The 72,089-nt window shown below is 47.1% G+C and overlaps 1 non-coding gene across 1 annotated transcript; it reads left to right on the top strand.

Moving 5' to 3' along the window:
- The first annotated feature begins 49,950 nt into the window (after nt 1-49,950).
- On the top strand, nt 49,951-50,022 carry trnac-gca (transfer RNA cysteine (anticodon GCA)). Its single transcript has one exon. It is a non-coding gene; the product is annotated as a tRNA-Cys (tRNA).
- Nucleotides 50,023-72,089: the final 22,067 nt, after the last annotated feature.

Below are 72,089 nucleotides of genomic sequence, written 5' to 3'. Positions count from 1 at the left end.
AGATAGTGAGGAACATTGTCAGATGCTACAGAAGGATATAGATAGGCTTGAAATTTGGGCAAAGAAATGGCAGATAGAGTTCAATCCAGATGAATGCGAAGTGATGCATTTTGGTAGAACTAACGTAGGGAGGAGCTATACGATAAATGGCAGAACAATAAAGGGTGTAGATACGCAGAGGGACCTGGGTGTGCAAGTCCACAGATCCTTGAAGGTGACGTCACAGGTGGAGAAGGTAGTGAATAAGGCATATGGCTTGCTTGCCTTCATAGGATGGGGCATAGAGTATAAAAGTTGGGGTCTGATGTTGCAGTTGGATAGAACGTTGGTTCGGCCGCATTTGGAATACTGCACCCAGTTCTGGTCGCCACACTACCAGAAGGACGTGGAGGCTTTAGAGAGAGTGCAGAGGAGGTTGACCAGGATGTTGCCTGGTATGGAAGGGCTTAGTTATGAGGAGAAATTGGGTAAACTGGGGTTGTTCGCATTGGAAAGACGGAGGATGAGAGGTAACCTAATCGAGGTGTATAAAATTATGAAAGGCATAGATAGGGTGAACGGTGGGAAGCTTTTTCCCAGGCCGGTGGTGACGTTCACGAGGGGTCATAGGTTCAAGATGAGGCGGGGGGCGGGGGGGGGGGGGCAAGGTTTAACACGGATATCAGAAGGGCGTATTTTACACAGAGGGTGGTGGGAGCCTGGAATGCGCTGCCGGGCAAGGTGGTGGAGGCGGATACACTGGGAACGATTAAGACTTATCTAGACAGCCACATGAACGGAGTGGGAATGGAGGGATACAAAACAATGGTCTCGTTTGGACCAGGGAGCGGCGCGGGCTTGGAGGGCCGAGGGACCTGTTCCTGTGCTGTTTTGTTCTTTGTAATATTGTGTAATCAATGTTGTGTAATCATTCCTGTAATCAATGTTGTGTCATCAATATTGTGTAATCAATATTGTGTAATCAATGTTGTGTAATCAGTATTGTGTAATCAATACTGTGTAATCAGTATTGTGTAATCAATGTTGTGTAATCAATGTTGTGTAATCAATGTTGTGTAATCAGTATTGTGTAATCAGTATTGTGTAATCAAAATTGTGAATTGAAGGTATTTGACCCAGATTATTTTAACGTGCGTCACTGAACACAGTACTTTAATTTAACAGCAAAGTTCCTTTTCTGACTGTCGATTCTGGGCAGTGGTTCGAGAATCACCATTTTGTTATGAAATAAGGGACCTTCTGTTTCCACTGTCTGTTTACTTTAGGAGGTATAACTTTATCAAAAACAGAAAATACTGGAAAATCTCAGCATGTCTGACAGCATCTGTGAATCATAGAATCCCTATAGTGCAGAAGGAGGCCATTTGCCCCATCGAGCCTACACCGACAACAATCCCACCCAGGCCCTATCCCCTTAACCCCACACATTTACCCTGCTAGTCCCCCTGACACTAAGTGGCGATTTATCATGGTCGATCCACCTAACCTGCAGATCTTTGGACTACGGGAGGAATCCGGAGCACCCGGAGGAAACCCACACAGACACGGAGGGAATGTGCAAACTCCACACAGACAGAAGAGAGAATAGAGACAATGCTTTGAGTCTGACGAAGGGTCATCCAGAGTTGAAACATTTGCTCTATTCTCTCCCCCCAGATGCTGTCGGACCTGCTGAGTTTTTCCAGCATTTCCTGTTTTTATTTCAGATTCCAGCATCCACGGTATTTTGCTTTTATCTTACTCTTCATCAAAGATGGCACCGTTTACAGATTAAATTTTATTTATTGGTCACAAGTAGGCTTATATTAACTCTGCAATTAAATTAATTATGTTGAAAAGTCACTTATTGCAAACGAGCTGCCAGAGGCAGTAGTGGAGGCGGGTACAATTTTGCCTTTCAAAAAGCATTTAGACAGTTACATGGGTAAGATGGGCTGCACAGTGGCACAGTGGTTAGCACTGCTGCCTCACAGCGGCAGGGTCCCGGGTTCAATTCCAGCCTCAGGTCTCTGTCTGTGTGGAGTCTGCACATTCTCCCCGTGTCTGCGTGGGTTTCCCCCGGGTGCTCCAGTTCCCTTCCACAGTCCAAAGGTGAGCAGGTTAGGTTGATTGGCCATTCTAAATTGCCCCTTAGTGTCAGGTGGACTAGCATGATAAATGGGTGGGGTTACAGGGTTAGGGTCTGGGTGGGATTGTGATTGGTGCAGACATGATGGGCCAAATGGCCTCCTTCTGCACATTAGGGATTATATGATTTCTATGGGTATAAAGGGATATGGGCCAAATACGGGCAATTGGGACTAGCTTATTGGTGAAAACTGGGATGTGTGGACATGTTGGGCCAAAGGGCCTGTTTCCATGCTGTAAATCTCTATGAATCGACTGTGAAAATCCCCAAGTCGCCACACTCCGGCACCTGTTCGCATGTCCTCAGGGAGAATTTAGCATGGTCAATGCACCTGACCAGCATGTCTTTGGACACTAAGGGGCAATTTAGCGTGGCCAATGCACCTGACCAGCATGTCTTTGGACAGTTGGGGAGAAATTAGCATGGCCAATGCACCTGACCAGCATGTCTTTGGACACTAAGGGGCAATTTAGCATGGCCAATCCCCCGAACCTGTACACCTCTGCACACTAAGGGCCCGATTTTACCATTTTGATTCCAAGCGCTGAATCTGGACGCAATTCAGATCTGACTTGGCAATCTGTTCTCCGGGGCCCCATACGCACTTACCCTGGAAAAAACATTGTGAGTCTGAATCGCTCTGTGGGCGGGGCTTCTCGCTCTCGAAACGCTGCAACTCCGATTGGAGCTCTGAACTGCACGTGCGCAGTGAGAAATACATCTGAAATGGGCGCCCCTGTCACATCGCTCCCGGGCAGCAACAAGCGGATAAAGTGACCTGGGAGTGAAAAGTGGGAGTGATGGCCCCCACAGACATCGTTCCACCCCACAACATAACTATCCCCCTTTACACCCACCTCCCCCACTACCCAGACCGATCGCGACCCCTTGTCCCCCCCCGGCACCGATCACCCGCAGAATGGCAACGGCAACCCTCCCACCTCTGCCCCCTTCACCAGAGAATTATCTGGCCTCCCTCCTCCTGCCCCCCCCAACAGAAAACGGCCTGCCCCCCCCTCCCATCCCCTCCCCCCCGCAAAAACAGAACGATCGGGTCCGCTTCCCTGTCACCCCCACCCCCCCTCACTCACCAGAGAATGATCTGATACACCTCCCTCCCCCCCCCCCCCACCCCGCCCCCCTCACCAGACAATGATCTGATCCACATCCCCCCCCCCCTCACCAGAGAATGACCTGATCCACCTCCGGCCTCCCGCACCCCCCGCTCCCCCCACCACTGATCTGATTCAGAGAGCCGCCAGAAGCTCTGGTCTTACCTCCTCAGAGCTGGACTGCCCGAAACAGACCTTTGCCGAGCACATCTGTTCCGCGCCGAATCTGGACGGGCGAACGCGATGGTAAGGGGGGAAAGGCAGGTAAGATTGGGCATCCAACTCATTAAGTCAATTTAAATGCATCACCCATTTCGGGCGCGGTTCGGATCGCGGCCATTTTCGGGCCTTGGTAAAGTGGACATCTGCACGGATTGTTCTAATCGCCTCACACCTGACTTTACCAAGTTTTCGCACCCGTTAAGGCAATTTAACATGGCCAATCAACCGATCCTCCAGATCTTTGGACACTAAGGGGCAAGTTAGCATGGTTAATCCACCTATCCTTCTCATCGTTGGACACTAAGGGGCAATTCAGCATGGCCAATTCACCCAACCTGCACATCTTTGGACACTACACAACCTGCGGTTCTGAGGCTTTATCCTGCTGGCAAATCAACCATGAGGCCCTCAGTGTGGTGTAACATAACCGATGTGTCGTGCAAAAATCAGTATTGTTCATTCTCAGTGTGTGGGCATTGCTGACTTTAGTGTCCATCCTTGGAAATTCATCGTTGGAGCTTTCTTACAACCACAGGGCTTACTCAGTCACTTCAGAGGACAGTTGAGTCAACCACATTGGTGTGGGGCTGGAGTCACGTAGAGCTGAGCCTGGGTAAGGACCTCTCCCGAAGTACATCAGTGAACTGGTCAGAGTTTTACAACAACCCATCAACTCCACCGCTATTTTCACGGACTTATTTCCAGGTTTTACAAACTGAATTCAAATGTTTAAACCCCCGTTCTCTGGCCCAGCTCAACACGAAGGCGCCCTAAAATCCTCTTATTCTGCTTACACTCTGTACCCCCAACATCAATAAATCTTGATATTCAGAAATAGGTTGGTACTTCGTGGGATGTCACAGCGCCAGTGACCCGGGTTCGATTCCTGGCCTCGGGTCACTGTCTGTGTGGAGTTTGCACGTTCTCCCCGTGTCTGCGTGGGTTTCCTCCGGGCGCTCCAGTTTCCTCCCACAGTTCAAAGATATGCAGGTTAGGTGGATTGGCCAGGCTAAATTGCCGCTTAGTGTCAGGGAGACTAGCTAGGGTAAATGCATGGGGTTACAGGGACAGGGCCTGGATGGGATTGTGGACGGTGCAGATTCGATGGGCTGAATGGCCTCCTTCTGCACTAGAATTCTATGATTCATCGTGGCAGGAGTGCTAAATGTGGCATGACCAATTCACCTAACCTGCAAATCTTTGGACAGTAAGGGGCAATTAGCATGGCCAATCCACCTAACCCGCACATCTGTGGACACTGACGGGCAATGTAGAATGGCCAGTCCACCTATCCAGTACATCTGTGGACACTAAGGGGTAATGTAAAATGGCCAATCCACCAATCCAGTATATCTGTGGACACTAAGGACACTTTAGCATTGGCAATCCACCTAACAGCACGTTTTTCAGACTGTGGGAGGAAACCAGAGCAGCCGGAGGAAACCCATGCAGACATGGGGAGAACATGCAGACTCCGCACAGACAGTGACCCAAGCCGGGAATCGAACCTGTGTCCCTGGTGCTGTGAGGCAGCATAGCTAATCCAATTAGCCAGGCAGCAGGTTATATTCGTCTTGGCATTCTGCAATGTGATCGGATTCATTGAACTGTCATGATTTTTTCACTATCAGTTTAAATTTCCAAGGATTATCACATTAAAAGCATCTTAGGGAAATGTCTGAGTGAATAACCCATCGCCCCCATGAATGTTTTGGAGGAGTTGAACAACAGGAACTGAACTGAAGGATGTTTTTCTTACCATAAAAGTCAGATCCATAACCTGATGTGAAGAAGACAGATTTATGTTAAATCTTGGATAAAATTATTTCAAAATCAACATGTTTAAAGATATTTATGCCTTAGGAACAAAGAAAAGTGCTGCAGAGGAACAGGCCCTTCGACGTTCACTCTCCTATGTATCTCTTGGAATGGGATTGTTTTTGCTGTGTAAACAAGTGCTGATTGCATCGGGAGGTTTAACACTCAAGCATCAGTGAATAAGTATAATGGTTATTTACTCGTGTCACAAGTAGGCTTACATCAACACTGCAATGAAGTTACTGTGAAAATCCCCCAGTTGCTACACTCCGGCGCCTGTTTCGTTAACACTGAGGGAGTATTTAGCATCGCCAATGTACGTAACCAGCACTTCTATGGGACATTGGAAAGAAATCGGAGCGCCCGGAGAAAACTCATGCAGACACGGGGAGAACGTGCAGACTCCACACAGACAGTGAGGCAAGCCGGGAATCGAACCTAGGTCCCTGTCGCTGTGAGGCAGCAGTGCTAACCACTGTGCCACTGTAGTGGGAGTGGTGTAAAGCAGCCTATCAGGAATCACAGTGTAGAACAATGTAGGGCATCTTACGGGAAAGGGACAGCAGATTTAAAACAGACATGGGGAGAAATTACTTCTCTCAATGGGTGGTGAATCTGTGGAATTCATTAACTCGGAGTGCGCCGGATGCTGGGACATGGTAAATTTGAGGAGACAGACAGAGTTTTAATTAGTAATGGATTGGAGCATGGGCTGGGTGGCGCTGTTTGGTAATGGGAAGGGGCGGCTGGGCACTATCGTACTTGTTGCACCCCTGATAGTTAAGGGTTTACCCGGCGATTGTCCAGAAGGCCTATTCTACTGGAGAATTGTGCTGTTCCTGCGACCATCTGACAAACTGATTTCAATCACTGACATCAGATCATAGTTACAATGAAAACATTAGGAGGGGAAAAAACTCATGGAACTTTGGATTTAATTTTAAAGGCGCAGACGGTGCCCCGTATGGGACAGCCCCACACGCCCTACCCTCACCCCCACCCCAAATAAACACCCCACCCTCCTCGGAATCCCATGTTCATCCAGCAGAAGGGACTCTTCAGTTCTGGGCAATAAAATGAAACAAAACTTACTCCAACTTGTAAATCAGACAAAACGTTTCAATAATGAAACTTCATTACTCCAACACTCGAGGCCTCACCCTGGGCCATTCCAAGCTCCCACAAACCACAGCAGCTTCTTACTTATACAGAGTCAGCTGGTCAGCTGACCACCACACCATTTTCTCATTGGTTACATAGTTTACAGGGTCAGCTGACCCTCACAGCTTGTTCTCATTGGTCACTGCAACAGATCCAATGTGGTTCTGTTGGTTGTTACATTGGTTCCATTCCAACATTCCACTCACACCCGCCTCTCCCACCACCTGATCCCCACCAACCCAACCAGCCTGAACCCATCACTTCCCGGCCACTCCATGACCTCAGCAACACTCAGAGAATCATAGAATCACACGGCGCAGAAGAGGCCCTTCGGCCCATCGAGTCTGCACCGATACATGAAATGCCTTGACCTGTCCACCTAATCCCACTTGCCAGCACCTGGTCCATAGCCCTGAATGTTATGGCTGTGCCAAGTGCTCATCCAGGCACTTTTTAGAGGATGTGAGGCAACCCACCTCCACCACCTTCCCAGGCAGCGCATTCCAGACCGTCACCACCCTCTGGGTAAAAGGGTTTTTCCTCACATTCCCCCCTAAACCTCCTGCCCCTCACCTTGAACCTATGTCCCTCGTAACTGACCCTTCAACTAAGGGAAACAGCTGCTCAAAGAACAAAGAACAATACAGCACAGGAACAGGCCCTTCGGCCCTCCAAGCCCGCGCCACTCCCTGGTCCAAACTAGACCATTATTTTGTATCCCTCCATTCCCACTCCGTTCATGTGGCTATATCGATAAGTCTTAAACATTCCCAGTGTGTCTGCCTCCACCACCTTGCCCGACAGCGCATTCCAGGCCCCCATCACCCTCTGTGTAAAATACGTCCTTCTGATATCCGTGTTAAACCTCCCCCCCCCCCCTCACCTTGAACCTATGACCCCTCGTGAACGTCACCACCGACCTGGAAAAAAGCTTCCCACCGTTCACCCTATCTATGCCTTTCATAATTTTATACACCTCTATTAGGTCACCCCTCATCCTCCGTCTTTCCAGTGAGAACAATCCCAGTTTATCCCTGCTCCTTATCCACTCTGTCCATGTTCCTCATAATCTTGTACAACTCGATCAGGTCGCCCCTCAATCTTCTCTGCTCCAACGAAAACTGCCCAAGCCTATCCAACCTCTCTTCATAAAACCTTGAGATAGAGGAACAGATTTCGGCCATACGGCCCATCGAGTCTGCTCCGCCATTCAATCCTGATATGATTCTCATCCCCATTCTCCTGCCTTCTCCCCATAACCCTTGTTTCTTTTATTGATCAAAAACCTATTTATCTCTGTCTTAAACACACTCAATGACCTGGTCTCCACAGCCCTCTGTTGCAACGAATTCCACAGATTCACCACTCTCTGGCTGAAGAAATTCCTCCATTTTTCTCCGTTTTAAAGGATCGTCCCTTTAACCTGAGGTTATGCCCTCTGGTTCTTGTTTTTCCTACGAGTGGAAACATCCTCTCCACGTCCACTCTATCCAGGCCTCGCAGTATCCTGTAAGTTTCAATAAGATCCCCCTCATCCTTCTAAACTCCAACGAGTACAGACCCAGAGTCTTCAACCGTTCCTCATACGGCAAGCTCTTCATTCCAGGGATCATTCTTGTGAACTTCCTCTGGATCCTTTCCTAGGCCAGCACATCCTTCCTTAGATACTGGGCCCAAAACCACTCACAATACTCCAAATAGAGCCTTATGCAGCCTCAGAAGTCCATTCCTGCTCTTGTATTCCAGCCCTCTCGACATGAATGCTAACATTGCATTTGTCTTCCTGACTGCGAACTGAACATTTAAGAAAAGCTTGGATGGGTTCATGGATGAGAGGCGTGTGGAGGGATATGGTCCAAGTGCAGGTCAGTGGGACGAGGCAATAAATGGTTCGGCACAGACTAGAAGGGCCAAAAGGCCTGGTTCTGAGCTGTAATTTTCTATGGTTCTATGAACTTACACGTTAACCTTAAGAGAATCTTGAACAAGGACTCCCTGGTCCCTTTGTGCTTCTGATTGCCTAAGCATTTCCCCAATTAGAAAATAGGCTATGCCTCCATTTCTCCTTCCAATGTTTATAATCTCACACTTTTCCATGTTATATTCCATCTGCCACTTCTTTGCCCACTCTCCTAGCCTATCCAAGTCCTTGTGCAGTCCCCCTGCTTCCTCAATACTATCTCTCCCTCTGCATATCTTTCAATCATCTGCAAACATGGCAACAGTGGCTTCATTTCGTTCTTCCAAATCATTAATGTGTATTGTGAAAAGTTGTAGTCCCAGCACCGACCCCTGAGGCACACCACTAGTCACCGGCTGCCATCCTGAAAAAGACCCGTTTATCCCCACTCTCTGCCTTCTGCCAGTCAACCAATCCTCTATCCATGTCAGCTTCTTACCCTTAACACCACGGGCACTTGACTTATTTAAAAGTCTCCTATGTGGCACCTTGTCAAAGGCCTTTTGGAAATCCAAATAAATCAGGTCCACTGGTTCTCCTTTATCTAACTTCCTTGTTACCTCCTCAATGAACTCTAACAGATTTGTCAGACATGAGCTCCCCTTGACAAAGCCGTGCTGACTCAGTCCTACTTTATCATGCACTTCCAAGTACTCTGCGATCTCATCTTTAATAATGGACTCTAAAATCTTGCCAATGAAGGAAGTCAGTCTAACCAGCCTATAATTTCCCATCTGCTGCCTCCCTCCCTTCTTAAACCGCGGTGTTACATCAGCTAATTTCCAGTCCTCTGGTACCCTCCCTGCCTCCAGTGATTCTTTTGCTTTTATGCTGTCCTTTACTTTCCTCGTCAGCCATGGAAGCTTCGTCCTCTCTTTAGCAGGTTTCCTCCTCCTTGGGATGAATTTCTGTTGTGCCTCCCGAATAACCCTCCACCCCGGAAAACTCCTGTAATTGCCGTTCCACTGTCTCCCCTGCTCGGCTCCCTTTCCAATCAACTCTGGCCAGCTCCTCCTTCATGTCTTTGCAGTTACCTTTATTTAATTGTCATATTCTTGCATCTGATTCCAGTTTCTCCTTCTCAAACTGCAGGGTAAATTCTATCATATTGTGGTCACTGCTCTCTCAGGGTCACTTCACCTTAAGTTCCCTAATCAAATCTGCCTCATTACACATCACCAACTCCAGAATTCCCGTTTCCCTGGTAGGCTCTGTCACAAGCTGCTCCAAAAAAGTATCTCTTAGACATTCCACAAATTCCTTTTCTTGGGACCCACTACGTACCGGATTTTCCCAGGCCACCTGCATATTGAAGTCCCCCATAATTATTGTAATATTGCCTTTTTATGTGCCTTTTCTATCTCCAGATTTATTTTCTGCCCCTCATCCTGACTACTGCTTGGAGGCCTGTACATAACTCCCATCTGGGTCTTTTTACCATTGTTTCTCCTCAACTCTACCCACAGAGTTTCTCTGCCTTCTGATCCTGTATCGATTCTTGCTATTGATTTAACGCCAGTCCTTACGAACAATGCAACCCCGCCCCCTTTGCCCATCTGCCTGTCCTTCCAATAAGACACCTATCCTTGGATATTTAGATCCCAGCCCTGATCCCCTTGCAGCCACGTCTCTGTGGTGCCCACAACATCGTACCGGTCAATTTCAATGTGCGCAACAAGCTCATTTACCTTGATTGATACACTGCACGCATTGAGGTTCAACACCCTGAGTCCCGCATTGACCACCTCCCTTCTCATTCCTGTCACCTTTATTTTGCTCTGCCTGAGGTTCGATTCCTGCCACCTTCTATACTCTCTGTTCTATTATGTGGAAGGCCAGGGAGGCCTGGTATCAACAGCTCCTCCGCTGATGGAGGGGACAGGGAACTCGACATTGGTTACTGACGACCGGCGGGAAGACGATCAAACGTTCGTGGGTTCATCGAGGCCTCACTCACCAGAGAAGATCTTAAAACTGGCTCCAGTCCCCAGGCATCAAGCCCCAAGGGGTTGTCGCTCCCCCTGATCATGTCTATGTGAGATGGTCATAAGGATCAGGAATGAACTATGGGATGTATTATATTGTAAATATGCTGTGGATTCTGCACCAAGCCTGTATGAAGTGAAGAGAGAAAAATGTTCGCAAATGGTTTCAAATGCTGTTGCTGTACCGGGGGGTGTGGGAGTGGCGGGGGGTGGGGGGAGGTGTTACTTACAGGGGAGAGTGTTATATATGTTGGGGCTTTCTTTCAGGGAACGGGATATGTGATCTCAGGTGTGGGGTGAGCTGTTGGGATCCTCGCAGATTGGGCAGTCAATGTTTGGAGTGTTGTGTGAACAGACGGAATAAAGAGTTGTGTCCCTGACACCTGACTGTGGAGTCGATATTGAAGAGAATCCTCAGCACCACAGGACAGAAACAAACAGTCTCGATCCCAGTGCTGCACAGCTCTCCCAGTAGCTTCAATCCTCTATGTCTCCATCTCACACTCTCCTCAAGGTGCTGACTGTCTGTCCCGGTGTCCCAGTGTCCCTCTCACACTCTCCTCAAGGTGCTGACTGTCTGTCCCAGTGTCCCAGTGTCCCCCTCTCACACTTTCTTCAAGGTGCTGTCTGTCTGTCCCGGTGTCCCTCTCACACTCTCCTCAAGGTGCTGTCTGTCTGTCCCGCTGTCCCAGTGTCCCTCTCACACTCTCCTCAAGGTGTTGTCTGTCTGTCCCAGTGTCCCTCTCACACTCTCCTCAAGGTGCTGTCTGTCTGTCGCAGTGTCCCTCTCACACTCTCCTCAAGGTGCTGTCTGTCTGTCCCAGTGTCCCTCTCACACTCTCCTCAAGGTGCTGACTGTCTGTCCCGGTGTCCCAGTGTCCCTCTCACACTTTCCTCAAGGTGCTGACTGTCTGTCCCGGTGTCCCCGTGTCCCTATCACACTCTCCTCAAGGTGCTGACCGTCTGTCCCGGTGTCCCAGTGTCCCTCTCACACTCTCCTCAAGGTGCTGCTGACTCTGTTCAGGTGTCCCGGTCTCCTTCTCCCACACACTCCTCAACTCACCCTTGCCTCCTTACAACCTCACAAGAGAAAACGCTGAGAAAGTTTGATGTGAATCTTCTTGATCAGGTTCTTCTGTACATAACACTGAGAGATAGTTCTATCTGAAGCCTCAGATTGTACTGTACATAACACTGAGAGATAGTTCTATCTGAAGCCTCAGATTGTACTGTACATAACACTGAGAGATAGTTCTACCTGAATCCTCAGATTGTACTGTACATAACACTGAGAGATAGTTCTATCTGAAGCCTCAGATTGTACTGTACATAACACTGAGAGATAGTTCTATCTGAAGCCTCAGATTGTACTGTACATAACACTGAGAGATAGTTCTACCTGAATCCTCAGATTGTACTGTACATAACACTGAGAGATAGTTCTATCTGAAGCCTCAGATTGTACTGTACATAACACTGAGAGATAGTTCTATCTGAAGCCTCAGATTGCACTGTACATAACACTGAGAGATAGTTCTATCTGAAGCCTCAGATTGCACTGTACGTAACGCTGATAGTTCTATCTGAAGCCTCAGATTCCACTGTACATAACACTGAGAGACAGTTCTATCTGAAGCCTCAGATTGTACTGTACATAACACTGAGAGATAGTTCTATCTGAAGCCTCAGATTGCACTGTACGTAACGCTGATAGTTCTATCTGAAGCCTCAGATTCCACTGTACATAACACTGAGAGATAGTTCTATCTGAAGCCTCAGATTGTACTGTACATAACACTGAGAGATAATTCTATCTGAAGCCTCAGATTGTATTGTACGTAACAAAGAGATAGTTCGATCTGAAGCCTCAGATTGCACTGTACGTAACGCTGATAGTTCTATCTGAAGCCTCAGATTCCACTGTACATAACACTGAGAGATAGTTCTATCTGAACCCTCAGATTGTACTGTACATAACACTGAGAGATAGTTCTATCTGAAGCCTCAGATTGTACTGTACATAACACTGAGAGATAGTTCTATCTGAAGCCTCAGATTGCACTGTACGTAACGCTGATAGTTCTATCTGAAGCCTCAGATTCCACTGTACATAACACTGAGAGACAGTTCTATCTGAAGCCTCAGATTGTACTGTACATAACACTGAGAGATAGTTCTATCTGAAGCCTCAGATTGCACTGTACGTAACGCTGATAGTTCTATCTGAAGCCTCAGATTCCACTGTACATAACACTGAGAGATAGTTCTATCTGAAGCCTCAGATTGTACTGTACATAACACTGAGAGATAATTCTATCTGAAGCCTCAGATTGTATTGTACGTAACAAAGAGATAGTTCGATCTGAAGCCTCAGATTGCACTGTACGTAACGCTGATAGTTCTATCTGAAGCCTCAGATTCCACTGTACATAACACTGAGAGATAGTTCTATCTGAAGCCTCAGATTGTACTGTACATAACACTGAGAGATAGTTCTATCTGAAGCCTCAGATTGTACTGTACATAACACTGAGAGATAGTTCTATCTGATGACTCGAGCTAAGACTGTACTGTACGTAATGCTGAGAGATTGATCCATGTGAAGTCCTATATTAAGATTGTTCTGTCCATGAGCTGTACATAAGATCTGCTACAACCTGGATTAAGCAGACTATATCAACCCTGATTGACGTTAACTTCATCTAAAAACCACGACCAGGATACCCATAAGACAATAAGATATAAGAGCAGAATGAGGCCATTCGGCCCGTCGAGCCGGCTCCACCATTCAATTCTGGCTGATAAGTTTCTCAAACCCATTCTCCTGCTTTCTCCCCGTAACCCTTGATCGCTGTACCAGTCAAGAACCTATTTATCGCTTTATTAAATACAGTCAATGATCTGGCCTCCACAGCCTTGTGTGACAATGAATTCTACAGATTCACCACCCTCTGGCTGAAGAAATTCCTCCTCGTCTCAGTTCTGAAGTAAGAAGTCTCACAACAGCAGGTTAAAGTCCCACAGGTTTACTTCGAATCACGAACTTTCGGAACGCTGCTCCTTCATCAGGTGAGTGGGAAACTGGTGTTGTGAGACTTCTTACTGCGCACACCCCAGTCCAACACCGCCATCTCCACATCACATTTCTAAAGGGCCATCCCTTTCCTCTGAGTCTGTGCCCTCGGGTCCAAGTCTCCTCTACTCATGGAAACATCTGCCCCAAGTGCACTCTATCCAGGCCTTTCATTATTCAGTAAGTTTCAATGTTATCTCCTTCCTCATACTTCCAAACTGCATCGCGTATGGACCCCCAGTCCTCAGACGCTCCTCATGCGTCAAGTCTTTCATTCCCCGGATCATTCTTGTGAACCTGCTCTGGACCCTCTCCAAGGCCAACACATCCTTCCTTAGATACGGGGACCACAATTGCTGACAATATTGTGAATGCGGTCAGGCCAGTGTCTTATAAACCCTCAGCAGTACACCCCTGCTTTTGTATTCTCGTCGTCTCGAAATTAACGCTCGCAGAGTGATCTCTGCTATATCGAATTAATATTGACCCTACATTATTTCCAACTTTCCATACCTCCCTGACCCTCAACACTCCATCGAGGCTGTAACTGCTCTACTTTGGGTTCTAAAAAGTGTTGGATTGAAGGGGGTTAAGTGAAGCTGTTTGTTTAGTGACTGGAATTGATGTGAGTCTCCATGGATCCGATTAGTGTGCCTGGAGGGATTTCCCTCTTCTATTAATAAGGGATTCCGTTCAATGTGTTGTCCCATTGAGTCAGCGGGAGCGGCAACTCCGACACCAACAGAGATCAGCGGCTGTGGAGAGAGAGGGAGGGAGAGGAGAGATCAGAATCTTGGAGCAATGGATTGGAGTCTTCCAACAATGGGTCAGAACAGAGTCATAGAGGTTTACAGCATGGAAACAGGCCATTCGGCCCAACTTGTACATGCCACCCTTTTTTTTAAACTCATAAACTAACCCCAATTGCCCGCATTTGGCCCATATCCTTCGATAGCCACGTAACTATCTAAATGCTTTTTAAAAGACAAAATTGGACCCGCCTCTACTACTACCTCTGGCAGCGTGTTCCAGACACTCACCACCCTCTGTGTGAAAAAAGAATTGCCCCTCTGGACACTTTTGTATCGCTCCCCTCTCACCTTAAACCTGTGCCCTCTAGAATCTGAGAACAATGAACCGGAATGTTCCAACAATGGATCAGAATCTGGGAACAATGGATTGGAATCTTCCAACAATGGATCGGAATCTGGGAACAATGGATTGGAATGTTTCAACAATGGATCAGAATCTGGGAACAATGAACCGGAATGTTCCAACCAAGGACAGGAGTGTATTCTATTGGATTTCTCAGTTTACTGCTGATTATTGGTGGATGACATCAGTTGATCGGATTGTATATCTACTGAACGTGATTCAATGCTTTTACTATCCCCTCCTGGCGATTGTTGGTGTTCCGGGTAAGTCTCTGGCTGGAATTGGACCGGCCCGACCGCCACGGGAATCGGAGCAGGCGAGGGGCGGAGAATGGGGAAGGTCTGTTGAACACGGGTGGGATTTTGCAGCTTGGGGAAGAGTGAGGCTGGAAGGTCCCGTCCCCTGTGTCCAGTTCCTAATTCTAGAAAGGCTGTTTAACTGTATTGATTTTCTTGTCATTTCCTGTACAGGGTTTGCTGCTCTTGTTGAATCTCTGTATCCGGTTATTAATTCTTTCAGCCACTGACAATTGTCTCAGGGTCTATGGGCTGGGATGTCTTCTGAGTGCTGTGACTTTCCATAGACATGTGACCTCAAACACTATTCCACCGTGAGGAAAAGATTGAGACAGAATCCTTTTCACCCTCTGCATATAACACCAGTTCACCCACCCAATCACCAGGCCACAGAATCAATTTTATTGGTCATATCTGCACAGCAGGATCTCACAGAGAGAACATATTTCATTAAATTTGAAATTTATTCATCAGTGTCACAAGTATGCGAACATTAACATTGCAATGAAGTTACTATAAAAATCCCCGAGTCACCACACTCCAGCGCCTGTTCAGGTACACTGAGGGAGAATTTAGCACGGCCAATGCACCCAACCAGCACAACTTTCAGAAAGTGGGAGGAAACTGGAGCACCCGGAGGAAACCCACGCAGACATGGGGAGAACATGCAGAATCTGCACAGTCAGTGGCCAAGCCTGCAATTGAACCAGGACCTCTGGTGCTGTGAGGCAGCAACGCTATCCCCTGTGTCACCACAAGCTCTCCGAGAGCAACAGGAACACAAACACACAGACACACCCAAACGCACATACATTAATACACACATTTGTTGATAGAAGCAATCAGATTTAGAAACTTACTCCCACTCACACACAAATTCAAGAAGCAAAATTGCTGCAACACTCCAGAATAACGCACACTTAGGAACACTCGTCAGGTACTCTGTTGCTCACACACAAACACGCACACATACACATGCATACTGGTACAGACAATATAGACACACCCAACACATACACGGTAGTGGGGGGGGGGGGGGGGGGTCTGGCGGCAGGATAACAGCTACTCCCTGTCCATTGATGGTGGGATGATCAAGTAAAACCGCGTGACAGCCTGGAATTCAGGTCCACGTCCCATTTCTCACCTCTTGCAACTTTCACCGGCAATGGAAACAGCGGATTCAGTCTCCTGCCCATTTCCGGCAAGAGGCTGTATAAATTATTTCAATTTATTTTAAAACAAATTTAAATGAAATTAGCGAGCCAGGGATGGAATTGTGCGCCACACTTGCCTTTGCAGCCTCACCGGGAGCGGTTGTGTCCCGTGAGGAAAACAGCTGGCCACATGTATGAGGACGAGTCATGATGACCTCGCCGGGAGAACTGAAGGCCATTGAGGGCACTGGGCAAGGTCGAGGGCAAAGGTAGGTGCCCCTTGGGCAATGCCCACCGGGCAGTACCAGGGAGTGGGGCATGAGGTGGCGGGGTCTACAGGGGCGGACCCTGAAGGTAGCGGGGCCGACTCTGAATGTAGTTGCTGGGTGGGAGAGGGTCCCGTTACCACTCTGCCCGCTGTCTGTGGGGTGGGGTGGTCCCCGCTGCCACTCTGCACGTGATTGGTGGAGGCAGGGAGGGGGGCATCACTGCCTCTCTGCATGCACAGTGGGGTAGGGAGGGGTCTCGCCGCCTCGCTGCATGCACAGTGGGGTAGGGTGGGGGTCTCGCTGCCTCTCTGCATGCACAGTGGGTTAGGGAGGGGGTCTCGCTGCCTCTCTGCATGCACAGTGGGGTAAGGAGGGGTTCTCGCTGCCTCTCTGCATGCACAGTGGGTTAGGGAGGGGGTCTCGCTGCCTCTCTGCATGCACAGTGGGTTAGGGAGGGGGTCTCGCTGCCTCTCTGCATGCACAGTGGGGTAGGGAGGGGTTCTCGCTGCCTCTCTGCATGCACAGTGGGGTAGGGAGGAGTTCTCGCTGCCTGTCTGCATGCCCACTGGGTTAGGGAGAGGTGCCCTGCTGACACTCTGCATGCAATTGGTGTGGGGGAATGGAGGGTGATTGGTCCAGGTGGTGGGGAGGGGGCTGGGTCTATATCTGGTCGAGAGCTGCTCAGAAAGAGCTGAGGACCCCCGGACTACCTGGCGGCAGCTGCTGTGTTGAAGCGAGCTGCAGCAGCAGAGAGCTGACAGATGTCTCTCTCAAACCAGGCAGGTCACTGCTGGCTACAATTGCGCATTTGCAACCAGATAGGTTTGGGAGGTGGTCGGTATCCCAGCCAGCGCTGTGAGAACTGCAAGTGTTGGGGCCACTGCTGTGGGTGGTCCAACAGCCACCGAGTGTTAACAGCACAAAATGAGGCCATTATGTCTGAACTGGTCCTCAAACACCTATCCAATCGAATCCCATTTTCCAGCACTCGATCCACAGCCTTGTCATAGAGTTTACAGAATGGAAACAGGCCCTTCGGCCCATCTTGTGCATGCCGCCTTTTCTTTTTAAACCCCGAAACTAATCCCAATTGCCCACATTTGCCCCATATCCCTCGATACCCATCGTACTAATTTAACTATCTCAACGCTTTTTAAAAAATAAAATTGTACCCGCCTCTACTACTGCCTCTGGCAGCTCGTTCCAGACACTCACCACCCTCTGTGTGACAAAATTGCCCCTCTGGACCCTTTTGTATCTTTCCCCTCTCTCCTTAAACCTGTGCCATCTAGTTTTAGACTCCCCTACCTTTGGGAAAAGATATTGACTATCTCGCTGATGTGTGCCCCTCATTATTTTATAAACCTCGATAAGATCACCCCTCTGCCTCCGACGCTCCAGGGGGAAAAGTCCCAGTCTATCCAGCCTCTCCTTATAACTCAATCCATCAAGTCCCAGTAGCATCCTAGTAAATCTTTCCTGCACTCTTTCTAGTTTAATAATTATATGCTCTGGCGTTTGAGTTGCTGATCAAAATGCCTTTTGTGGTTGTTCCCGCTTCTACCATCCTTTCAGGCCGTGAGCTGCAGATCCCAGCACCCTGTGGATGGAAACATTTTCCCTCAAATCCACACAAAAATCTGCCCTTTACCTTAAATCCACGCCCCTCTGGTTATTGACACCTCTACTAAAGGGAAAAAGTTTCTTCCTATCCGTGTGCCACATAATTTTGTACATATCACTCAGTTCCCCCCCCCCCCCCGCCCCCCCCCGCCGCCTGCCACCTGAGAGCATTCCCCACCACCACCCACTACACCCGCTCCACCTCCAGCCATCTCTGCTCTAACGTAAAAAACCCAGCCTTACCAGCCTCTCCTCATAGCTGAAACTCTCCAGCCCAGGCAGCATCCTGGTGAATCTCCTCTCCACCGTTTCCAGTGTAATCACTTCCTTCCTGGAGTGTGATGACCAGAGCTGTACACAGTTCTCTTGCTCTGGTCTAACCAGCGTTTTATAAACTTCCATCATCACCTCCCAGCTCTTATATTCTATGTGCGGCTGCTAAGGCAAGTATCCTACATGTCGTCTTAACCACCTCATCTACCTGTCTTGCTGCTTTTAGGGATCCTCATAAATGCACCCCAAATTCATTCTGGTCCTCTGCACTTCCTCAGACTCGACCGGACATGGTGCATTTCCTTGCCCGGATAGTCGTCCCAAATGCATGGCTTCACATTCGTCAGGTGTAAATTACATTTGCCGATTTGACCAGCCTTTCAGTTTCCTGAGCACGATGGCACAGTGGTTAGCACTGCTGCCCCACAGCGCCAGGGACGTGTGTTCAATTTCTGGCTTGGTCCACATCTGTGTGGAGTTTGCATATTCTCCCCGTGTCTGCATGGGTTTCCTCTGGGTGCTCCAGTTTCCGCCCACAGTCGGAAGACTTGTGGGTTAGGTGGATTGGCCAGGGTATACTGGACTTAGTGTCAGGGAGAATTGCTTGGGTAAATGCATGGGGTTCAGGGGATATCGCCTGGGTGGGATTGTGCTCAGTGCAGACTCGATGGGCTGAATGGCCTCCTTCTGCACTGGAGGATTCTATGATTCCTGTAATCTAAGGCTTTCCTCCTCAATATTTACCACACCACCAATTTTTGTATCATCTGCAAACTTACTGATCACACCTCACACATTCATGTCTCGACCATCAATGTACACTACAAACAGCAAGGGACCCAGCATCGATCGCTGTGGAACCCCACTGAACACAGGCTTACAGTCACAAAAACAACCTTCCACCATCACCCTCTGCCTCCTGCCACTCAGCCATTTTGAATATAATTTACCAAATTGACCTGGTTCCAATCGGAATCACTTCCTTGTTCAGTCTCCCATATTTGTCAAAAGCTTTTCTGAAGAACACGTAGACTACATCGACTGCACTTCCCTCATCTTCTCATCCAGTCACCTCCTCAATATATTCCAGCGAATTGTTAGACATGATCTCCCCCTATCAAAGGAATGCTGACTATTGTTCATAAATCCTTACCTCTCGAAGTGGAGATTAATTCTGTCCCTCAGATTGTTTTCCAATGATTTCCCTACTACGGATATGGTGATGATGGTGTCCTGGCCGTGATCTTGGATATCTCCAGGGCACCTTGCAGGATGGCAGTATGGCACAGTGGTTAGCACTGCTGCCTCACAGCATCAGGGATCCCATTTCAATTCCTGGGATTCCATCAGCACCAGTGAAGCTTTTTTTTTTACTTTGTTCCATTCTCACATCTCGCCTGTTGGGATTTCTCCTATTACAAGAACGTGTGGTATTCCTCTGGAAAGAATCCACTGTGAGCAAGTCCAGTTTCTCGCAGCTCCCCAATGTCCACATTCAGCCTTGTAAATTCAGTCTCGATCACAGCCGTCCCGTGTACATCATCAACCTGCATAAGTTGATTGGTAAGGTCAGGGCACATCGTGCTGATGTTTCAGCTTGAGATGTGAAAGACTGATTTGATTTGAATTGATTTGGTTTATTATTTTCACATATAATAAATATGTGATCCAAGCCGGGAATCGAACTCAGGTCCCTGTGAGACAGCAGTGCTAACCATTGTGCCACCATGCTGCCGACTCAAGAACAGCTTCTTCTCTGCTGCCATCTGACGTTTGAATGGACCCACATCACATTCAGATGATCTTATTCTACACCCTAGCTCTGAATCCAACATTACATTCTGCACTCTCTCCTTCTCTATGTTCAGAGTTACAGTGTTACAGAGTTCAGTGTTGGGCCAGGGAGATGGTGTCTGTGGACCTGTTGGGGAGGTAGGTGAACTGTAGTGTATCCAGGCAATCTGGGAGGCCGGAATTGATTCATGCCATGACTAACCTTTTGATGCATTTCATAACATTGGATATACAGTGAAAAGTGTTGTTGCTCGAGTGCCATACAGACAACGCATACTGTACATAGAGAAGGAGAGAGGGCAGAATGTAATGTTGCAGTCATAGCTAGGGTGTAGTAAAAGATCATCTTGATGCAATGTGGGTCCATTCAAACGTCTGGTGGCAGCAGAGAAGCTGTTCCTGAGTCGGCAGCATGGTGGCACAATGGTTAGCGCTGCTGTCTCACAGGAACCTGAGTTCGATTCCTGGCTTGGATCACTGTCTGTGTGGAATTTGCACATTCTACCCGTGTCGGCATGAGTTTGTTCCGGATGCTGCGGTTTTCACCCACAGTCCAAAATGTGCAGATTAGGTTGATTGGCCATGTTAACTGCCCATTAGCGTCCTGGGATATGTATGTTTGGGGGATTAGCAGGCTACATATGTGGGACTTTGGGGATAGGGCCTGGGTGGGATTGTTGTAGGTACAGACTCGATGGGTCAAATGGCCCCCTTCTGTACTGTAGTGTTTCTATGATTCTATGATTCGGTTGGTCCATGTCCTCACACAATCTTTATATTTTTCTCTGATGGAACAAGTGGGAAGAGTTGATGTCTGTGGTGCGTTATTCCTGAATTAGGCTGGTTGCTTTTGTGAGGCAACGGGAAGTTTAGACAGAGTTAATGAGTGGGAGGTTGGTTTGAGTGATGGACTGGTCTGCATTCACCAAGCTTTGAAGTTTCTCGCAGTCGTGGACAGAGCAGGAGCCATACCAAGCTAGAATGTTATTTATGGTGCATCTGTAAAAGTTGGTGAGAGTCGCAGCTGACATGCCAAATGTCCCTAAACCTCTGAGAAAATAGAGGTGTTCGTAGGCTTTTTTAATTATAGGGACGTCATGGAGGAACCAGGAAAGGTTTTTCGTGATGTGGACCCTAAAACGTGAAGCTCTCGACTCTTTCAACTTCATCCCATTGATGTAGATCGGGGCATGTACTCCACTGGGCTTCCAGAAGTCGATTTGCTTTGTTGACATTGAGGAAGAAATTATTGTTGTCGCCCCAGTTCACCAGATTCTCTGTCTCTTCCTCCGGCCCACTGCAGGTGTCATCAGCAAACTTGGAAATCGAGTTTCAGGGGAATTTGGCCACACAGTCACCAGTGTATAAGGAGTATAGTAAGGGGCTGAGGTCGCAGCCTTACGGCGCACCGCTGTTCAGGATGATTGTGAAGGAGATGTTGTTGATTGTCCTTAATTTTGCTTTCTATGGATTAGGAAGTTGAGGATCAAATTGCAGAGGCAAGAGCCAAGCCCAGGGCCACGGACTTTGGACACGAGTTTCGTAGGACTAATGGTGTTGCAAGCTGAGCTGTAGTTGATAAACACGAGTCTGTGTTCCATGGTTCACTATCGGGCCAGGGAGAGGCATTGTGGACCTGTTGTGGGATGTCGGTGAACTGTCGTGGATCCAGGCAATCTGGGAAGCCGGAACTGATTCATGCCATGACTAACCTTTTGATGCATTTCATAATATTGGATATCAGAGTCACCGGACGATAGGCATTAAGGCAGCCTGCTTGGCTTTTCCTTTGGTACTGGCCTTTGTTTGAGTTTTACCTGGTGCATAGATTGGCAACCTTCCTGTCGAGAGAGGACTGATGCAGCTGCACTGGTCCAGTAGACCAACGTGGGACAGCAGTAATCGCACTGAGCATTATGGACGATAGCTATTCGCTGAACCTTGAAGCTTTCTCCCACTCTTGAAAGCAAACACTGGAAGTTGTGTTCTGTGCCAATCGAGTGTGAGATTACTATTTTTTCCTGTGCTGTGCTAACAGTGGCCACAATGCTGTGATCTCCTCTCCAGGGTACAGTTCTGTGTAAATATAAGAGATTCCATGCTGTCAAGGCATCAGGATCTCCCTCTGCCAATTGTTAGTATTGTCCAGAGGCAAGGGTCAAACCAGCCCTCTTTGGTACCAGCTCTGATGCAGGGGTTGTCAGTAAACTGTCTGAGAGACGACAGATTACCATCTACAGGACTCCAGTCTGGATTTTCTGTCAGGGTTCAAACCCTCATCCTTCTCACCCTCCAAATACCCCACAAGGTAGAGGGGCTATTTACTTTTAGGTGAGTGAGGGTCAATGTTGTGGACTCTCCATAAAGCTCTCTCCCAAATGTATACCACTGTGTTGCTACCATGGAGCAGCACGGTGACACAGTGGTTAGCACTGCTGACTCACAGCGTCAGGGACCTGGGTTCATTTCCAGGCTTGGGTCACTGTCTGTGTGGAGTTTGGACCTTCTCCTTCACTTTCCTCTCACACTGCAAAAGACGTGCTGGATATTTAAAAACAGATTTCAGTGATTTTATGTGTGTACATGATTTTTTATTTCAATCCATCCTCAGTCTAAATGGTAACTTCTTTCCCTGAATCCTGTCTAATTCTATTCTTTATTTCCCTTCCTGACAGTGAACATAATCACAATTGTGACCCTGACGAGCAGAAACTGTGGTCTGTCCAAATGTGTCACTCAGTACCTGGTGGCCATGTCAGCGGGGGATCTGCTGGTCGTTATCCTCGACCTGATATTAAGACACATTCCCATTCTTTATCGGGAACAGTTTGATTTCCTGCTGTCGCTCCCCGTGTGTAACATCCACGCCGTCCTGCTTTATGCAGCCACTGACTGTTCTGTCTGGTTCACCGTCACTTTCACCTTTGATCGATTTGTGGCCATTTGCTGCCCCAAGCTGAAGAGTAAATACTGCAGTGAGAAATCAGCGGCTGTGGTTCTGGGAACAGTGACGGTGCTGAGCTGTTTAAAGAACATTTTCTGGTATTTTATGTTATTTAATAGATATTCGCTGATGAACGAACCCTGGTTTTGTGATGTCACAGAGAATGTTCTGTTCTCTCCGGTCTGGACAACAATCGAGTTCCTCCACAACATTCAAACCCCAACTGTCCCGTTCGTCCTGATTCTGCTGCTCAATGCTTTCACCGTCAGACACATTTTAGTGAGCAGCAGAGCGTGCAGGAGACTCCGGGCTCACAGCAGTGGGGAGAATCCCAGAGACCCAGAGATGGAGAGTCGCAGGAAATCCATCATTTTACTATTTGTTATCTCAGCCAATTTCATCCTCTTATGGTCGACATTAATGGTTTATTCTATATGGATTCGGATGTATTATTTGGGCTATGGGTCGGTATGGTTAGATTTCTATGTTATGGAATTTGGTTTCATGTTGCAACTCACAAGTTGTTGTACAAACACTGCCATTTATGCTGTGACACAGACTCACTTCAGGCAGCAGGTAATAAATCTGCTGAAATATCCACTTACTTCAATTCTTCAACTCATTAGACGCTGAGAGGAAACTACAACTACAAGACCCCTGACTCTTTCTATTGGACTTTCAAATATAAATAACGAACAGCCTCACAAAGACAGAGAGAGTGACAGATAAAGAGAGAGAGAGGGCAGTGAGAGCAAAAGTGAGAGTGATAGAGAGACAGAGATTGACAAAGAGAGGGAAGGGCACAAATACATGGAGCGTGACACAGTTTGAAAGAGTTTCTAACAGATACAGAGAGAGAAACAGAGAGAGCGAGAAAGAGAGAGACAGAGAGAAAGGAAGAGACAGATAGGGATTCTCACAGAGCGAGAAAAACAGGGATAGAGATTGGGGGAATGGGGAGGGAGATGGACAGGGAATGAGAAAGGGAGACAGAGGGAGACAGTTGGAAGGATGCAATGAGAGAGGGAAACTAAGACGGAAAGGGAGACAGAAAGGGAGGCAGAGAGAAACAGAGACAGAGACAGAGAGCGTCAGCGAACTTGAAACAGTGAGACTGAATCAGTACAATGGACACAGCAAGAGCAAAAGACAGAGCGAGGTAGAGAGAGAGAAAGACAGAGAAATAAGAAAAGGGGGACAGAGAAGGAGAGGGAGAAGGAGAGTGAGACTGAGAGGGAGGAGGAGACACAGAGGAAGAGTGTAGAGAGAAGGTGAATGAGGGCGATGCAGAGAGACAGTAAGAGACACAGAGAAACAGGCAGAGAGAGGGAGAGAGATATACAGAGAGGGATGCGCGGAAAGACAGAAAGAGACACAGAGAGAGACATACTTAATGACTTTAACGATAACCATCAGGTGGAGTTATTGGAATATGAGCTCTCTGATTGAGACAGTTAATGCTGTCCAATCCGGGAGCCCTGCAGACGTATATAATATGGTGTGTCGAGGTTACCGGAAGTCAGGGTGTGTACACTCTGGGTGTGGATGTGATGGACTGGTGGTTTTATCACTACACTATTAATACAGAAACTCAGCTAACGTTCTGTGCACCCGGGTTCGAATCCCGTCACAGCAGATGGTGGAATTTGAATAAATATATCTAGAATTCAGAATCAGCTGGTGACCATAAAAGCATTGTCGATTTTCGGAAAAACACATCTGGTTCACCAATGTTCCAGTGAAGGAAATCTGTCGTCCTTATGTGGTCAGGACTAAATGCGACTCAAAGTGGTTGACGCTTAATTGTCCTCTGAACATGGGCAACTAGGGATGGGCAATAAATGCTGGCCGGCCAGCGACACCCAAGTCCCAAGAGTGAATACAAATACTTTGTACTGGGAATTTTTAAACAAACGGTGAACTGTTTCTCACAGCTGGATAAATACCCAATCCCTCTGATCGAGGACTTAACCTCAAAGCTGGCAGGAGGATTCTTGCTTCCAATTATGAACTTATTCACGTTCACTTACACTAACAGCTCGATGAGGATTCACAGCGATATTCAACCATTCATACTCAGAGGAAGTTTAACATTTATAAAGTGTCAAATGTAGGCTTACATTAACACTGCAATGAAGTTAATGTGAAAATCGCCTCGTCGCCACACACTGGTGCCTGTCCGGGTACACTGAGGGAGAATTGAGCATGGCCAACGCACCTAACCAGCACGTCTTTCAGACTGCGGGAGAAAACCAGAGAAACCAGAGTAAACCCACGCAGATACGGAGAGAATGTGCAGACTCCGCACAGACATTGACCCAAGCCAGGAATTGAACCCAGGTCTCTGGCGTTATGAGGCAGCAGCGCTAACCACTGTGACACCTCGTCTACGGTGATAGTTTGGGCAAAGAAATTCCAGAAGTACCTGCATGACGGTGCGGCCCATAATATTGGCCCATATCCAGCTGTGGGCTTTATTACTGTCCGCCTACCATTATTGATTGGAACACCTTCCAGGAGGCCGAGTCGTTCAGGTAGATGCCTTGAGTTGGCTACGATTAACAGACACTTGTCATATTCCCAATGGAAGAGACGGTAATCATGAACTTTCTCAAAACTCTCCCAGTGGCTGCCGATGATATTCAGCTGTGGACGTAAGATTACCCATTCCTGAATGAATTGAAGCAGCGAGTGCTGAAGGGGGAATCCAAATGGGCGTTACAGCCTGAATTGCACCCATATTGGAATGGCAGCGAGCATCTGACTATGGAAGATGGTACACTCCTGTGGGGTTCTAGAGTGTCATCCTGAGCCAGGTTCACCCTCCCATCCAGGCTGAACTTTACCATGGCCACCGAGAAGTGGCAAACTGAAGATCCTCCAAGTTGCCATATCTGGTGGCCAGGTATAGAGACAGATATTTGCCCGTGGGTCAGTGTTGGCAATATCAACAAGGGCAGAAGTACCGCCAATTACTACTCTTCACACTTGGGAATGGCCAGGACATCCGTAGACGTGGCTGCACGTGGAGAGTGCCGGACCGTTCATGGTGTCTATGTTCCTGGTAATGGTAGATGCTGATTCAAAATGGATGGCCGTCCACAGGGTGAGTTACTCAAACACAAGGACAAGAGTGGAGAAACTTCACACCTCTTTCATGACACCCGGGATCCCGGAAATGTTAGTTTCTGAAAATGGACCACCCGTCATCAGCCAGGAATTTGTGCATTAGATGAAGTTGGACAGAATTTGACACGTTAGGACAGTGTCATATTACCCATCATCCAACGGCCTGGCAGAAAGAGCGGCCCAAACAGTAAAAGCAGGTTCAAAATACCATCCCTCAGTCTCTTTGCACACCAAACCATCCAGATTTCATCTTCAATTACAGAATGACACCCTCCAACCTCCCCCCCGACCTCCCCTCTTCAACAACTGGAATTGCCCCAGCAGAGTTGGTCATGGGAAGTTCACTCCGCCCAGTGTTAAGTCTGACCTTCTGAGGGCGGGAGCTGACACCCAGTGCCTTTCCCACCAGCCGGGAGAGGCACCGAAAGGCAGGTGATAGGTTATTGGTAAAGAATCATGGCAATGGATCCGCGTGGTTATGAGGCACGGTCGAGTCTGGAACAGGGCCAGTTTCCTATCAATTCCGCTTGGGAGATACCATCCTATGGGAATGCTTCAATCAGCTAAAGCCATGAAGCCCCAAGCCGTGCAGGAAAAATCAATTCCGAGCAGAATTCCAGGCACTCCGGCTCCTGTTCTCCATCTCCGCCAGTGGGAACCTCGGAGTCTGAAATGGACACAGTGGGTTTAGCCTCTCGACCATATTGTCACCCGATAAAGGGAACTCGGGCCACACGCTCATGGTGGAAGAGGTGAGCTCCGGTCTGCTGAACCCCACTCACTTCCGAGGCTGAGCAGCAGGAACCGGACCCAGCATTGAAACGCCAAAAAAGGCTTCCAAGGCGGTCAGCCCTCGGCGGTTACTCAGACCTGGAGGGGGAGGGGGTGCAATGACTTCAATCAGGTTCATGAGTTGGACACAGGCAAATGTAAACTATCAAACTGAGGCCTGTGAAATCTGCCCACTCAGGGAGCTCGACAGAGTTCAAGCTGCAGAGATTGAAGCACTGAGAGTTGGGGTAAGTGTGGGAGTTCAGGGAAGTGGATGGAGATGTATTGCTGTGTCTTGTGTCCCTTACTGCCCGGTCCCTTACAACCAGGTCCAGTGCGGGTCGGTGTCACCCAGACATTACTGCTCAGAAAGTGATGTGAGCAGATGTGTTTATTGAGGCTTTCAGAAGACTTTTGACAAGTTCTAACGTAACAGACTACCATGTAAAGTGAAAGCACATGGGATTGCAGGCAATGTTTAGAGACGGATAGAAAGCTGGTTCACTGATAGAAAGCAAAGAGTTGGCAATAAATGGGCCTTTTTCTGATTCGCAGTCAGTGTCTAGTGGGGTACCGCAGGAATCTGTGCACGGACCCCGACTGTTCACATTATATATTAATTATTCTGAAAATGGAACTAAATGTATCATCTCCAAATTTACAGATGATAAAAGGTGTGTGAGGGTGAGCTATGAGAAACATGCAGACATGCTTCAGTGTGATCTGAACAGGCTCAATGTGTGGGCATGTGCAAAGCAGTTGCAGTAAAATGTGGGTAAATGTGAGGTTATCCAATTTAGCAGCAATAATAGGAAGACAGATTATTATTTGAATGGGTGTAAATTGAGAGAGGTGGATACTCAGCGAGACCTTGGTATCCACATGCATCAGTCAGTGAAAGTCAGCGCGCATGTACAACAGGCAGTAAAGAAGACAACGGTAATGCTGCCCTTCATAGGGATAAGATTGGAGTACAGGAAGAGAGATGTCTCACTGCAGTTGTACAGGGCATTGCTGAGGCCACACTTCGAGTATTGTGTGCAGTTTTGGCGTCCTTATCTAAGGAAGGATATCCTCGCTATAGAGGGAGAACAGTGAATGTTTACCAGGCTGATTTCTGGGATGGCAAGTCTGCGATATGAAGAGAGACTAAGTCGGTTAGGGCTTTATTCATTGCAGTTCATTAGAGTGAAACATATAATATTGAACAGGTTTAGACAGGATAGATTCAGAAAGAATGTTCCCGATGCTCAGGGAGTTGAGGACCAGGGTTCATGGTTTGAGGATAAGCATCAACCTTTTAGAACAGAGGTGAGGACAAATTTCTCCACTCTGATGATCTATGGACTTCACTACCACAGAAAGTAGCTGAGGCCAAAATCTTTCGTGATTTCAGGAAGAAATTATATGTCGCTCTTGGGGCTAAAGTGATCACGGGATATGGGAGCAAGGGATGGTCAGGATATTGAAGTTGATGATGATCCATGATCAAACTGAATGTCGGAGCTGGGTCGAAGGGCCGAATGGCCTGCTCCTGCTGTTCCTATATTTCAATGTTTCTATGATTGTGAAGCTGAGGTGAGTCTGTACACGGTGTGAATCTGAACATGATCCGAGTCCGAACCTTGTGTGAATCTGAACTGCGTCTCTGTCTGAACCTGGGTGGGTCTGAACCTGGTGCGGGGCCTCTCGACATGATTGCCAGTATTCCACTTGCCTTCCTAACTGCCGATTGAACCTGCAGGTTAACCTTTAGAGAATCTTGAACAAGGCCTCCCAAATTCCTTTGTGCATCTGATTTCCGAAGCATATCCCCATTTAGAAAATAGTCTATGCCTCCATTCCTCCTTCCAAAGTGCATAACCGCACACTTTTCCTCATTGTATTCCATCTGCCCCCTCTTTGCCCACTCTCCTAACCTGTCCAAGTCCTTCTGCAGCCCTCCTCCTCCTCCTCCTGCCCCTGCCCCTCCCCCTCCCCCCCCCACTTCCTCAATACTCCCTGTCCCTCTGCATATCATTGCATCACCAAACTTAGCAACATTGCCTTCATTTTATTTTTCCAAATTATTAATGTGTATTGTAAAAAGTTGTGTTCCCAGCACCGATCCCTGAAGCACACTGTCGGAAGTAGGCACGGCTCCCAGTCTGAGGCCAGTCAGTTTGTATGGATTACACCCGAGCAACTGACCCAGTCCTGGAGGGGTGGACGCTCGACCGGCTTAGTTGTCACCGTTAGGTTTCCACCGGCAGCAACCCCCTCAGGAGACACCTCTGGAGACACGAGTCCACTTCTCTCCCCCTTAACCCCGTTCGAGATCAAAGACACGGATGAGTGTTCTTCTAAGTCAATTTATTCTTTCTTGCAAGAAAGGGTGCAGTCCCGTAGGAACACACACTTATAATACATGATTATACCTTATATGCATCCGCGAGTTCATCATACGCCCCTCCCCCTCCCTTGCTTATTGGTTCCCGCGCTTCCTTATCCTGAACTGTTCAGCCCTCCAGCGCCTACTTTTCCTTTTATAGTCCGCAGTAACCATTTCTCTCGTAACTCAACTTGTGACTACTGGTACTTTGACCACAAGCAACTGATTACATACTGGTGGTTAAGCATCTGCCCCTGCAAAGCGTTTATACAGCATATTTCACTTCTCGATTTCCCCGCTCTGAGCCTGTCGGTTCATCATTTTCAAAAATTACATCATCCTCCCCTTACAACACCACGAGATTACTGGCTGCCATCCTGAAAAACGATCCCTTCATCCCCACTCTCTGCCTTCTGCCAGTCAGCCAATCCTCTATCCATGCCAGGATCTTGCCCTCAACACCATTGGCCCTTAACTTATATAACAGTTTTCTATGCTGCGCCTTATCAAAGGCCTTCTGGAAATCAAAATAAACCAGGTTCTCCCTATCTAACTTCCTTGTTACCTCCTCAAAGAACTCTAACAGATTTGTCAGACATGAGCTCCCCTTGACAAAGCCGTGCTGACTCAGTCCTACTTTATCATGCACTTCCAAGTACTCTGTGATCTCATCTTTAATAATGGACCCTAAAATCTTGCCAATGAACGAAGTCAGTCTAACCGGCCTGTAATTTCCCATCTGCTGCCTCCCTCCCTTCTTAAACAGCGGTGTTACATCAGCTACTTTCCAGTCCTCTGGTACCCTCCCTGCCTCCAGTGATTCCTGAAAGATCACCACCAATGCCTCCACAATTTCCTCAGCTATCTATTTTAGAACCCTGGGGTGTAGTCCATCCGGTCCAGGTGATTTATCCACCTTCAGACCTTTCAGTTTCCCCAGAAACTTCTCCTTAGTAATGACCACTACACTCAGCTGTGCCCCCTGACTCTCCTGGACCTCTGGCATCCCACTGGTGTCTTCAACCGTGAAGACTGATGCAAACTAATCAGTTCCTCTGCCGTTTCTTTTTTTCCTATTATTCCTTCTCCAGCCTCATTTTCCAGTGATCCAATGGTTATTTTTGCCTCTCTCTTAACTTTTATATATTGGAAAAACTCCTCCTGTTTTTTTTATAATACGAGCTCGCTTACACTCATATTTCATCTTCTCCCCCCTTATTGCTTTTTTAAGTTGTCCTCTGCTCGCTTCCCAATCTTCTGCCTTCCCACTAATCCTTGCCACTAAGGATGCTTTCCCTTTTGTGTTTTTGCTGTCCTTGGCTTCCCCGTCAGCCATGGATTCCTCGTCCTCCCTGTGGCATGTTTCCTCCTCCTTGGGATGAATTTCTGTTGTGCCTCCCAAATAACTCTCAAAGAACTCCTGCCATTGCTGTTCCACTGTCTCCCCTGCTCGGCTCCCTTTCCAATCAACTCTGGCCAGCTCCTCCCTCATGTCTTTGTAATTACCTTTATTTAATTGTAATACCGTTACATCTGATTCCAGCCTCTCCCTCTCAAACTGTAGGGTAAATTCTATCGTATTGTGATCACTGCTCCCTCAGGGTTCCTTCACCTTTAGTTCCCTGATCAATTCTGCCTCACTACACATCGCCAAATCCAGAATTACCTGTTTCCTAGTAGGCTCTGTTAGAAGCTGCTCCAAAAACCATCTCTTCGACATTCCACAAATTCCTTCCCTTGGGATCCACTACCTACCTGATTTTCCCAGTCCACCTGAATATTGAAGTCCCCCATGATTATTGTAACATTGCCTTTTCTATCTCCTGATTAATTTTCTGCCTCTCATCCTCTCACTATCCTCATCCCTACCCTCAGACTGTACTTTACCCTTTACCTCCGCCAATCGTACCCGATCTTTACATTTGAAGGCCAGTTTCCGAAGTTCAAAGTCTCTCTATTTTTCCTTTTCCCTTGCCTCCTTTTTCCCTTTTGCCTGTAATTCAGGTTGATTTAATTATTTTGCTTGCTGTTCCTCTCTTTCCTTTTCTTTTCCCTGTAATTCAATTAGTTTTAATTCACTACTTTTTAGCTACTCTCCCTCTCACATCAACACTATCCTGTAACTTCAACACACTCCCTCACCTCAACACACTCCCGCTCACCTCAATACTCCCCTTCCCCTCTCCACACAATCTCTATCACACAGACATGACACCGGGCAGCACGGTAGCACAGTGGTTAGCACTGCTGCTTCAAAGCTCCAGGGACCTGGGTTTGATTCCCGGCTTGGGTCACTGTCTGTGGGGAGTTTGCACATTCTCCTCGTGTCTGCGTGGGTTTCCTCCGGGTGCTCCGGTTTCCTCCCACAGTCCAAAGATGTGCGGGTTAGGTTGATTGGCCACACTAAAAATTGCCCCTTGGTGTCCTGAGATGCGTAGGTTAGAGGGATTAGTGGGTAAATATGTAGGGATGTGGGGGTAGGGCCTGGGTGGGATTGTGGTCGGTGCAGACTCGATGGGCCGAATGGCCTCTTTCTGTACTGTAGGGTTTCTTTCTATGATTTCTATTTTTTATATTGAGTCAGTTTCATTTGTAACTGAATTCTCGCCATTTCCAACGATTCTGACTGAGCTTCTGACAATTCCAAATGTTGTTCTATTGCCACAATTATCTCTCCTTTCCGTACTCTGTCAGGCAATGTCAACTGGAATGTGTTTCCAATTCCAAAAGCTTTGCTTTAGTCATTATCTGTCAGGTAACTTGCGTGACTTCCTCCACCCGCAGAAACTTCTGAGCCTCTGAAAGAGACATTAATCCAAACCACACTCCCTATTTAAACTGGAATACAACACCTGAAAAGGAAACACAAATCTGCTCACCGCTCACTGTCTTTGGGTTCACTCATCCCAAATCAATCAAGAAATACAGGTTTCAATCCCGGAGCCCCCAGTTGTTCTCAGTCAGGTTGGATACGCCCAGGTGTTCCATGAAGCTGGAGTGACCTGTAACTCTGTACCTTGAATCTGGCTAGAAGGAGCACGAGAGTTTTCACTTCAGGTGTGAGTGAACTGACCCACGAAGAACTCTTATTCAATACAAAGTTTAATTAAGAATATTGTTGACATTTATAGTAAGACAATTAGCAAGAACGTTTAACAATTACAAACAAGAAACACAACAACCACGATAATGTACAACTCTGAAGGAAATATCTCTGGTGTGTTCCAACCAAAGCCAACATCCAATCCACAAAACCCTCGAAATCACCACAATACAGCAGAGGTTAAAGCCGAATTATTACACGTGTCCAGCCTCCTGGGCTGAATGCTCAAATTCCCTTGAAAAACTCAGCAGAGGTTGCAGTCGAATCTATTTGGCAAAACACAGCCTTTTAAAAAGAGAAGGACAGGGAGAGGGAGAGAGATTGCGTCTGAGCTTGCTGCTAAACTGCTTCCCAAAACTAAACTAAAATACCAAAAAAAAACTACCACCTGACTGCCACAGCTTAGCTCCACCTTCATGTAAGCTGCATGATTTAAACAATAATTCTTCAAGGAGCACTCACATGACAACATTAACACTCACGCTCTCAACTCAGCACTCCCCATTACCCCAACACTCTCTCTCTCACACCAACACTGTTCTGTCACTTCAACACACTCCCTCACCTCAACTCACTCCCGCTCACCTCAATACTCCCCTTCCCCTCTCTACACAATCTCTATCACACAGACATTACACCCTTTCTCCTCAACACTATCCGTCTCGCTTCTAAATTCTCCCCCTCACACCCGAATTCACCGCCTGCGATCCACACTTCCCTTATCTCAAAACCCACCCCTTCTGATCTCAGCGACCACTGCTATCTAAACACTCCCCGCTCTCCTTAATACTCCCCCTCACACATCAACACAGCCCTCTCACATGAACATCCCTCCCCTCAGCTCGACATGCCCCATTACCTTAAACTATTGTGTGCAGTTCTGGTCACCTCACTACAAGAAGGATGTGGAGACACTGGAAAGAGTGCAAAGGAGATTTACCAGGATGCTGCCTGGTTTGGAAGGTAGGTGTTATGAGGAATGGTTGAGGGAACTTGGGCTTTTCTCTTTGGAGTGGAGGAGGTTGAGAGGAGACTTGATAGAGGTTTATAAGATGATGAGGGGGATAGATAGAGTGAACGTTCAAAGACTATTTCCTCGGGTGAATGGAGCGGTAACTAGGGGGCATAACTATAGGGTTCATGGTGGGAGATATAGGAAGGATGTCCGAGGTAGGTTCTTTACTCAGAGAGTGGTTGGGGTGTGGAATGGACTGCCTGCAGGGATAGTGGAGTCAGAAACTTTAGGAACATTTAAGAAGCTATTGGATAGGCACATGGAGTACTTCGGGATGATAGGGAGGAAATAGCTTGATCTGGGTTTCAGACAAAGCTCGGCACAGCATCGTGGGCCGAAGGGCCTGTTCTGTGCTGTACTGTTCTATGTTCTATGCCGTGCCTCAATGGAACAATGTCCCTCTCATGACAAAACCCCCCTTCTCACCTCAACGCTCTCACCCCTCAAAAACACTTCCCCTCAACCCAGCACTCTCCACCACCTCAACACATCCCCACACATCAACACACATCCCCGCACCTCAACACATCCCCTCTCATCGCAACAGGCAAATTCTCACCTCAACACTCAACTTCTCACATCTATATTCTCCCATTGAGGTTAACATCATTCCCTCTCACCAGAACACCCCCTCTCAGCTCAACACTCCCCCACTCAACACTCCCCCACTCAACACAACTCTCCCCCTCCCACCTTAACATATCCCCCCTCACATCAATCCTCCCACTCACCTCTACATCACCCCACGCATCACAACACTACCCATCTCATCTCTATACTCCCCGCTCAGCTTCACACTCTCAACTCAACATCCCCAAGAGATAAATCTCCCGTCCCACACCGCATGGGAGTCGGAGTAGACGGGCACAGACCGTGTGAAGATCCCATTACCTCTGGTGGGATTATCCGATTTAGGGGTAAGCGCGGAGGACAAATCCCACCCTCTGTCTCAGCACAACATTCTCCCCCCATCACGTCAGCTCTCCCTTCTCATCTCAGCACATTGCCTCACCTCAGCTCCCGCTATCTCACCTCAATTTTCCCCCCTCTCACCTCAACAACCCCCCCCCCTCATCTCAATACACCCCCTCATGTCATCACTCTCCCTCTCACTTCCACACGCCCCTTTCACCTCAACAATCTCTCTCTCTCACATCAACAATTTCCTCTCATCTTAACATTCCCCCGTCTGGTCACCGTCTCGCTCTCAAATCCCGCCTCCCTCCTCGAACTCAACAATCTCCATCTCACCTCAACACTCCCGAATCACCTCAACACTGTCTGTCTCTGACCCAAACTCCTCCTTCACACCTCAACAATCTCCATCTCATCACTCCCAGAATCACCTCAACACTGTCTGTCTCTGACCCACTCTCCTCCTTCACACCTCAACAATCTCACCTCTCATCTCAACACTCCCAGAATCACCTCAACACTCTCTGTCTCTGACCCACTCTCCTCCTTCACACCTCAACAATCTCCGTCTCACCTCAACACGCCCAGAATCATTTCAACACTGTCTGTCTCTGACCCACTCTCCTCCTTCACACCTCAACAATCTCCATCTCATCTCAACAGTCCCAGAATCACCTCAACACTGTCTGTCTCTGACCCACTCTCCTCCTTCACACCTCAACAATCTCCCTCTCACCTCAACACGCCCAGAATCACCTCAACACTGTCTGTCTCTGACCCACTCTCCTCCTTCACAGCTCAACAATCTCACCTCTCACCTCAACTGTCTCCTCACATCACAACACAGAACCACTCCTCAACATTTTCCACCCTCACCCCTCACTCACACTCCACTCAAGATATCCCCCTCCTCATGATGCTCCCCCACTCACATCAACAGTCCCCCTCCAACCTCAACACACTCCCAGGCCTCAACAACCCCCGTTCCAGCTCACTCGCTCTACCCTGCATTCTCCCCATCTCACCTCAACAATCTGCTCGCACCCTCTCCCCCCCCCCGTGCCCGCACTCCACCCCCTCACACCCGCAACCCACCCCCCCCCCCCGCACCCGCACTCCACCCCCCCCCCCCGCACTCCACCCCCCCCCCCGCACCCGCACTCCACCCACCCTCGCAACCGCACTCCACCCCCCCTCGCGCCCACACTCCACCCCCCTCTCGCACCGGCACTCCACCCCCCCCCCTCGCACCCGCACTCCACCCTCCCCCCTGCACCCGCACTCCCCCCCTCTCCCAAGAAGGTAGATAAGGGCAGTGCCATTGATGTTGTCTACATGGACTGCAGCAAGGCTTTTGACAAGATACCACATGTAAGGTTGTTGCATCAGGTTAAACCTCACGGGATCTCGGGTGATGCATCGAACGAGATACAAAACTGGCTTCTTGACAGAAGCTAGAGAGGGGTTGCAGAGAACTGTTTTTCAAACTGGAGACCTGTGACCAGTGCTGTGCCTCAGGGATCAGTGCTGGGTCCACTGTTATTTGTCATTGAATTAATGATTTGGATGAGAATATAGGAGGTACGGTTCGCACGTTTGCAGATGACACTAAGATTGGTCGCATAGTGGACAGTGAAGAAAGTTATTTCCAATTGCGATGGGATCTTGATCAATTGGGCCAGTGGGCTGACGAATGGCAGATGGAGTTTAATTCAGACAAATGCGATGTCATGCATTTTGGTAGATTGAACCAGGGCAGGACTTACTCAGTTAATGGTAGGGCGCTGGGGTGAGTTACAGAACAAAGAGATCGAGGGGTACATGTTCATAGCTTCTTGAAAGTGGAGTCACAGGTGGACAGAGTGGTGAAGAAGGCATTCGGCATGCTTGGTTTCATTGGTCAGAACATTGAATACAGAAGTTGGAATGTCTTGTTGGATTTGTACAAGACATTGGTAAGGCCACACTTGGAACACTGTGTGCAATTCTGTTCACCCTATTATGTAAAGGATTTTATTAAACTAGAAAGAGTGCAGAAAAGATTTACTCGGATGCTACAGGGACTTGATGGATTGAGTTACAAGGAGACGCTGGATAGACTGGGACTTTTTTCTCTGGGGCGGAGGAGGCTGAGGGGTGATCTTATAGAGGTCTATAAGATAATGAGGGACACAGATCAGCTCGATAGCCAATGTCTTTTCTCAAATGTAGGGGAGTCTAAAACGAGAGGGCACAGGTTTAAGGTGAGAGGGGAGAGATACAAAAGTGTCCAGAGGGGCAATTTGTTCACACAGAGGGTGGTGAGTGTCTAGAACAAGCTGCCAGAGGTAGTAGTAGAGGCGGGTACAATTTTGTCTTTTAAAACGCATTTAAATAGTTACATGGGTAAGATGGGTATAGAGGGATATGGGCCAAACGCGGGCAATTGGGATAAGGTTCGGGGTTTAAAAAAAAAGGGCGGCATGGACAAGTTGGGCCGAAGGGCCTGTTTCCATGCAGTAAACCTCTATGACTCTATCTATACATGTACCTTACTGGTCCTGGCAGCATGTGGTTGAGATAGTGCAAGAGGAGCTTTAGAATGTATCGAACCCCATGCTGTATCTGTCCTGGGAGTGTTTGATGGGGTCAGTGTAGAGGGAGCTTTACTCTGTATCTAACCCCGTGCTGTACCCGACCTGGGACTGTTTGATGGGGTCAGTGTAGAGGGAGCTCTGCTCTGTATCTAATCCCGTGTTGTATCTGTCCTGGGAGTGTTTGATGGGGCACAGTGTTCAGGGAGCTCGACTCTGTATCTAACCCCGTGCTGTACCTGTCCTGGGACTGTTTGATGGGGTCAGTGTAGAGGGAGCTTTGCTCTGTATCTAATCCCGTGTTGTATCTGTCCTGGGAGTGTTTGATGGGGCACAGTGTTCAGGGAGCTCGACTCTGTATCTAACCCCGTGCTGTACCTGTCCTGGGACTGTTTGATGGGGACAGTGTCGAGGGAGCTTTACTCTGTATCTAACCCCGTGTTGTACGTGTCCTGGGAGTGTTTGATAGGTCAGTGTAGAGGGAGCTTCACTCTGAATCTAACCCCGTGCTGTTTTTTTGGTAATGCGAAGAGATCTAATATTGTCTCTGCGCAGTAAAGGTTGATGGAAGAGTGCAGAGGCAGTGTACTGTGTCCAATTGGTCTGTACCTGCTCCAGGAGAGATGTATAAGGACAGTGTAGCGTTACTTTTATTCTGTAGGAGCACCCCCCCCCCCCAGCCCCCCACACAACACACAGCCCCCCACTCCATCAAACGAAACATCCGCCCGTTGTCCCTGCCCTGGGTGTGTTTGCTGGGGAAATTGTAGATGGAGTTTTATTTTGTGTTTCCTCTATGCTACACCTGTCCCTGCAGATGCAGAAATAACCTGATTCTTATTGGAACCAGGTATTTAGGAACAGCAGTGACCGCACTCACCTTTCACAACCTGCACAGATACATTACTGAATTGCTCTGATTGTCAATACACATCCAGGTACATGGATAACCTCATCCCTACTGCCTTTACCTTCCAGGTGTATCACCAACTTCATTCTTACTACCAACTGACAAACAGATCCATCACTGACCTCACTCTTATTGTCGCGACTGATTCCCTGCGACCCCCACGTTACAAAACGAATAAAGGCAACACAGCAGCAGCGTCACACAAACTGTCTCAAAAACCTTCAGCTCCTTCAATTATTCTGATCCTGGGCTGATCTCAACAACATAAAGTTTGAATGCAGAATGTAAGTTTGTTCCTCCACGAATACACTTGGTTTAAATAATTGCGGAACAGAGCATCTATTTCAGGTCAAGCAGAGGTGGCAGTGTGGGAGCATGGTGCTAAATATCAGAATTATCTGTATCAATATCTGACTGCTCAGGGACCGGAATTAAAATAAATATATTCACTGCATGTGAAACATGTATAAAATGATATGCATTAAAAAGTTACTGCTGGTGTTCAGTGACTGGAACTAATGTTATTCACCTTGAGATCTCTATAAATGTACCTCTTCTGTTCTGTACAGTCAGTTGGAGAAACGGATTTCGAAATGTTTTTCAATTAGATTATATAAGATCTCCACATGCATTTTCACAAATTCCCTCAATAAATCCCCAGCTGAATTTAACAAGGCAATCCCCAGCAATTGAATTCTGGTTTTCACTCTGCGTGAGATGTCAGCACCTCCGGGAATGTCATCCCGCTTGGTTAACGCTGACACACAGACTCACTGTTACTGGGAGATATTGCAAAGTGTTCTTGTGTTGGATCGGGTCATCTCATTGTCCCAATACTGCAAACAATCACAATATGGAACAGGTTCTCACTTCGACACAGGACAATTATTCCCCATTTGGCATTGATTGCAATCAGTTGATCAATCTGATTTACTTTACTGAGGCAGTTTTCACCTGGCCTTCATCAATCTAGGGATTGAGTTTAGGAGTCCGGGGATAATGATGCAGCTATATAAGACCCTCGTCAGACCCCACTTAGAGTACTGTGCTCAGTTCTGGTCGCCTCATTACAGGAGGGACGTGGAAATTATTGAAAGGGTGCAGAGAAGATTTACAAGGATGTTGCCTGGATTGGTTGGCATGCCTCATGAAGATATGTTGAGGGAGCTCGGTCTTTTCTCCTTGGAGAGATGAAGGATGAGAGGTGATCTGATAGAGGGATATAAGATGTTGAGTGGTATAGATCGGGTGGACTCTCAGAGGCTTTTTCCCAGGGCTGAAATGGCTGCTACGAGAGGACACAGGTTTAAGGTGCTGGGGAATAGGTACAGAGGAGATGAGGGGTAAGTTTTTCACTCAGAGGGTGGTGGGTGAGTGGAATCGGCTGCCGTCAGTGGTGGTGGAGGCAAACTCGATAGGGTCTTTTAAGAGACTCCTGGATGAGTACATGGGACTCAATAGGATTGAGGGTTCTTGGTAAGCCTATATATAAGCCTAGGTAGGTAGGGACATGACCGGCGCAACTTGTGGGCCGAAGGGCCTGTTTGTGCTGTAGTTTTTCTATGTTCTATACAACAGAAAATGTTTGCAATTAATTCATTCTAATTCCAAAGTGTCTAAACTGTACTTAGGAAAGATCTGAAGGACTATTTCACAAACTGTTACAACAAATTAACAGAAGACAGTTATTATGAAAGCACGAGTGGAAAATATCAATATCAGTGAGGCTCCCCTGGGATTACTTCATGGACGGTGATGGAAACGTGTTTGATACAGAAGATACACGTCCCTTTTGTCAGCCTGTTTGAATTGGCAGTGCAGCAAGACCATATACTTTACCCAGTGCTGTCCCTATCCTTGGAAATGTTCAATGGAAGCACAATTTACAGTAACCCAATGGCAAATACAGAAACATAGTTCAGAATGGGATTCGACACAGAGTAAACACCCTTTGCAGTGAACTATTCAATGGGACACTGCAGAGTGAGCTTTGCTCTGTCTGCAATCCCGTGTGTAACTGTTCTGGGAGTGTTTCAGAGGGCAGTATCAAGAGGAGATGTATCTGTATTGAACTTTTCTTTACCCATACATGGGATTTTATTCTGGCACTATACAGGGAGAGCAGAACTATATATATCTCTGAGTCCACCTGCGCTCGTGTTCCTGACGGGACAGTGTCGAGAGATTTGCTGTGTACCTTACCCTATGCTGCTCCTGCTCAAGTCTTTCGTGTTTGGACCGTGTATGCGGACATTGTTTGTGCATCTCACCCTTGCTACACTTCACTGGAGTTCTTGGTGATACAGTGTGATGGGAGGTTTCTAGAAGTCTCAACCTGAGCTGCATCTGAACTCACACTAGTTGCATCTGTCTTGGGAGAGTTTGATGGGGACATTATAGAGGGAGATTTACTCTACATTTAACCACGTGCTGTCCCTATCCTGGTGTATCCTGGGAGTGTTTGATGAGGACACTGTAGAGAGGTTTATTATGTATCTACCCCCACCCCGGCCAATGCTGTAGCTGTTCAGGGTGGTACAGAGGGAATTTTACCGTGTGAATGTTTAATGGGCACAGTCTTAAATTTACTCTGCGTTTATTCCCATGCTGTACACGTCCTGGGAGTGTTTGATGGGGACATTGATGAGGGAAATTTACTCTGTATCTAACCCCGTCCAGTACCTTTCCTGTACGTTGCCCGTCTCCTCAAGTTAGCGTGGCTAATCAAACTAACTCCCACATCTTTGGAGTGTGGGAGGAAACGAGAGCACACAGAGGATTCCCACGCAGACAGGGGAGAACGTGCACACTCCACACAGAGAGTGACCCGAGGCTGGAATCAAACCCGGGTCTTTGGTGCCATGAGGCAGCAGCGCCAACCAGTGTGTTACAGAACCTCACCCCTCACCACAAAATTCCCCCCTCAGCTCAACGCTCTCCCCCCCCTCACCTCAACACTCTCCCCCTCTCACCTCAACACTCTCCCCCTCTCACCTCAACACTCGCCCCTCTCACCTCAACACTCTCCCCCTCTCACCTCAACACTCGCCCCTCTCACCTCAACACTCGCCCCTCTCACCTCAACACTCTCCCCCTCTCGCCTCAACACTCTCCCCCTCTCGCCTCAACACTCTCCCCCTCTCACCTCAACACTCGCCCCTCTCACCTCAACACTCGCCCCTCTCACCTCAACACTCGCCCCTCTCACCTCAACACTCTCTCCCTCTCGCCTCAACACTCTCCCCCTCTTGCCTCAACACTCTCCCCCTCTCGCCTCAACACTCTCCCCCTCTCGCCTCAACACTCTCCCCCTCTCGCCTCAAAACTCTCCCCCTCTCGCCTCAACACTCTCCCCCTCTCGCCTCAACACTCTCCCCCTCTCGCCTCAACAATCTCCCCCTCTCACCTCAACACTCGCCCCCTCTCACCTCAACACCCGCCCCTCTCACCTTAACACTCTCCCCCTCTCGCCTCAACACTCTCCCCCTCTCGCCTCAACACTCTCCCCCTCTCGCCTCAACACTCTCCCCCTCTCGCCTCAACACTCTCCCCCTCTCGCCTCAACACTCTCCCCCTCTCGCCTCAACACTCTCCCCCTCTCGCCTCAACACTCTCCCCCTCTCGCCTCAACACTCTCCCCCTCTCGCCTCAACACTCTCCCCCTCTCGCCTCAACACTCTCCCCCTCTCGCCTCAACACTCTCCCCCTCTCGCCTCAACACTCTCCCCCTCTCGCCTCAACACTCTCCCCCTCTCGCCTCAACACTCTCCCCCTCTCGCCTCAACACTCTCCCCCTCTCGCCTCAACACTCTCCCCCTTTCTCCTCAACACTCTCCCCCTCTCGCCTCAACACTCTCCCCCTCTCGCCTCAACACTCTCCCCCTCTCGCCTCAACACTCTCCCCCTCTCGCCTCAACACTCTCCCCCTCTCGCCTCAACACTCTCCCCCTCTCGCCTCAACACTCTCCCCCTCTCGCCTCAACACTCTCCCCCTCTCGCCTCAACACTCTCCCCCTCTCGCCTCAACACTCTCCCCCTCTCGCCTCAACACTCTCCCCCTTTCTCCTCAACACTCTCCCCCTCTCGCCTCAACACTCTCCCCCTCTCGCCTCAACACTCTCCCCCTCTCGCCTCAACACTCTCCCCCTCTCGCCTCAACACTCTCCCCCTCTCGCCTCAACACTCTCCCCCTCTCGCCTCAACACTCTCCCCCGCTCGCCTCAACACTCTCCCCCTCTCGTCTCAACACTCTCCCCCTCTCGCCTCAACACTCTCCCCCTCTCGCCTCTAAACTCTCCCCCTCTCACCTCAACAGGCTTTTTACTCTTATGTGAGGAATAAAAGAATGACCAGGGTGAGGTTAGGGCCGCTCAAGGAAAGTAGTGGGAACTTGTGTATGGAGTCAGTAGAGATAGGCGAGGTGATGAATGAATACTTTTCTTCAGTGTTCACCAAGGAGAGGGGCCATGTTTTTGAGGAAGAGAAGGTGTTACAGGCTAATAGGCTGGAGGAAATAGATGTTCGGAGGGAGGATGTCCTGGCAGTTTTGAATAAACTGAAGGTCGACAAGTCCCCTGGGCCTGACGAAATGTATCCTAGGATTCTCTGGGAGGCAAGGGATGAGATTACAGAGCCTTTGGCTTTGATCTTTGGGTCCTCGCGGTCCACGGGCATGGTGCCAGAGGACTGGAGAATGGCGAATGTTGTTCCTCTGTTTAAGAAAGGGAATAGAAATGACCCTGATAATTATAGACTGGTTCGTCTTACTTCGGTGGTTGGTAAATTGATGGAAAAGGTTCTTAGAGATGGGATTTACGACCGTTTAGAAAGATGCGGATTAATCCGGGATAGTCAGCACTGATCCGTGAAGGGCAAGTCGTGCCTCACAAATTTGATAGAATTTTTTCAGGAGGTAACTAAGTGTGTTGATGAAGGTAGGGCAGTTGATGTCATATACATGGATTTTAGTAAGGCGTTTGATAAGGTCCCCCATGGTCGGCTTATGATGACTTGTTCCACTGGAGCAAGCTGAGAGGGAGTGATTGGAGGCAGCAGTGCTGGTGAGACATTAATTGAATTGTTTATTTATTTAATTAGTCAGCTAAGTGTGTGGGTTTTTTTTGGCCTTTACTTTTGCAGTAGAATTTTAAGTTTAAAGTGAAAACTGGAAGTGGGCTGCTAACGAGTTTGGGAAGGGTTTTTTAAGCGCGTGAAGTATAAAAGGTAGGCTGCAGTATACAGCGGGCAGCGCCGGGAGCGGGCAGTGGAGTGTGTGGGAAGCAGAGTGTGAGCTATAAGGGCTTTGGCTCACAGGGCTTCGGCGAAGGCGAGGAAGGTTGTTTGTATTTCTTCTGTTACACCCCCTTTTTTGTTTTATCTCCCAAAAACTAAAAATGACATGGCTGGTATGAGTGGGAGGCCAGTATACTGCATTCGGTGTGGGATGTGGGAGTTCCTGGAGACAACTTGCCTCCCGGAAGTCCATATCTGTGCCAGATGTGTGGAACTGCAACTCCAGAAGGATCGTGTAAGGGAGCTGGAGCTGAGGCTCGATGAACTCAGTTTAGTAAGGGAAAATGAGAGATTAATAGATAAAAGTCATAGTCAGGTAGTGACACCAGGGTCTCGGAAGGAAGACACGTGGGTCACAGTTAGGAGGGGTAATAGTCAGAAGGGTGATGTGCCAGAAAGTACCCCAGTGGCAGTCTCCCATAAAAGAAAGGGATGGGCAACAGATGGGAGAAGGGAAGGGAGTGAGCAGTCTGTGGAGGGATCCCCTGTGGTTGTCCCCCTCCAAAATAGGTATATTGTTTTGGATTCTGTGGAGGGGGATGACCCTCCAGGGGTAAGCCACGAGGACCAGATCGCCTCCACGGAGGCAGGCTCAGGGGTCCGGAAGGGAAAGAAGGGGTTTAGGAGAGCGATAGTTGTGGGGGACGCAATGGTTAGAGGCATGGACAGGCGGTTCTGTGGGAGTGAACGAGAATCCAGGATGGTAGTCTGCCTCCCTGGTGCCGGGGTACTGGATGTCTCCGAGAGGGTAGGAAGCATATTTAAAAAGGAAGGTAGTCAAACGGATGTGATTGTACACATTGGTGAAAATGATGTAGGTAGGAAGAGCAGGGGGGTCATACGAGAGAAATTCAGGGAGTTGGGTGCTCGACTAAAAAATAAGGCCTCCAGGGTAGCAATCTCTGGACTGCTCCCGGTGTCTAGTGCAAGTGAGGCTCGGAACAGGGAGATTCTACAGTTGAACGCGTGGCTAAAGGACTGGTGCAAGAGGGAGGGTTTTAAATTCATAGATAACTGGGAAATCTTCAAGTCAGGATGGCAACTGTACAGAAAGGATGGGTTACACGTCAACTGGAAGGGAGCAAATATCCTGGCTGGGAGTTTTGCTAGAGTGTTTCGGCAGGATTTAAACTAGTGTGGCAGGGGGATGGGGAACAAAACAGTAGGTCAGTAAATACTGAGGCTGGGGTTGAGCTGGAGGCCAGGGCAAGGCTAGCTAAGAAGAGGAGCACTCTGGAGGGGGATGACCTGAGTGGGGCTGGAGGTCTGGAGTGCATCTGCTTTAATGCGAGGAGCGTAACGGGTAAAACAGACAAACTTAGGGCCTTAATGCTTATGCGGAATTTGGATGTGGTTGCGGTGACGGAAACTTGGTTAACAGAAGGACAGGACTGGCAGCTGAATATTCCGGGGTATAAGTGTTTTAGACGAGACAGAGGAGGGGCTAAAAAAGGTGGGGGAGTAGCGATATTAGTAAAGGAGCATATTACCGCGGTGCAGAGGGTAGACAACTTAGAGGGGTCATGTACTGAGTCGCTGCGGGTGGAACTCAGAAACAGGAAGGGTGCAGTCACTATGCTGGGGGTGTACTACAGACCACCCAACAGCCCACGGGAAGTGGAGGAAAGGATATGTCAGGAGATTCTGGATAGGTGCAGAAAAAAATAGGGTTGTTGTAGTGGGGGACTTTAATTTCCCTGGCACAGACTGGAAAGTGCTTAGAGCTGGGGGTCCGGACGGGGAGGAATTTGTATAATGCGTACTGGAAGGTTCTTTGGAACAGTATGTAGATAGCCCGACTCGAGAGGGGGGCTATACTGGACCTAGTTCTGGGAAATGAGCCCGGTCAGGTCGTCAAAGTTTCGGTAGGGGAACATGTGGCAAATAGTGACTACAACTCTGTTAACTTTAGGATAGTAATGGACAAGGATGAGTGCTGTCCTACGGGCAGGGTGCTAAATTGGGGGAAGGCTAACTATAGCCGGATTAGGCAGGAATTGGTGGATGTTGATTGGGAGAGGATGTTCAAGGGTAAGTCCGCGTCTGGCATGTGGGAGTCTTTTAGGGAACTATTGATAAGGCTGCAGGATAGGCATGTGCCTGTAAAAAGGAAAGATAGGAAAGGTAGGATTCGAGAGCCGTGGATAACCAGGGAAATTGAGGATCTGATTAAAATGAAAAGGGAGGCGTACGTTAAGTCCAGGCAACTGAAAACAGATGGAGCTCTGGAGGAATACAGAGAGAGTAGGGAAGAACTCAAACGAGGAGTGAGAAGGGCAAAAAGAGGTCACGAAATGTTCTTGGCAGGCAGAATTAAGGAGAATCCTAAGGCATGGACTGCCTGCAGTGATAGTGGAGTCAGACACTTTAGAAACATTTAAGCGGTTATTGGATAGGCACATGGAGCATACCAGGATGATAGGGAGTGGGATAGCTTGATCTTGGTTTCAGATAAAGCTCGGCACAACATCGTGGGCCGAAGGGCCTGTTCTGTGCTGTACTGTTCTATGTTCTATGTTCATTCTATTCATACATTAGGAACAAAAGAGTTGTCAGGGAGAAAATCGGACCTCTCCGGGACAAAGGAGGGGAATTATGCTTAGAACCCAAGGGAATAGGGGAGATCCTAAATGAATACTTTGCATCGGTATTCACGAAGGAGAGGGGCGTGTTAACCGGGAGTGTCTCGGAGGGAGGTGTTGACCCGTTAGAGAAAATCTCCATTACAAGAGAGGAAGTGTTAGGTTTTTTAGGGAACATTAAAACTGACAAAGCCCCAGGGCCTGATGGCATCTATCCTCGACTGCTCAGGGAGACGAGAGATGAAATTGCTGGGCCTCTGACGGAAATCTTTGTCGCTTCTTTGGACGTGGGTGAGGGCCCTGAGGATTGGAGGATAGCGAATGTGGTCCCGTTGTTTAAGAAGGGTAGCAGGGATAACCCAGGAAATTATAGGCCGGTGAGCTTGACGTCCGCGGTAGGGAAGTTGTTGGAGAGGATTCTTAGAGACAGGATGTATGTGCATTTAGAACAGAACAATCTCATTAGTGACAGACAGCATGGTTTTGTAAGAGGGAGGTCGTGCCTTACAAATTTGGTGGCGTTTTTTGAGGAAGTGACAAAAACGGTTGATGAAGGAAGGGCCGTGGATGTCGTCTATATGGATTTCAGTGAGGCATTTGACAAAGTCCCACATGGCAGGTTGGTTAAGAAGGTTAAGGCTCATGGGATACAAGGAAAAGTGGCTAGATGGGTGGAGAACTGGCTTGGCCAGAGGAGACAGAGGGTAGTGGTCGAAGGGTCTTTTTCCGGCTGGAGGTCTGTGACCAGTGGTGTTCCGCAGGGCTCTGTACTGGGGCCTCTGCTATTTGTGATATATATAAATGATTTGGAAGAAGGTGTAACTGGTGTAATCAGCAAGTTTGCGGATGACACGAAGATGGCTGGACTTGCGGATAGCGAAGAGCATTGTCGGGCAATACAGCAGGATATAGATAGGCTGGAAAATTGGGCGGAGAGGTGGCAGATGGAGTTTAATCCGGATAAATGCGAAGTGATGCATTTTGGAAGAAATAATGTAGGGAGGAGTTATACAATAAATGGCAGAGTCATCAGGAGTATAGAAACACAGAGGGACCTAGGTGTGCAAGTCCACAAATACTTGAAGGTGGCAACACAGGTGGAGAAGGTGGTGAAGAAGGCATATGGTATGCTTGCCTTTATAGGACGGGGTATATAGTATAAAAGCTGGAGTCTGATGATGCAGCTGTATAGAACGCTGCGTCCAGTTCTGGTCGCCGCACTACCAGAAGGACGTGGAGGCGTTAGAGAGAGTGCAGAGAAGGTTTATCCGGATGTTGCCTGGTATGGAGGGTCTTAGCTATGAGGAGGGATTGGGTAAACTGGGGTTGTTCTCCCTGGAAAGACGGAGAATGAGGGGAGATCTAAAAGAGGTGTACAAGATTATGAAGGGGATAGATAGGGTGAACAGTGGGAAGCTTTTTCCCAGGTCGGAGGTGACGATCACGAGGGGTCACGGGCTCAAGCTGAGAGGGGCGAAGTATAACTCAGATATCAGAGGGATGTTTTTTACACAGAGGGTGGTGGGGGCCTGGAATGCGCTGCCAAGTAGGGTGGTGGAGGCAGGCACGCTGATATCGTTTAAGACTTACCTGGATCGTCACATGAGCAGCCTGGGAATGGAGGGATACAAACGATTGGTCTAGTTGGACCAAGGAGCGGCACAGGCTTGGAGGGCCGAAGGGCCTGTTTCCTGTGCTGTACTGTTCTTTGTTCTTTGTTTTGTTTAGCCCTGAACTCAGCGAGAGGTTTTGGTCTCATTTATTATGAGATTTAAACCCAGAACTGCGAGATTGTGTCAGTGGGAACAATAATCAGCTTCACTGTAATTCAATCACTCCAGCCTTCCATCCGATCAAAACACCGTTTGTTCTTTCCTCCTCTCCCTCTCTATTTTTCTTGACTCTGTACTTATCTGTAAACCAATAAATCACTACTTTTTTCCAGTTAGGGTCCAAGGTCAGCAACCTGAATCATTCACTCTCTTTCCCTCTCCACAGAAGCTGTTGAAGCCGATGAGTCCTTCCAACATTTTCTGTTTTGAGGTGGGATTCGCAGCAACTACAATTCCTTGTTTTGGATCACAGTGGATCACTTTTCTCTGACTGAATCTTACCTGTTTGAACAGGTGAAAGGCTGAGGTTTTAGATAATAAGACACTGGAATATATCACCCTGTTTCACATGAAATGAAACAAAATGAGAATTAATCATTTCTTAAAATGCTGCGAATGCAATATATATTTTGTTGTCAGTGCCAGCATTTGTTGTCCATCCCTATTTCCCTCTGAACTGAGTATTTTGCTGGGCCATTTCAGAGGGCAGTTAAGAGTCAATCACATTGCCTTTCCTCTGGAGTCCCATGGAGGCCAGAAAGGAGAAGGATGGCAGATTTCCTTCTGCAAGATGTGTTTTCATGGCAATCAGAAAACAAAGCTTCATTACTGAGACTAGCTTTCACTTCCGTTGCAGTTCTAGACTGCGGTGGGATCGTGACCTGCGAGCCTGGGTCACAGGATTCATACTCCACTGATTTTACCACTATGTCACTATATTCCCGGAAGAGTGTAAGTTTAAATGCTTCACATGGAATCAAACCACTTAATTTCACATTGAAAACAAACATTTAAAGCAGTGTACTGTTGAAATCAGTGTCGTCCACTCAGGATACAGGGGAATTGACGAGATATCTATTGCTTTCATTCAAAGACAGAAAAATGTGGTGAATCCTCAGCGTCAGTGATGAAGGAACTGCGCTCCGAAAGCTCGTGATTTCAAACAAACCTGTTCCACTTTAACCTGGTGTTGTGCGAATTCTTACCGGGTACTGAAGGCCATTTCATTTACAATTCGCAAAAAGATTATTTTTATAAAATTAACAGCTTTCAGCAAATCGCACCGCAATCACATTGCAGACGGTGCAGTGAGTTACTCTCCTGGCCTCATTGCATCAGCCCCAGAGGACGACTTCTCAAGAACACAAAAAGCTCAGCGAAAAGAGGTTGGTGGCTTCATTCATCAAGGATTACCCTGGAGCACGTGACCTTTCCCCCAAATCACACACGCACACACACACACGCCCACAATTGCTCAATAATGCTCAGGTCACCTCAATTTCCGTGTTGGTTTCGTTGATAAAATTCGCTGCTTTCACTGCCATGGTCTGGGTTCGATTCACGGTTAGGGAATGATGATTCATTGCTCTCGTGCAACACATGAATTAAGGAGAGTGGGTGTGGTTCCTGGTCGAAAACGGGAGAGATACTTGTGGCAGGTTGATCAGGAAGAAGGAAAAATCTGCCCCATTCCACAATCCTGTCAATTACCCACAACGATTCAAATTTACATTACGAAGTCTTACAACACCAGGTCTATTTGGAGTCAGGAGCTTTCGGAACGCTGATAAAATAAAGCAAATTGATTTTATTATCGGAGCAAATGAACCAGTTGGACTTTAACATAATGATGTGAGACTTCTTATTGTGCCCACCCCAGTCCAACCCGGTATCTCGACATCATATTTACATTGCAATTGCTGGTACCTACTGTCAGAATGAGTGAGTTACCTTCTACTGCATTAAATTTCACTGTGGCTCACCACATTCAAAGAGTAGTGTTTGTTATAAACCTTAGTGTGGTAAATCTGTTGAAAACCTTCAGCTTATCACTGCTCTGCTTTCATCACACTCGAAGCTAATGTGAAAAGATGAATAATTTCAAAGCTGAACAACGTGCACAAGACTGGAAGGAGAATGCTACTGTGAATAATTGGCACTGTGCATATTCCTGTATCCAGTCTATGGGAGAACCAGGAGAATGAAACCCTGATGGTCCAGTGCTTAGGATTTGGCGCTTTCAGGGTCATAGATCGGTTTCGATGTGCCAAGATTTAAAGTTTTTGCTAATCTATTTCACAAACCTGAGTTGTTTCCTGATCGAAAACAGCTCTGTCGGAAGTAGTGGAGTTAGATCTATCTTTACTCCGAATTGGAAATGTCACATGGGCAACAGTTCAAGAACAAACACAGATAGTGAAGGTCAGTGATAGGCTGCAAAGCGCTGCCAATAGAGATGGGGATACAAGGTCAAATCTGTATGACAATGGGGTAGATTTTATCGATTAGATTGACACAAACATCTCCGAGACCTGGATCCAAATCTCAGCCAAATCACAAGGAAACATCTCGCGAACTTAAACGCTAAGCTTTCCGACTTCACTCAGAAACCAATAACTCTGAGACAAAGCGGGATGCAGTCTGACCACTGGATCCCCCTCCACCACTTAATAAGACTATGCTGGATCCCGAGCAGTAGTTGACAGCTGAGGGGGCGTAGCTCAGTGGTAGAGCATTTGACTGCAGATCAAACGGCCCCCGGTTCAAATCAGAGTGACCCCTTCCTTGTCTTAATTGTTGCCTTAGTTTCAATTGTGACTGTCTTTCTTTGGCTGCAAAGCGCATTGTGACGTCCACCAACCGGGAAAAGCGTGATATAAATGCGAATCGGTCTTTCCTTAATTACCTTCAGTCCCAATTATTTGATTACTGACAATCGTCAGTGGAAACAGTTTGTCCCTTTCTGCTCTATCAACGGCCCTTTCCCATGTTGGGAGAAGCGGGAAACCCCTAAATCGCTGCAACACTGTGGGGAATGAAGTAGTCAAAAGGGCTTGCATAGTATTGTAAACGATGTGGCCATGTTGTTGTTTTCGACTATGTTTTAAAAAAAGAGAATTGGGGTTGGATATATACAGCACTCGCTGACACCCTAATATAGTGTGTCTTCGTCTAAGTGGCGGAATTCGTTATTGCGTTCGACTTTAAGCAAATGGTTGGTGGCTCAGTACCATCCAGAGGCGGTGGTTGTACTTTTATTTTCCCCATAAGCATTCATTGTCGCGCAGTTCCGGCTTGTGAACGGAGGCAACAATAAAAATATTTCTCAAGTGTTGCCGCTCGACTGTTGTCAGGAGTTGTCAACATTATTTATTTCATGAATATTGATATCATACATATCACATGCTATAATATATATTCATTTCAAATATGCAATTAAAGTTAAGAATTAGAGTCTTGGCTGGATGTGTTTGTGTGTCAGTTCTCCGATGAGTCCTCATCTGAGACTGGGAAACAATCGCTCAGTATTCTGTAGGTTCAATAAGATTGCCTCTCAGGGAATTTCAGCCCAATTTACACAGCCTCTCATCCCAGGAGAACTTGGCTGATCTCATCGCAGAATTAGAGTCTTGAGAAGCTTGTCTCATCGCAGGAACCTACCAAGTGGACCGTCTCCAATGGAAGGATAGCCTTTTTTCTGAAAAAAAAGCATTGTGGATATCAGAACTGCGCCGAATATTTCACACTTGCTCCCAACAAAACGCTGTATAAATGTAAGTTGGTGTTTTTAATCTTATACAGCAATCTGTTGGCAATAAAGACCAAAATGTCATTTCCCTTCCTATTGTTTGCTGCACCACCATGCTACCTTCCTGCGTTCCTTATACAAACACACCCAAATCTCTTTCAACATAAACGCTTATATTAGGAAAGACGATGGCCTAGTGGTATTATCGCGAGACTATTAATCCAGAAACTCATCCAATTTTATGGGTCCCGGTTTTGAATCCTGCCAAGGCACGCTGTGGAATTTGTATTCAATAAAAACTATCTGGAATTAAGAATCCACTGATGAACATGAAACCATTGTCGATTGTCGGAAAAAAAACCATTGAGTTCGGTAATGTGCTTTAGCGAAGGAAACCTGCCGTCCCTTATCCGTCTTGGCCTACATTGATTCCAGAGCTGCAGCAAAGTGTTTGACCCTAACTGTCCCAGGGCAACCAGGATGCACAATAAATGCTGGCCAGCCAGGGAAGCTCATTTCTAATTAATTAAAAAAAACTAGGTCACCTTTTCAAACATTGTCTGCTCTTTCTCTGTTTATGAACAAGAGAATACCTTTTTGGCAACATGGTGGCACTGTTGCCTCACAGCGCAAGGGGCCCGGTTTCAGTCCCCGGCATTGGATACTGTCTGTACAGAGTCTGCATGCTTTCCCCGTGTTGCGTGGGTTTCCTGCGGGTGCTCCTTCTTACCCCCACAGAGTGAAAGATGTGCTGGTTAGGTACATTGGCCATGCTAAATTAGCTGTCAATTTACCCGAGAAGGTGCCAGTTCTGCCGACGACGTAATTGTCACAGAACTTCATTGCGGTGTTAATGTAAGCTCAATTGTGGCACTAATAAATAAACTTTAAACTGTCCAACCTTACACCCGATCTGCTGCAACCACTGAGCTATGGAGCCAATTCCTGCGCCCAGCGCGGAATTGGTGTATCATTATCGGTGGAGCGAAAAGGGGGTTGAATATTCAGGTGGGTGATATTTGATGGATGTGGAAATATCCGAGGTGGAGAACAAGGAGTTAATCGAGGAGACTTGAAAGAGGAAGAATTTGACATGTGTGTCAGTTGTTTTTGTGATAAATATCTGCCGCGTCATTCTTCTTCACAGTTTGTTATTGTTACATCTCTGATTTTTCCAACTCTGATAAAATTTATCCAGCTGCGGATTAATCTTGTTTCTCCCTCAACAGACACTGTGAGGCGTGCTTTCGTTTAATACTTGCCTGGGACGCTAACGCGGAACATGGCGCCGAAACCTGACCACGGGACGCCAGGAAAGCTAATATCAGAGATTTGAAATTCATTGATAACCATCTCTGTCTCCACCGCTTCATTTCAGGTCACTTTCGCTACTGACATTGTCACACAGTCATTCCAACATTTTATAACCAACTGAAACAAATTATGTCTTCTTCCTTCATGTTCAAATACTTTCGACTCGAGAAACTCGGTACGTGCTGAGCAAAGTGCCGTTTAGTTAACAGTTTATCATCAATTCCGGGCTATAGCGGTGGAAACATTGACTATGAACCACTCGACCACACAGGCTCCACTATCACTGGCTCAGTGTTTCCTTGTCCACCATTCCTGGTGTCATGTAATCCATCCTCCCTTGTGCTCTACCACAGAAATTCCTTTTTTTTTAATTTCACTGAGTGATTCCTGACTTTTCAATCAGAAAATACTCGGAATAATCAGCAGGTCAGTTCATGTTTAGTGACAAACGCGCAAACAATTCCACTAATCGAACCCCTCTGAAACTAAAACCGTTTGGATTTTTTTCTGTGAAGGCAAAATACTGCAGATGCTGGAACCGGAAACAAAATAGAAAAATGCTGGAAAATCTCAGCAGGTCTGACAGCATCTGTAGAGAGAGAATAGAGCCAACGTTTCCTGAAGTCTGCCCACTCAGGGAGCTCCACAGGCAGCTCCAAGCTGCAAAGAGTGAAGCACTGAGAGTTGGGGTAAGTGTGGGAGTTTAGGGAAGTGGATGGAGTGGTGTTGCTGTGTCTTGTTTCGTTTACTACCCGGTCCTTTACGACCAGGTCCAGTGCGGGCAGGTGTCCCCAGACATTACAGTTCAGAAAGTGATGTGAGCAGATGGGTTTATTGAGACTTTCAGAAGGCTTTCGACAAGGTCTCACAAAACTAACTACCATGTAACATGAAAACGCATGGGATTGCAGGCAATGTTTTGAGATAGATAGAAAGCCAGTAAGCAGACAGAAAGCAAAGAGTTGGCAATAAATGGGCCTTTTTCTGATTGGAAACATAGAAAAACATAGAAAACCTACTGCACAAAACAGGCCCTTCGGCCCCACAAGTTGTGCCGAACATATCCCTACCTTCTCGGCCTACCATCCTATTAAGTCCCATGTACTCATCCAGGAGTCTCTTAAAAGACCCGATTGAGTTTGCCTCCACCAGCACTGACGACAGCCGATACCACTCGCCCACCACCCTCTGTGTGAAAAACTTCCCCCGAACAATTCCCCTGTACCTACCCCCCAGCACCTTAAACCTGTGTCCTCTCGTAGCAGCCATTTGCACCCTGGGAAAAAGTGTCAGAGTGTTCACCCGATCTATGCCTCGCAACAACTTATATACCTCTATTAGGTCTCCTCTCATCCTACGTCTCGCCAAGGAGAAAAGACCCAGCTCCCTCAGCCTATCCTCGTAAGGCATGCCACTCAATCCAGGCAACATCCTCGTAAATCTCCTCTGCACCCTTTCAATCTTTTCCACATCCTTCCTGGAATGAGGCGACCAGAACTGAGCACAGCACTCCAAGTGGGGTCTGACGAGGGTCTTATGTGGCTGCATCATTATCCCCGGACTCCTAAACTCAATCCCTCGATTGATAAAGGCCAGCACACCATACGCCTTCTTAACCACCCCCTACACCTGCGGGGTCGATTTTAGAGTCCTATGGACCCGGACCCCAAGATCCTTGTGATCCTCTACAGTACTAAGAGTCTTTCCCTTTATATTGTACTCCTTCATCCCACTTAACCTGCCAAAATGGACCACTATGCATTTATCTGGGTTGAAGTCCATCTGGCACTTCTCCGCCCAGTCTTGCATCCTATCTATGTCCCTCTGTAACTTCTGACATCCCTCCAGACTATCCACAACCCCACCAACCTTCGTGTCGTCGGCAAACTTACCAACCCATCCCTCCGCTTCTTCATCCAGGTCATTTATGAAAATGACAAACAGCAAGGGTCCCAGAACCCTGGGGCACACCACTGGTGACCGACCTCCAACTAGAAAAAGACCCATCTTTACCCACTCTCTGCCTCCCTTGGGCGAGCCAAATCTGGATCCACAGGGCAGCAGCCCCTTGTATCCCACGCCCTCTCACTTTTTTCCGGAAGCCTTGCATGGGGGACCTTATCGAACGCCTTGCTAAAATCTATATAAACCACATCTACAGCTTTCGCTTCGTCAGTGTGTTCTCTCACATTTTCGAAGAACTCCACCAGGCTCGTAAGGTACGATCTGCCTTTGACAAAGCCATGCTGAGTATTCTTGAGCATACTAAACCTCTCTAAATGCTAATAAATCTGGTCGCTCAGGATCTTCTCCATCAGCTTACCAACCACTGAGGTTAGAATCACCGGTCGGTAATTTCCTGGGCAATCCCTATTCCCCTTCTTGAAAATAGGAACCACATCCGCAATCCTCCAATCCTCCGGCAACTCTCCCATCTCCATCGACGACGCAAAGATGCTCTGCAATCTCTTCCCCCGCCTCCAACAGTAACCTGGGGTACATCCCATCCGTACCCGGCGATTTATCTAACTTGATGCCATTCAAAGATTCCAGCACAACCTCTCTCTTAAAGTCCACATACTCCATCTTTTCAGTCAGTGTCTCGTGGGGTGCTGCAGGCATCTGTGCACGGACCCCAATTGTTCACATTGTATGTTAATTGTACTGAAAATGGGACTAAATGTATTATCTCCAAATTTGCAGATGATAAAAGTAGTTGTTGTCATGGGGGACTTTAACTTTCCAAATATTGATTGGAACCTTTGTCGGTCAAGTAGTTCGGAGGAACAGTTTTTGTGCAGTGTGTGCAGGAGGGTTTCCTGACACAATATCTGGATAGGCCGACAAGAGGTGAGGCCACGTTGGATTTGGTACTGGGAAATGAACCGGGCCAAGTGTTAGATTTGGTTGTGGGGGAGCACTTTGGAGATAGTGACCACAATTCAGTGTCTTTTGTTATTGCAATGGAGAGGGATAGGGCCGTACGGCAGGGCAAGGTTTACAATTGGGGAAGAGGTAATTATGATGCGATTAGGCAAGACTGAGGGGGCATAAGATGGGAACAGAAACTGTCAGGGAAAGGCACTAATGAAAAGAGGAACTTTTTCAAGGAACAAATAGTGGGTGTCCTTGATAGGTATGCCCCTGTCAGGCAGGGAATGGCCGAGCGAGGGAACCATGGTTCACGAAAGAGGTGGAATGTCTTGTGAAAAAGAAGAGGGAAGCTTATGTCGGGATGAGGAAACAAGGTTCGGGTGGCTCGATTGAGGGTTACAAGTTAGCAAGGAATGAGCTGAAAAGGGGGCTTAGGAGAGCTAGGAGGGGACATGAGATGTCCTTGGCGAGTCGCACCAAGGAAATCCCCAAGGCTTTTTACTCTGATGTGAGGAATAAAAGAATGACCAGGGTGAGTTTCGGGCCGGTCAAGGACAGTAGTGGGAACTTGTGTATGGAGTCAGTAGAGATAGGCGAGGTGATGAATGAATACTTTTCTCCAGTGTTCACCAAGGAGAGGGGCCATGTTTTTGAGGAAGATAAGGTGTTACAGGCTAATAGGCTGGAGGAAATAAATTTTCGGAGGGAGGATGTACTGGCAGTTTTGAATAAACTGAAAGTCGATAAGTCCCCTGGGCCTGATGAAATATACCCTAGGATTCTTTGGGAGGCAAGGGGTGAGATTGCAGAGCCTTTGGCTTTGATCTTTGGGTCCTCACTGTCCACGGGGATGGTGCCAGAGGACTGGAGAGTGGCGAATGTTGTTCCTCTGTTTAAGAAAGGGAATAGAAATGACCCTGGTAATTATAGACCGGTTAGTCTTACTTCGGTGGTTGGTAAATTCATAGAAAAGGTCCTTAGGGATGGGATTTACGACCATTTAGAAAGATGTGGATTAATCTGGGATAGTCAGCATGGATTCGTGAAGGGCAAGTCGTGCCTCACAAATTTGATTGAATTTTTTGAAGAGGTAACTAAGTGTGTTGATGAAGGTAGGGCAGTTGATGTCATATACATGGATTTTAGTAAGGCGTTTGATAAGGTCCCCCATGGTTGGCTTATGATGAAAGTAAGGAGGAGTGGGATAGAGGGAAAGTTGGCCGATTGGATAGGTAACTGGCTAACTGATCGAAGACAGAGGGTGGTCGTGGATGGAAAATTTTCCGGCTGGAGGCAGGTTGCTAGCGGAGTGCCACAGGGATCAGTGCTTGGTCCTCTGCTCTTTGTGATTTTTATTAATGACTTAGAGGAGGGGGCTGAAGGGTGGATCAGTAAATTTGCTGATGACACCAAGATTGGTGGAGTAGTGGATGAGGTGGAGTGCTGTTGTAGGCTGCAAAGAGACATAGATAGGATGCAAAGCTGGGCTGAAAAATTGCAGATGGAGTTTAACCCTGATAATGTGAGGTGATTCATTTTGGTAGGACAAATTTAAATGTGGATTACAGGGTCAAAGGTAGGGTTCTGAAGACTGTGGAGGAACAGAGAGATCTTGGGGTCCATATCCACAGATCTCTAAAGGTTGCCACTCAAGTGGATAAAGCTGTGAAAAAGGCCTATAGTGTGTTAGCTTTTATTAACAGGGGGTTGGAGTTTAAGAGTCGTGGGGTTATGCTGCAACTGTACAGGACTTTGGTGAGATCACATTTGGAATATTGTGTGCAGTTCTGGTTACCTCACTATAAGAAGGATGTGGAAGCGCTGGAAAGAGTGCAGAGGAGATTTACCAGGATGCTGCCTGGTTTGGAGGGTAGGTCTTATGAGGAAAGGTTGAGGGAGCTCGGGCTGTTCTCTCTGGAGCGGAGGAAGCTGACGGGAGACTTAATAGAGGTTTATAAAATGATGAAGAGGATAGATAGAGTGAACGTTCAAAGACTATTTCCTCGGGTGGATGGAGCTATTACAAGGGGGCATAACTATAGGATTCGTGGTGGGAGATATAGGAAGGATATCAGAGGTAGGTTCTTTACGCAGAGAGAGGTTGGGGTGTGGAATGGACTGCCTGCATTGATAGTGGAGTCAGACACTTTAGGAACATTTAAGCGGTTATTGGATAGGCACATGGAGCACCCCAGGATGATAGGAATTGGGATAGCTTGACCTTGATTTCAGATAAAGCTCGGCACAACATCGTGGGCCGAAGGGCCTGTTCTGTGCTGTACTGTTCTATGTTCTATGTTCTATAAAAGGTGGGTGAGTGTGAGCTGTGAGAAACATGCAGGCATGTTGCAGTGAGATTTCAACAGGCTCAATGTGTGGGCATTTGCAAAGTAGTTGCAGTATAATGTGGGTAAATGTGAGGTTATATACTTTGGCACCAATACCAGGAAGACAGTTTGTTATTTGAATGGGTGTAAATTGAGAGAGGTGGATACTCAGCGGGACCTTGGTGTCCGCGTGCACCAGTCACTGAAAGTAAGCGCGCATGTTCAACAGGCAGTACAAAAAGACCAATGGTATGCTGGCTTTCAGAGGTAGAAGATTTGCGTCCAGGAATAGATATGTGTTGCTGCAGTTGCTGAATGAAATTTTACCAAATAAATCTGTCGGACGTAAGCCTGGTGTTGTTCAAACTCTTACAATGTTTACCCCAGTCCAACGCCGGCATCTCCACATCATCACTGCAGCTGTAAAGGAAATTGCTGAGTCCACACTTCGAGTAGTGCAGTTTTGGTGTCCATATCTGAGGAAGGATGTCCTTGCTATAGCAGGAGTACAGCGAATGTTTACCAGGCTGATTCCTGGGATGGCAATCTGTGATATGAAGAGAGACTAAGTCGTATGGGCTTTATTCATTAGAGTTTATTCGGGTGAAACATATAATATTGGAACAGGTTTAAACAGCGGAGATTCAGAAAGAATGTTCCCGATGCTCAGGAAGTTGAGGACAAGGGCTCATGGTTTGGGGATAAGCATCAAACTTTTAGAACAGAGATGAGGAGAAATTTCTCCACCCAGATAATCTTTGGACTTCACTCCCACAGAAAGTTGTTGAGGCCAAAACCTTTCGTGATTTCAGGAAGAAATTATAGATTGCTCGTGGGGCTAAAGTGATCACGGAATATGGGTGGAAGGGGTGATCAGGATATTGAAGTTGATGATCAGCTATGATCAAACTGAATGGCGGAGCAGGCTCGAAGGGCCGAATGGCCTACTCCTGCTTTTACCATATTTCAATGTTTCTGTAATTGTGAAGCGAGGTGAATCTGTACATGGTCTGAGTCCGAGCCTTCTGTAACTCTGAGCCTCTTCTGAGTCCGAACGATGCGTGAATCCGAACCGCTACTCTGTCTGAACCTGAGTAGGTCTGAACCCGGTGCGGGCCCGAGCCTGGTGCGGGCCTGAGCCTGGTGCGGGCCTGACCCTGGTATGGACCCTCTCGACACGAATGCCAGCATTCCATTTGCCTTTCTAACTGCCGACTGAACCTTCAGGTTAACCTTTAGAGAATTTTGAACAAGGACTCCCAAATTCCTTCGTGCATCTGATTTTTTTAAGCTCTTCATCATTTCGAAAATAGTCTCTGCCTCTATTCCTCCTTGCAAAGGGGAATAATCCCACACTCTTTCTCATTGTATTCCATCTGCCACTTCTTTGCCCACTATCTAACCTGTCCAATTCCTTCTGCAGCCCTCCCTCCCCCCCGACTTCCTCAATATTCCCTGTCCTTCTCCGTATCTTTGTATCATGTGCCAACGAAGCAACAGTGCCTTCATTTCGTTCTTCCAAATCGGTAATGCATATTGTGAAAAGTTGTGTTCCCAGCACCGACCTCTGAGGCACCCCACTAGTCACTGGCTGCCATCCTGAAAAAAGATCCCTTCGTCCCCACTCTCTGCCTTCTGCCAGTCAGCCAATCCTCTATCCATGCCAGGATCTTGCCCTCAACACCATTGGCACTTAACTTATTTAACAGTCTCCTGTGCAGCGCCTTCTCAATGGCCTTTTGGAAATCGAAATAAATCAGGTCCACTGGTTCTCCCTATCTAACTTCCTTGTTACCTCCTCAAAGAACTCTAACAGATTCGTCAGACATGAGCTCCACTTGACAAAGCCGTCCTGACTCAGTCCCATTTTATCATGCACTTCTGCGATCTCATCTCTAATAATGAACTCTAAAATCGGACAGAAGTCAGGCTAACTGGCCTGTAATTTCATGTCTGCTGCCTCCCTCCCTTCTTAAACAGCAGTGTTATATTAGCTACATTCCGGTCCTCTGGTACCGTCCCTGTTTCCAGTGATTCCTGAAAGATCACCACCAATGCCTCCACAATTTCCTCAGCTATCTATTTTAGAACCCTGGGGTGTAGTCCATTTCTCCCATGCGATTTATCCACCTTCAGACCTTTCAGTTTCGCCAGAAGCTTCTCCTTAGTGATGGCCACTTCACTGACCTGTGCCCCCCGACTCTGCTGGAGCTCTGGCATCCCACTGGTGTCTTCAACCGTGAAGATTGATGCAAAGTAACTATTCAGGTCCTCTGCCATTTCTTTGTTTCCTATTATTCCTTCTCCAGCCTCATTATCCAGTGTTCCAATGGCTATTTTTGCCTCTCTCTTACGTTTTTATATATTGAAAAAAAACCTCTTCCCATCTTCTTTTATATTACAAGCTAGCTTGCACTCATATTTCATCTTCTCCCCCCTTATTGCTTTTTCAGTTGTCCTCTGCTCGCTTTTAAAGGTTTCCCAATCCTCTGGCTTCCCAAAAATCCTTGCCACTTTGTGTGCTTTTTCTTTTGTGTTTATGCTGTCTTTGACTTCCTCGTCAGCCATGAATGCATCATCCTCCCTCTGGCATGTTTCCTCCTCACTGGGTTGAATTTCTGTTGTGCCCCCCGAATAACTCTCAAAAACTCCTGCCGTTGCTGTTCCACAGTCTTCCCTGCTGGGCTCCCTTACCAAACAACTCTGGCCAGCTCCTCCCTCATGTCATTGTAGTTGCCTTTATTTAATTCGAACACCTTTACACCTGATTCCGGCTTCTTCCTCTCAAACTGCAGGGTAAATTCCATAATTTGTGGTCACTGCTCCATCACCTTAAACTCCCCAATCAATTGTGCCTCACTACACATCACCAAATCCAGAATTGTCTGTTCCCAAGTCTGCTCTGTCACAAGCTGCTTCAGAAATCCATCTCTTCGACATTCCACAAATTCCTTTTCTTGGGATCCACTACCGACCTGATTTTCCCAGTCCACCTGCATATTGAAGTCCCACATGATTATTGTAACATTGCCTTTTGTATTGGCCTTTTCTATCTCCTGATTTATTTTCTGCCCCTCATTCTCTCACAATCCTCATCACTACCCTCACACTGTACTTTGCCCTTTACCTCCGCCAATCATTCCCGACGTTTACGTTTGAAGGCCAGTTTCCGATGTTCAAAGTCTCTCAATTTTTACTTCTCTCTTCCCCTTGTCTCTTTTTTTCCTTTTGCCTGCAATTCAGATCGTTTTAATTATTTTGCATGCTGTTCCTCCCTTTCCTTTCGCCTGTAATTCAAGGAGTTTCAATTATTTTTCATATTTCAGTCAGTTTCATTTGTAAATGAATTCCCGCCATTTCCAACGATTCTGATTGTGCTTCTGACAATTCCAAATGCGTTCGCCACAATTATCTCTCCTTTCCGTACTCTGTCAGGCAATGTCAACTGCAATGTATTTCCTAATTCCAAAATCTTTGCCTTACTCACTTTCTGTAAGGTAACTTGCTGACTTCCTCCAGCTGCAGAAATTTCTGAGCCTCTGAAAGAGCCATTAATCCAAACCGCACTCGCTATTTAAACTTGAATACAACATCTGAAAATAAAACACAAATCTGCGCACCACGCACTGTCTTTGAGTTCACTCATCCCAAATCAATCAAGAAATACAGATTTCAATCCCGGAGCCCCCAATTCTTATCAGTAAGGTTGGATACTTCCAGGTGTTCCATGAAGCTCGACTGACCTGTTACGCTTTACCTTGAATTTGGCTGGAAGGAGCACGAGAGGTTTCACTTCAGGTGTCAGTCACCTGACCCACGAGAAAATTTTATTCAAAACAAAGTTTAATTGAGATTATTGTTGACATGTATAGTAAGACATTTAGCAAGAACTTTTAACAATTACAAACAAGAAACACAACAACCACGATAATGTACAACTCCGAAGGAACTATCTCTCGTGTGTTCTAACCAAAGCCAACATCCAATCCACAAAAACCTCCAAATCACCACAATACAGTGGAGGTTAATGCCTACTTATTGCACGTGACCAGCCTCCTGGGTTGAATGCTCATAATCCCTTGAGAAGAAACGCTGAATAGGTTGTAATCGAATCTGCTTGTCAAAACACAGCTTTTTAAAAAGAGAAGGACAGGGAGAGGGAGAGAGAGATTGCTTCTTGGCTTGCTGCTAAACAGCTTCCCAAAACAAAACTAAATGACCATAAGGAAAAATAAAACTATCACCTGATTGCCACAGCTTCACTCCACCTCCATATAAGCGGCATGATGTAAAATAATTCTTAAAGGTACACTCACATGACAACATTAACACTCACGCTTTCAACTGAACACTCCCCGTTACCGCAACACTCTCCCTCTCACATCAACACTATCCTGTCACTTCAACACACACCCTCATCACAACACCCCCCCCCCGCTCACCTCAATACTCCCCTTCCCTCTGACAATCTCTATCACACAGACATCACATCCTTTTTCCGCAACGCTATCTGTCTCAACTCAACACTATCCATCTCACATCGAAATTCTCCCCCTCACATCCGAATTCACCACCTGCGATCCACATCTCCCTTATCTCAAAACCCACCCCTTCTGATGTCAGCGACCACTCTTTTCGAAACACACACCACTCTGCTTAATACTCCCCCTCACACATCAACACAGCCCTCTCACATGAACATTTCTCCTCTCAGCTCGAAATGCCGCCTTATATGAACACTGCCATGCTTCAATGGAACCATGTCCGTCTGATGTCAAAACTCCCCTTCTCACCTCAACACACCCACCCATCAAAAATACTTCCCCTCAACTCAGCACTCTCCACCACCTCAACACACTTTCCCAAACCTCAACACACATTCCCCTCACTGCAACGCAACCTCTCTCATCGCAACAGGCCAACGCTCATCTCAACACACAGCTTCTCAAATCTACATTCTCCCACTCAGGTCAACATCACCCCTCTCACCAGAACACCCCCTACCAGCTCAACACTCCCCCACTCAACACAACCCACCCCCTCCCAACTTAATATCCTTAAACCTCACATCAGTCCTCCCTGTTCACATCTACATTGCCCCACGCACCACAACTCTACCCATCTCATCTCCACACTCTCCATCCAGCTTTGCACTCTCACCTCAAGATCCCCAAAAGCTAAATCTCCCGTCCCACAACACATGGGAGTTGGAGCGGGCGGGCACAGACCATGCAAAGATCCCATTAATTCTGGGGGGATTATCTGATTTTGGGGTGAGCGCGGAGGACAAGTCGAGCCCTGCCTCAACTCAACATTCTCCGTTCTCATGTCAGCTCTCGCTTCTCATCTCAGCCCTCTGCCTCACCGCAGCTCCCACCATCTTACCTCAACTTTCCCTCTCTCAATTCAACAATCCACTCTCATCTCATCACTCTCCCTCTCACTTCTACACGCCCCTTTCCCTTCAACAATCTCCCTCTCTCACATCAAACAATTTCCTTTCATCTTTACATTCCCCCGTCAGGTCGACGGTCTCACTCTCAAATCCATACTCCCCCTCGAAGCTCAATAATCTCCGTCTCGCCTCAACACTCCCATAATCACCCGAACACTGTCTATCTCTGATCCACTCTCCTCCTTCAGACCTCAAAAATCTAGCAACTCATCTCAACTGTCTCCTCACATCTCAACACTGACCCACTTCTCAGCATTTTTCACCCTCACCTAATCATTCCCATTTCACTCAACATATCCCCCTCCTCATAATGCTCCCCCTCTCATCAACATTCTCCCTCCAACCTCAGCACAATTCCTGGCCTCAACAGCCCCCTTTCCCTCTCACCTCCACATCCCCCTTTACCTCTCCCCTCTTCATACCCCTTTCCCTCTCACCTCAATATCCCCCTTTCCCTCTCACCTCAACATCCCCCTTTCCCTCTCAGCTCAACATCCCCCTTTCCCTCTCACCTCAACATCCCCCTTTCCCTCTCCCTCAGCATCTCTCTTTCCCTCTCACCTCAACACCCTCCTTTCCATCTCACCTCAACATCCCCCTTTCCATCCCACCTCAACATCCCCCTTTCCGTCTCACCTCAATATCCCCCTTTCCCTCTCACCTCAGCATCTCCCTTTCCCTCTCACCTCAATATCCCCCTTTCCCTCTCACCTCAGCATCTCCCTTTCCCTCTCACATCGACATCCTTCTTTCCCTCTCACATGACGACTCCACCGCTGCACACCCCTCTCACACTCACACTCCAACCCCTACACACCTCCCCCTCTCGCAAACGATGCAGAGTGAAGGTACATGGGGACAATGAAAACATTTGTTAAGTAGTGGATAGCTCGTATCTGAAATGCAGTGTCTGATCATGAGCCGTAAGCACATTAAATCAAGAATTTCAAGAGGAAATGGGAAGCTGAAGGGTAACTATTTTCAGAATTACGAGATGAGAGACAAATCAAATGAGCCAAGATCTTATCAACTGGATGACCAGTCTCGAGGGGCTTAATGTTTTCCTCCAAGGAGGTAGGCTTGTCCTCCACTCCCGCCCCCCCCCCCTCCGCCCACCCCCACGACTGTACTTCCAAAAGAATGCTTGATGGATAAGTGCAGGGGCAGAGTCCTGTGTCTAATTGGTGCTGTATCTGACCTGAGAGAGATGCATAAACACAGTGTAGAGTGAGGTGGAATCTGTATGCAATCGCTCATTCGACACAAACTCTCACCAGCTCCCAAACCTCAACACCAATCTTCTCATCACTACCTACTCAATTACATCACTAAATTCCTTTTATTATCAATATATATCCAGGTGGATGCCTGACCTCAGTACTACTGCCATTACCCTCCAGGTGCATCACCGACTTCATTTTTAATATCCACAGACAAACAAATGCAACACTCACCTCATTCTCACTGCTTAGTCCTTGGAACCTCCACATTACAACATCGATTATGGACAACACAGCAAAAGTGTTACACAAACTGTCTCAAACACTTTTAAGAATTCCTTCAATGTTTCTGATTCTCGGCTCATATGAACAACATAAAGATTGAATTCAGGACTAAGTCTCTTCCTCACGAATACACTTGGTTTACCTAATTGCTGAAGAGAGCATCTATTTCAGGTCAAGCAGAGGTGGCAGTGTGGGAGCATGAATATCAGAATTTATGCTCCCACAAATAAATATCAGAATTATCTGTATCAATATCTGACTTCTCCATGACGCTTGCTACGTTGTTTTTGGCCAATTATTAGCAGTCGGTCCAAACTGAGATAGCTGATTCCAGCTCCGGAAAGAGGTCAGAAATTATGTGGAGGGAAAGGAGATCTTTGGATCATTTATTTGGATAGAAACAATGGAATATCCCCCATTAACAGCGACTTTGCATGTCAGCGTTAAACAAGAGGGCTTACATTCCCAGACCTGCTCAAAACTCTAACATCACTCAGTGACCGAAAGCATCATTCAGTTGCTGGGGATTGGTTTGCTGAATTCAGCGGAATATATATCTGTGGAAATCATAAAGCTGCATTTTGTGACCTTATACAACTTAATGGAAAAAAAAAATATTTCTAAAGCTGCTTCTTCTACTCACTGGAAGGAAAAGAAGGGCCACAAATACTGAGATCTCAAGGTGAAGAACATTAATTCCAGTCACTGAACGGCAGCATTAACCCTTTTAGAATCCAAATCTTTTTATACACGTTGACACGCATCTAATATCTTTATTTTAAATCTCGTCATGTACTTGTCATCATATGACAAAGGTTTAAGGTGTGTGGGGAAAAGTTTAGAGGAGATGCACGATGCACGTTTTTTACACTGAGGATGGTGAATGTCTGGAACGCGCTGCCCGGGGAGGTGGTGGGAGCAGGTACAATAGCGGCATTTAAGGAGCAACTAGACAAGTACATGGATAGGATGGGAATGAAAGGATACGGACTCTGTGAGTGCATACGGTTTTAGTTTAGGCAGGTATCATGTTCGGTGCAGGCTTGGAGGGCCGAAGGGCCTGTTCCTGTGCTGTACTGTCCTTTGTTCTTTGAAGGCTGAGTTGTACTCAATAAATAGGAGTCTGGCACAGTTGTCCTTGTTACCTAACTGTTCCAGGGTTGAGCGCAGGGCCAGGGAGATGGTGTCTGTTGTGGACTGGTTGTGGTGGTAGGCTAACCAGAATGGATCCAGGCAATCTGGGAGGCTAGAAATGATTTGTGCCATGAATAACCTTTCAAAACACTTCATAATGATTTTGAATTGATTTGGTTTGTTTGTTATTGTCACATACATTTGCATACAGTGAAAAGTATTGTTTCTTGCGCGCTATACAGACAAAGCATACCGTTCATAGAGAAGGAAAGTGAGAGAGTGAAGAATGTAGTGTTACAGTCATAGCTAGGGTGTAGAGAAAGACCAACTTAATGCAAGTTCTTCAATTCAAAAGTCTGACGGCAGCAGGGAAGCAACTGATCTTGAGTCGGTTGGTACCTGAGCTCAGACTTATGTGTATTTTTTCTGATGGAAGAAGGTGGAAGAGAGAATATCCGAGGTGCGTGGGGTCCTGAATTATGCTGGATGCTTTGCTGAGGCAGCGGGAAGTGTAGACAGAGTCAATGGATGAGAGGCTGGTTTGAGTGACGGATTGGGCTACATTCACGACATTTTGTAGTTCCTTGCGGTTTTGGGCAGAGCAGGAGCCATCGCAAGCTGTGATACAACCAGAAAGAATGCTACCTATGGTGCATCTGTAAACGTTGATGAGAGTCGTAGCTGACATTCCAAATTTCCTTCGTCTTCTGAAAACGTAGAGGCGTTGGTGGGGGTTTCTTAACTCTCGTGTTGGCATGGGGGGACCAGGACAGGTTGTTAGTGATCTGGACACCTAAAACATGAAGGTCTCGACCCCTTCTACTTTGATGGATGGATGTCAGAGCCAGTGGAAGATCGTCATTAAGGCACGCTGCTTGTTTTATCTTTGTTACTGGGATAATTGCCGTCTTCTTGAAGCAGATAGGGATCTCAGATTGTTGCAAAGAAAGTTTGAAGATGACGGTGAATACCCCCGCCAGCTGATCCACGCAGGGTGTGACTGTTCATCTGTGTCCGGCATCCGGGCCAGTCACTTTCCATGGGTTGACTTTCGAGTGCGCTGTTCTGACATCTGCAATGGCGATCTCAGATGCAGTTTGATCCGAGGCTTCTGGGGTGGAGAGCATGCTCTTACTGACCTCATGCTTAACACGGGCAGAGAACGCATTGAGCTTATTAGAAATGGGTGTGTTGAAGCCAGCGATTTTACTTGCCTTCATCTTGTAGCCTGCTATGTCTTGCAGACCTTGGCATAGTCGATGGGGGTCTGTGTGGCTAGCATGGGACACTAGCTTGGTCCGGTGTTGGCTTTTGGCATCTTTGATGGATCTGTGCAGATCGTATCTGGCTTTCTTGTATAGATGTGGAGATGCCGGCGTTGGACTGGTGTAAACACAGTAAGAAGTTTCACAACACCAGGTTAAAGTCGAACAGGTTTATTTGGTCGCAAATGCCACTAGATTAAGGCAAAAGGCCTGTTTCTGGGCTGTAATTCTCTATGCTTCAATGGTTCTATGGCAAGAACTTTAACAACAGTTCGTTAAAGTCCAACATGTTTTTTGGGAGCAAATGCCACGAGCTTTCGGAGCGCTGCCCCTTCGTCAGGTGATGTGGAGAAATGCTCACAAACAGGGCATACAGAGACACAAACTCAATTGACAGAATAATGCTTGGAATGCAGTCTGAGATTCTGCAAGTCCAGGCAAGCTGTGGGGTTACGGATAGTGTGACATGAACCCAAGATCCCGGTTGAAGCCGTCCTCATGTGTGCGGAACTTGGCTATCAGTTTCTCCTCAGTGACTCTGCACTGTCGTGTGTCGTGAAGGCCGCCTTGGACAACGCTGACACGAAGATCAGAGGCTGAATGGCCGTGACGTTCGTGGCATTTGCTACCAAAAAACATGTTGGACTTTAACGAACTGTTGTTAAAGTTCTTGCCATAGAACCATGGAAGCATAGAGAATTACAGCCCAGAAACAGGCCTTTTGGACCTTCTTGTCTGTGCCGAAACATTTTTTGCCTATTTCCACTGACCTGCACTTGGACCATATCCCTCCACACCCCTCTCATCCACGAACGCATCCAGCTTTTTCTTAACTGGTAAAAGTTACCACTTTCTCATTTCCCACTTATTAATAGCATTTACCACTTTATCCGGCAGCTCATTCTACACTCCTACCACTCTCTGTGTGAAGAAGCCCCCCAAATATTCCCTTTGAACTTTTCTCCTTTCACCCTTAACCCATGCCCTCTGTTTTTTTTTCTCCCCTAGCCTCAGTGGAAAAAGCCTGCTTGCATTCACTCTATCTATACCTATCAAAATCTTATACAACTCTATTCAATCTCCTCTCATTCTTCTCCGCGCCAGGGAATCAAGTCCCAACCTATTCAATCTCTCTCTGTAACTCAGCTTCTATGTCCCGACAAAATCCTTGTGAACCTTCTCTGCACCCTTTCAACCTTATTTACATCCTACCTGTAACTAGGTGACCAAAACTGTACACAATAATCTAAATTCTGCCTCACCAATGCCTTATAGAACCTTACCAAAACACACCAACTTTCAAACTCGACACTCGGATTTATAAATGTACCAAAGGCACTCTTTCCGACCCTATCCACCTGTGACATCACTTTTAGGGAATTCTGTACCTGTATTCCCAGATCCCTCTGTTCAACTGCACTCTTCAGAGTCCGACCATTTACCGTGTACGTTCTACTTTGGTTTGTCCTTCCAAAGTGCAATATCTCACACTTGTCTGCGTTAAATTCCTTTTGCCATTTTTCAGCTCATTTTTCCAGTTGGTCCAAATCCCTCTGCAAGCTTTGAAAACCTTCCTCACTGTCCACTGCACCTCCAATCTTTGTATCGTTAGCAAATTTGCTGATCCAATTTACCACATTATCATCCAGATCATTGATATAGATGATAAACAACAATGGACACAACACCGATCCCTACGGCACACCACAAGTCAAAGGCCTCCACTCAGAGAAGCAATCTTCCACAACCACTCTCTGGCTTCTTCCATTGAGCCAGTGTCTAATCCAATATACTAAATCCCCATGTATACCCAGCGACTGAACATTTCTAACTAACCTCCCATGAGGGACCTTGTCAATGGCCTTGCTGAAATCCAGGTAGACAACATCCACCGCCTTCCCTTCATCCACTTTCCTGGTAACCTCCTCGAAAAACTCTAATAGATTGGTCAAACATGACCTACCATGCACAAAGCCATGTTGACTCTCCCTAATAAGTCCCTGTCATCCAAATATTTGTAGATCCTATCCCTCATCACACCTTCCAATAACTTGCCCACCACTGACGTCAACCTTACTGGCCTATAATTTCCTGCATTTCTTTTGAAAACTTTTTTAAACAACGGAACAACATGAGCCACCCTTCAATCATCCAGCACTTCCCCCGTGAATACTGACATTTTAAATATGTCTGCCAGGGCCCCTGCAAGTTCAACACTAGCTTCCCTCAAGGTCTGTTTGGGATACCCTGTCCGGTCCTGGGGATTTATCCACTCTGATTTGCCTCAAGACAGCAAGCACCTCCTCCCCTTTAATCTGTAAAGGCTCTATGACCTCCCTACCTGTTTGCCCTATTTCCGTAGACTCCATGCCCGTTTCTTGTATAGGTCAGGGTCGCCTGACTTGAACGCCTCAGACCTGCACTTCAGTAAGTAGTGGACATCCCTGTTCATCAATGGTTTCTCGTTGGGAAACACACACAATATCTTCTTGGGCACACAGTCTTCTACACACTTCCAATGAAGTCAGTTACTGTCGTGACCTACTCGTTCAGGCTGGTCGCAGAGTTTTTGAATATTGACCAGTCCACGGACTCTAAGCAGTCACGTAGGAGTTCTTCCGATTCCTCCGACCAACACTGCATGACTTTATTTGATGGATCATCCCGCTTTAGCCTTTACGTGTAAGCCTATAGCAGGAGCATAGCCTTGTGGTCTGATTTGTCGAACTCTCTCTTACCCCAGTTGCGTCTTTCCTGATGCACACTCTCAAAGAACAAAGGGCAAAGAAATGGACAGCACAGGAATAGGCCCTTCGACGTTCCAAACCTGTGCTTATCATGATGCCCGATTTTAAAATAAAACATTCTGCGCTTACTCGATCCGTATCCCTCTTACCTCAAATAATGTATCAATCCAGATGCCTCTTAAATGTTGCTAATGTGCCTGATTCCACCAACTCCCCTGGCAGCGCATTCCAGGCACCCACCACTCTCAGTGTGAAAAATTGAAATTCTAAGGGCACATCGCCCTTAATATTTCCTCCTGCATTTGAAACCGCTCCCCCTTGTAATTGACACTTCCACCCTTGGAGAAAAGCCTCTGACTATGCACCCTGTCTGCGCCTCTCACAATTTTGTAGACCTCTATCAGTTCTCCCCTCAGCCTCCGTCTTTCCAGTGTAAACAATTCTGGTTCATTCAACCTCTCCTCATAGCCAGCGGAGCTGACTTCTTCCTAACTTAAGTTACTGTTATAAACACCATTCCTCTTACAATAACTGCTTCCGCCATCATCACGCCCTCACTCCCGCCCCATCTATCCTTCTCTCTTCCTCTTTTTCACTTTCACTCGCTCAGAGTCTTCCTCTCTCACTCTTATCCATTCAATTTCCGAGTCTCACACCCTTTCTAGATTCAAACCATCAAACAAAACGTCCATCTCTCTCGTGCTCATCTCTCTCCTTCCACATCAGAGCACGTTTCTGAACACTGTATCAGATGTGGGTCCAGTGTCACTTGGAGGCTGTGCATTGCTCGTCACAGTTAAGTCTGTTATTTTACTGCTCCAAGAGGCGATGTGATTGTATCTGCTGCAGGGCCTGAATTTTCTGAGATGTCCCATTCTTTCTGAATATTTTCTCAGTTTGAGGAGTTGCAGTAGATTTCAGGATAAAAAACAAATGTATTTGCAGACTAAATAGTTCCAAATTATTGATCAATAGAATTTTGCAATTTATGCTAAACTCTAACCCATTTAAATCACATCGCAGATGTCCACAGTTCAAAATCACACAGAGAGACAAGGTAACAATTGAAACTCAATTACTAAAATGTCACCGTCCAGTGACAAGTATCACTGAAACAATGTGAGATCTAGAGGTGGGACTGATGGTGTTTGAGTGGACAACATCTTCCCTGTTATTATTAGTTGATCAATGTTATCAACAGAATCCAGTGTTTGGTAAGAGGTAAGTCAATACTAAAAATAAATATTTTCCATCACTGAACTCAATGTCGTAATCTGTTTATTCATATATTTTAAAAAAAACTTCAAACCAGGTTTCTGCCACAATGTCCCTAAGGTGAATATACAGTGCATAAATTAAAGGGGTGGGTTTGGGAACATATAACGTCAGATTTTAAGACAGAGAGACTGTCAGCACCTCGAAGAGGCACATCACCTCACACTGAAGATAATGATTCCAGTCGTGGTCGTTCAGAAAATATTCTACCCAATCATCGCGATTCTTGGTGTTCCCGGTGAGTGACTAACTATTGAGGTTGTGCAAATCTGTGTGTGAATGGCTCGCTGATTTTAAGCTCTGACTGAAAATGCTCCATGCTGATCTCGTGGTCACTGTTATACAGACTCCAGGTGAACGATGTAATTTACTTAAATCAAATGGCTTGAAATATCTCTGTGTGTTTAATCCTTTTCATCAACTGAAAATGAGCCTCTGTCTGTTATTCACGGGCTCACGACTCAATGAAGTTAATGTATTGAGGAGTGAACTACTCAGTCTTATCTATTGTAAGATTGGACCTCAGTGAAGGTGATCTCTCTGAAATAACGTTGTGTGGGAGTAAGAATATAATGGAAATTTGAATGTGGGTCAACAACCAGAGTGGAATACCAGACACCAGTGAACAAGTATTGCAGGGTATATTTGTCAGTGTAAAATTGTACTGATTGTGGTTCTTTCACCTGAGTGGAATATCTGATCAAAGTCTCCTTTAATATCTGGCAATATCTGTCCACGTAGAATTGTATTGTGTTTAGGAAAAGAATTGGAATGAAAGAAGTTGTTTCAATTTTAAACATATTCTATTTGAATTTGGTGAGTGAGATGTCCATTATGTGGAGCTGTCTGAGTCTTTTATCTTTGGAATATGTTGAAAACAGGAAGAGTTTGGCTTTTAAATTCTTTTTTAAATCCAATTCAATCAAATCAAGTCCAATTCAGAGTCTCAACAAGTTGAGACACTCCCGATCCAAGCTGACAAGACGGGGCTCTGACCTCCTGTCTGGGGCTTGATCTACATGATCCAAGCTGATTGGAGTGGGCATTGCACTTCCTCCAAGGCTTGATCTCATTTGCATCTTCGCCAAAAGGCCGAGATGCCGCTTTTAAAAATTACTTCAAATGAAGCTAAAATGCAACCTTATGACTTCAACCAAGTACAGCATGTCGACACTACACTTGATCTGAGCCAAAAGGCCAAGAA

The sequence above is a fragment of the Mustelus asterias genome, unplaced genomic scaffold, assembly GCF_964213995.1.
Source record: "Mustelus asterias unplaced genomic scaffold, sMusAst1.hap1.1 HAP1_SCAFFOLD_199, whole genome shotgun sequence".
Taxonomy (NCBI): Eukaryota; Metazoa; Chordata; class Chondrichthyes; order Carcharhiniformes; family Triakidae; genus Mustelus; species Mustelus asterias.
Note: the sequence above shows the minus strand (reverse complement) of the source record. Positions and strands in the feature narration are given on the sequence as shown.